Here is a 63971-nt window from a genome sequence, read left to right on the forward strand (position 1 = left end):
CAAATATTCTACATACATAATAGACACAACAAAACAATTGTGTATATATATATAAAATACAGATAAAAAATGAGAATAAAATCTGACTAATGCACAGAGAGAACTACTGTGATCAAAGTCACACATTAAACAACACATAAAACTCAACATAATTGTAGGTGCGACGACAAATTGAATTGCATCTAATAGTAATGCAATTTGGTGGAGGAAAAAAAAACATAGGCAACTCCGTAATACAAATTATTGTACAATACAGTGAATTGTTGTAAATAAGCTATTAAAAGAGCGATATATATCAAGTATTTCAATAAGAATCATATTAGCTGGATTCACTTCTTGTATCATCATTACATACACAAATCTAAGTACTTGTACTCGTTCTGTAAAAAGTGCAATCGAGACATTTCTGTGGTTCTAGAAAGCCAAGCTTGCTGTGACTTATTTTGAAAGTTCTGCCTGTTCTCCTCCCACTGTAAACTTCAGTAAAGATTGGTGTAATTTTCTGTAAACCTCTCTTCTTCTTCTCTTGAGTTTAGTCAGAACATGTATGTATGGTTTGAAAATAAAGGATAAAAGTAAAGATTTTTATTTTTTTACAACTCAACTTTTATTTTGGCAACAGTTCTCTTTCTTCTTCATCAACTTCTTCTTCTTCTGTTTTTTTTTTGGCACTTCCGTCACTAGTGAAGTGCGGGGTTCAGTGTGTGTGTTTCTGCTGCTCGGATACTTCACTTTAGGAATGTCGTGGCTCTTCGGCTGGTGGAAAGGCTCCGGGTCACCCCCGGTGGAGGGGCCTCCTGTGGCCGTGGACGGGGCCGGGGCCGGGGGAGCACCGGCCGGGACCGGCGGAGACAAACCGGGAGACAAGTGGAGCAACTTTGACCCCACCGGGCTGGAGAGAGCTGCGAGGGCTGCACGAGAGCTGGACAAATCACGTGTGTGGACATTTTAGATTTTATAACAACAACAAGCCACACATGCATCCATTCATCCATTCATTAACTTTAGTGGCGTGTTTTAGTGTTCTTGTTTTGTTGTGTGGGGTTCGATTCCCTGACGTGGTTGTCCACAGATAATAACACGCGGCGCTGCAATATTCACTTCTGGAAACTTGCCACATCATGTTTATTTCTATGCACCACATGAGTTTAAATGTTTAGTGTAACTCTGTAGTTTTAATGCTGCATTCCTCGTGCACGGTGTGTGCATTGCACAGCATGCAGGGGGGCGGGTCAAACAGCACACAAGAACAGAGTGTTCCTGTGTGTCTGTTACCACACACACACAGAGGACATATATGACCTTGAGATCATACATGCATTGCACACGTAACTGCTGCTGCTCACATAATGCTAGCATTACTAATATTGACCATAAACACAGTGTTCTGAGTTAAGGCTTATCAACTACACTAGGCTTAGGACGATGCACTTGAGTTTACGATACGATGCAATAGCGATATATGACCATATTTTTGGAAAGGAAAAAAATGACTGTATTTGGAAAAATAACCACCAACCGATATTGCTCGTACCCTCGGCGATAGATCTTGTGATGTTTTAATATCTATATAGAACTACATATGATAGAATGCATTATTTATGACTATTTTCTCTACTTTCTAGAAACATTTTTTTCAGATGTTCTTTTCAATTAACAATTCTTTAGTTTAAATATACTGTATATTATATACAGCCTTTTATTTAAAAATGGTATCAAATTCTACTTTACTTTTACTTTTATCACAGCAGCAGGAGAGTAAATCATTAACAGTCGCTTTCTTCTCCTCACCTCTTCTGACCACAGAAATAGTCAATTTAAGGTGATAGTCCATTGTTTTATCCAACTGCGGTGTCGCATTGGGTCACAAACACATCAGATCATCCCTTAAAAGCGATACGAGGCGGTATAACGGCTACTAAAAATGAAACTGATTCTGAGCGCTCACGCTCAACACAGAAATATACACCAAACGACGACAAAAACATGAAAATGACTCAAAATACACTAAACTAAATACTTATAATCCCACATGAATGCATACTTCCGACGGGCACTGTACATTACAGAAAAAAACACCAAATGAAAAAAATATAAGAATGAGTAAAAAAAAAAACAACACATTTATCATACGCATGTCTCATAGAATTAAACCAGGGAAATTGCACACGCTATTTTACTTTGCACCTGCAAATATACCCCTTTATAATGCTACAATTCTTCTTAAGTTCCCACTATATGAATACATACTTCCGAACGGGCACTGTACTCGACTTCAAAGAAACACACATTTACAGAAAAATACAACAAAAATATGAAAATGGCTCAAAATACACAAAACTAAATATTTATACTAAAAATACACAAAATTACTCCTGAATCACACTACAATAGCAACAAAAACAATAATTATACACAAATACACATGACTCCAAAAAACATACGTTACAGAAAAAATACACCATACAAAAAAATATAAAAGTGTTGAAGTCATGCACATGTCCCATAGAATTAAACTAGGAAAATTGCACCCACATTTTGCACCCGCAAATATACCCCTTATGCTCCCACATGAATGCATACTTCCGACAGGCATCGTACATTACAGAAAAATACACCAAACGAAAAAATATATAAAAATGAGAAAAACAACAATACATTTATCATGCGCATGTCTCATAGAATTAAACCAGGGAAATTGCACACGCTATTTTACTTTGCACCTGCAAATATACCCCTTTATAATGCTACAGAGTATGTTGTTGTTATTATGCCCATAATCGACAACTCTTCTTAAGTTCCTACTATATGAATCCATACTTCCGACAGGCACTGTACTCGACTTAAAAAAAATCCATTTACAGAAAAATACACAAAATTACTCCTGATTCACACTACAATAGCAACAAAAACAATAATTATACAAAAATACACGACTCATCCATTACAAAAAACAATAAAAATAAAAAAAACAGCAAACATTTATGCACAAAAAGACAACAGAAAGATACACAAATACACGACTCCAAAGAACATGCGTTACAGAAAAATACACCATACCAAAAAATATAAAAGTGATGATGAAGTCATGCACATGTCCCATAGAATTAAACCAGGAAAATTGCACCCACATTTTTCACCCGCAAATATACCCCTTATGCTCCCACATGAATACATACTTCCGACGGGCACTGTACTAGTAATAATAATAATACAAATATACAAATTATATACAAATTTGATTTAGATATTTTCAACAATCAAGCTGTGAGGTTACAGTGATGCATTATACAGTTTTATCACCACAGGTAGGAATGATTTCCTGTGGCGTTCTGTGGAGCACCGTGGTTGGATCAGCCTGGTGCTGAAGGTGCTTCTGTGACTGCCCAGCACATCATGGAGTGGGTGGGACTCATTGACCAAGATGGATTTCACTTTGGACAGGCTCCTCCTTTTTGTCACCACTGTCAGAGAGTCCAGTTTAACCCCTACAATGTCACTGTCCCTGCGGATGAGTCTGTTGACGTCTGCGACCCTCAGTCTACTCCCCCGGCAAACAACAGCGTAGAGGATCGCACTCGCCACCACTGACTCATAAAACATCCTCACCATTTTTCTGCAGATGTTGAAGGACCTCAGCCGTCTCAGAAAATAGAGGCGGCTTTGGCCCTTCCTGTAGAGGGAGTAGTTTGAGAGGGAGGAGCTCACATTCTTATGTAGTTTCCCGTTATGATTTATTAGTGTGGGAAAATCCAACTTGCCCATTTGGATCTGACTTTTTACAAAATGGTTTCGTTTTTAATTCCAATTTATTTATTTGTTTTTAATTCTGTGATGCAGAACATCATTGTGAAATTAATTTGGTTAGTTTTAAACTCGTTGACACAGCTTTAATCTTTTTTATAAATAACACCTGAGATAGAAAAATTGTAAGAAAAAAAGACAGCAATGTTGTTCTTATGTATTGGACATTTTAAATAAAGCAAAAAATGATATAAATAATAAGTTGATGTACAACAGCCTTTTATCAGGCATACATTAAAATAGGAGATGCTTTATGAAACAGGACATGCCAAAGAAGCTCTGGATCTGGCGCGGATGCAGGAGCAGACTGTACAGCTGGAGCATCAGACTAAAGTGAAAGTAAGTGACGTCCTTCACCTCCTGTTGTGGTTTCAGTGAAAGCAACACTAACCCTTTAATGGACCGACAGGAGTACGAAGCAGCTCTAGAGCAACTGAAGGGAGAGCAGATCCAAGTCCAGGGCGAGGAGAGACGGAAGACACTGGCAGAGGAGACCAAGCAAAACCAGGCAGTATGTGCACTAACCACAAAAGTTTTTTGTAGTCATTTTAGTGTATTTCCGTTGTTGCTTTGCTATTGTTTGTATTTTTGGAGTGATTTTTTTTTACTTTTGTCGTCTTTATTGTATCTTTATGCATCATGTATGTTTTTTGAAGTCTTATTTTTCTTGTAGTTTTGGAGTATTTTTGATGTTTTCTTGTCTTTGTTTTTGTATCTTTCTACATCACGTATGTTTTTGAAGTCATTTTTTTTTTCTAGTAGTAGTTTTGGTGTTTGCTTGAGTAATTTTTGTGTTTTCTTGTGTTTTTGTATTCTTTTGTGTGTCTTGTATATTTCTGTAATGTGGGGTTTTTTTTGTATTTTGTGTATTTTTTTTGTCATTATTTGTTCTATTGGTCATAGTTTTAAAGTATTTTTTCTGTTTTTATTGTCTTTTTGTTTATTTTTTTGTATCTTTTTCTATCATGTTTGTTTTTTGTATTTGTTTACTTTGTTTTTGTAGGAGATTTGTGTATTTTTGGAGTCATTTTAGTGTTTTTGTAATTTTGTACGTTTACATTAGGGTGGGGGGCGGGGGTCTCACAAAGTTTATCTTATGTTGCATATACACAGGATATAATGCATGCAGTCATAATGTTATGGCTGATGGGTTGACCTTTTTTTGGAGAACTATTTTTCATGTGTGTATGACAATGTCACCTCTAGAGAGCGCAATATCAAGACAAACTGGCCCGACAACGGTATGATGAGCAGCTCAAGCAGCAGGTAATCCTTTTTCAGTGAAAGCAGATTATTAAACTTCAGCTCCTCTTCACATCTGAGTCCCTAATGTTCCAAACATCCACAGCAATTTCTCAACGAGGAGAACCTTCGCAAACAAGAGGAGTCGGTCACAAAGCAGGAAGCCATGAGGAAAGGTAGAAGATAATGAACCATTGTTAGTTATTGTGGTGTGGTATAATTTATGTTACATGAATTTAATGAAGTACATGTTGCTGGCTTTTGCTTATAGGATTGGTCACTTTTTTAAATTGTGGTGCTTCTTAAATGGGGGTGTGTGCCCCAAAGTGGCCCATCTCTGCAGTAATTAGACCAACTGTGTTAATGGGCAGAAGTAAACTACAGTGCATTAGACGTGTGAACATGTAATGCTGCATTAATTCCTCTTATGAATCCAGGGGCCTCATTTATAAAGCTTGTTTATGCAGAAAACAGGGCTTGAAAGGCGTCCTCTACTTCTAAAGCAAAGGTTATGATTCATAAAATAAAACGTAGCGTGAGAATGTTTGCACAGGTGCACTAACTGGGAACCTGGCACACGCACACTTTCGAGATGTGAGAAAACAATGGTACCGGTGGTGAATTGAAGAATGATTCATCTCATACATTATATTTAATGTGTTCACATATCAGAATTATAGATCCATATAGTCATAACTAAGCTTGCTGTGTTATAGATGTGAACAGTGAGATATTAGCTTTTAAATGTTCATTTTAAAGCAGAACACCTTAATAAATCCTTTTCATAGTCCCTATGTGGGTAATACAAGTGTTTATGGGGTGTTTGGGGGGGGGTTCATCTCTCCCTGCTGTCTCTGGCTAAAAAAACGCACTTGCAACTTTCCCGACCTTCGACCCGGTGGCAAGACGTACTTCTTTACGGCAGCCCAATACAAACTAATGCTAGGTTATGACCAGCCCCGTCGCTGCACGCGGTTGTCTACAAATTTACTTTTCTCAAAAATGCAGAGAAAGCCTTTGTCCGAGGAACGGAGGAACTCCATGCAGTGACAGCTCAGAAGCAGCACACAGCAATCACACAGACTGTCTTCATGGCAACAGGCACGCACACACTCTTCCTCATACTGTTCACATGGTCACATGGGACTATGTGTGTGAAAGCACCCTTAGTGTCACTGTTGTATTAGGATTTTTCAGCGATCGGTTGCTACCGTCTTGGTAGAGCAAAGGTGTGCATGTACCTGTGGGGTGGGGCAGGCGGTGGGGGTGCAGAGTGTTTACGACAGTGACATAACCAAAAGGAACCTTTAGTGGGAGCGCTAAGTGCAAGTTGCTTAGTTCTGCTTTAAGTCTGAGTGAAAATGAATGTTTGTACCGGTACATGAACCGTAAAATGTATAATCGGACAAAATTGGCTCACGGTGACATCATCACATGATCCATGTATCCTGACACAGCAGTGTCTGTGCATCTTTAACAAACTGCAGCGTGGAAAGCCATTTAACCCGCTTCACCAACCTGCACAGCATGGAGAAGGAAGCTGTGCCTGTGCTTGTGCACGCTCTGTTGACGCCCTACAACTTCTCAAAATGATGAGTTTCAACAGGGAAGGTTTGATGCAGTGTGGGCTCAGGTTTGTCCTTTAGCAGGAACACTGGAGGTGCGTCTGTCACATTTTACACAGCAGTGATGACTGCTGTAAATAACTTTTACATTTATTTATGCCCTAGGTTCCCAAAGTGGGGTTCGGATACCAGGGGTACACAAATTGTCATAGGTGGTACATGAATAAACATTTTGTCTGACAACATTGAAAACTAGAATATAAATAGAGCAGCAGTCAGGAGCCTCCATGCATTGCCACAAATTACTGTACATATTGGCCTATCTAAGACTGCCCTTTTATGGTGAGCAAATTCATTACATTAAAGTTGTAGCGAGTTGTATTTCATAGTTTCAGGGTGATAAATATGTTTATTATATATATATATGTATATATATATGTCCAATCAACACATGTTGGGTAGATTTCTTTATCAAAAAAGAGATGGTTTCTCACTGAAAATGCCAGTAGGCTAATTAATTAAATTAATTGAACAAGTGATACTTCTGAATAAGATTTGTTCATGTGTGTTTATAGATTATTATTACTTTTTTTTATTAAGTACTATTCCTCAACAAGATATGTAAAATTCAGAGACAAATTTCACTGGAGGGCTGACATCACATTATTTTGTTTTTAAAGGTGCAGGAGTAGGGGGTACATGGCTTTTGGTTAAATGTCTGAAGGGGTACGGGACTGGGAAAGTTTTGGGAAACACTGATTTACGTCATTACTGTGACCACCAAATAAATCCTCTTCTTTTTTGGCCTTCATCACTCACACGCATCTTTTCCTCATTCTGAAAAGCCTTTTCCTTGTCACTTCTGCCATGAACGATGGTAGAATCCCATTAGTCAGCAGCTCGTTTTGATGCAAATACCATTAACGACCTCCTTTGACCATTTATAGTAGAATGTAGGCGTATCGAGGGCGACGTATGAGGTGAATGCTCTTGCGGCAACTTCTAGCTTGGCTGTGACGTATAAAGGGAAAAGTGTGTGCAGATGAGCTATGCACAGTTTTATAAATCAGTTTTATAAATTGTTTTGGCATAGCACATGTTGATGTTTTGAACGTACGCTCACTTTCAGTGTAGATTCTACACAATGTTTTATAAATGAGGCCCCAGAACATGTTCACTGATCTTATTCACTTTAATTAGCAGCATCAAACACTCGAGAGAAATAGAAATTGAAGCTGTAAATCATTATAAAATGTGTCACTGGTGGCTCTTGTTAAAGCTGTATTGAGTGATATTGTTCTTGCCTGTCCCAGCCACTGTTGAACATGAGATGGAGCTGAGACGCAGGAATGACCTGGTGCGCGTGGAGGCAGAGGCCAAGGCTCGTGCTCAGGTGGAGCGAGAGAACGCCGATCTTATCCGGGAGCAGATCCGCCTGAAAGCTGCTGAGCATCGACAAACTGTCCTTGAATCTATTCGGTGAGGGCGGAATTACTTTCCCCTCTCCTTAAGCCTGATATATGGTTCTGGGTAAAATTGATGTTATAGATGCACGTAGCGCTCTACGTAGACACAGAAACCCCTCCCCATAACCTGACGTGCTCCTCCCAAAAATCCTGACTCGGCGTCAAGACGACGTGGAACATAAGCGCTGTGATTCGTCAGCTCCAAACCTCAGCCGCGGTCACTGCTTTTTCCACTCAACACCGCTATGTTTCAACTTTTTGCTGAGCGATACGAGAGTTGTTTCTACAGTGGATTGAGTCAAAGAGAGAACCGAGACGGACTGAAACTGCCAGAGTTTTATTATTTCCTTTCAGTAATAATCCAGAACTACAGTTGGCCAACCTCTGTGTCATGTTGATGGCGTAGGTTCTGACGCAGAACCATATACCAGGCTTTAATTTGCTGTGGAAGAGGCAGGCTGTCTTCTTTTCCTGAATGAGATCCCAGAGGATGGTAGTACAGTGTGATAACTGTGTGTGGGTTTGTTTTCTGTCCCTGGCAGGACGGCAGGATCTGTCTTCGGAGAGGGATTCAGGGCCTTTGTCTCTGACTGGGACAAACTCACAGCCACGGTAAATCTCACTCTGTCACCTGCATTAAAGGCGTTGATATTTTTTTCATTTATTTATTTTGTTATTGTTTTTACCCATAAGCTAATTTACATCTGTTGTCCCGAGACAGGCGGATGTAAAAAAATCCACACTTAACAATAAAACGAGGCGGGTCACAAAACAATATACAACAGGATTACATACAAGACAAGGAACAGAGGGATCATAAAATACAGTAACTTAACATTTAAATGGAACACTGGGATCAGAACAACTACACTATCAAGGGAATAGACAGGATAGAGGGCAGGGTGAAGGAAATGATTGGGAAAGACAGGGGAGAGGGCAAAGAAGAGGACAAGGGAGAACAGAGGACCAAGGATGGGAAAGAAAAGCAGTTCATTTCCACATACTCAGAGTTGGCCAGTTAAAGGAGTGCATACAGATCCAGAAAAAAAACCCCACAATTTGAGATCAATTATAATTACATGATATGGATTCCAAACCCAACAAAAGCTCACAAACAGCACAAACCTCTGCCAAGTACCAAATATCCTTTTTGCTGCCATGATCATTCACACTTTACAGTCTTGTGTCTGTGCTGTTATATGAGCAATACAGGAAGTTCATCCCCCAAAACTAATCAGTTCTGACTTTCTTATCCCATTTCGGACAAAAAAAACCTTGTTGGCCAACGTAATAATTTTTAACTTCCATGGCCATTAACCCAAAAATCTGCTTTGGTTTTTTTTCTTTTTGAATACAAATTCCCAAATTCCTTTTTTTTTTCCTTGCATACCACGCGTTGTAAACAGCTACAGTAGAAGCTCAAAGGAAAAGCCTACGGTGCTATCACTCTGTTGCTGGGAGCCTTGTGACCGTGTCAGCCGGAGCAGCAGAGTTTTGCCCTCCAGAGGCTGCAACGGTAGTATTTTGCTCTTTTCTTGTTTAACGCCCCCGTCTCTTTTGATTTGAGACCCGGTGCGGTCTAACAACGCTCTAACCTCTCCCGGTGCACTGTAAAGTTATTGAAGCAATTTGCTTATAAGTTTCGATTAAGTTTAAGTTGTGATTTGTTGGGTAGACAGCGGTTGCACGCTCTTTTCCCGAGGATCACCTGCCTGCAACTCTCTTTTAGTTTGTTTATGACACCGTAGTGACCCGTAAACCCACTGAGTGGTTAGCCTGTTGTTAGCGCTGCACTGCTCCAAGCTCACACTCGTGTTTGTTAATTCACCTCTGCTTGGTTAGACAGCTTGTCCGCCCTCTTCCCTCAGCTTATTGGTGCTTCTGTCTCTATTCTCGAGTTAACTGGAGGTTTAACTGCAGCCTTTGCTGCTGAAGGTAGCGTTTGCATCTCCTCTCCCAGCTTACGGCGTTGCAGCTTTCACAGAGCAATATACTGTATCAGGGCAAGAGAATCGCCAATGCCACGCACGGAGCAGAAATGTCCAGCATGTAAAACCGGACAAACGTGAGAGGCGAGGTCCAACTTGCCGCCGCACAAATGTCCTGAAGAGACACTCCCCTAAACAAAGCTCAGGATGTGGCAATATCCCAAGTCAAGTCTGCCGCAGACCCTGACTTATATAAGTCAAAGCAAAAGCCTCCACAACCCAGTGTGACAGGCGTTGCTTAGTAACAGGCTTCTTCTTACAGGAATTAGCCCAGGTGACAAATAGCTGATCGCTCCTCCTGAGGCTCCTTGTCATGTTCATGTAAGTGCGTACCGCACAAACCGGACACCTCACATGAGGCCAACAGGTCAATGGAAGAACATGAGCCCACCACCTTCGGCACAAAAGCTTGGTCGGGCTCCAAAATCATCCTCACATGAGGAGCTGAGGGCATGACGGGTGGACCGGGAGCACATGGATGTCAATGACTCGCTTAGCTAACGCCAGGGCCAGTTACAAAACAGCCTTCAGAGAGGCAAACTTCAGGTCCGTCTCCCCCAGTCGTTAGAAAGGAGGACATTTAAGTCGCTCCAGAACCACAGCCAGATCCCACGGTGGCACCAGTAAACTGGACAGGGGGAGGAGTCTGCGTGCTTCCTTCATAAACCGGCAGATCAGAGGGTGCTGGCTCGTTAGTTTTTCCCCAAAGCCTACATTACTGGCGGCGATTGCCGCCAAATACACTTTCACAGTGGAAAAGGCTTTGCGCTTGTCAATCACGTCTTGCAGGAATGACAAAATCACTCCCACCGGGCACTGAAAGGGGGGGTGTCTCCGCTGGAGGAGTGAAAGCGCTGGAGGAGTGAGAGCGCTGGAGGAGTGAGACTTGGAGGTTCAAGACCTTGGAGTGGTAATAAACAAAGGACAATGCTGACCAAGTGGAGGCAAGGTAAGCACTGGCTTACTCCAAGGTTCAAGACCTTGGAGTGGTAATAAACAAAGGACAATGCTGACCAAGTGGAGGCAAGGTAAGCACTGGCTTCTTCTTGACCTGGTGTGTTCCAAAAGCAAGTGCTTCCATACTTATGAGCGTCTGTCGACTGGAGGCTAGAAAGATCCATCTGTGGACAGTTGAGCTGGTAGTAGACGCAAGATATGCTTGAGAGTGAGAAGAGGTGTTTGAATGGGGTGTATCTGTCCGTCTCCTCCTTTTATAAGAGGTGGGAGTGTCAATGGCGGAAGGACATCTTTCACCAGCCAATCAGGATTGGCAGATTGAGAAAATGCTCCTGAGGGCTGCAGAAAGGAGTGCATCCTATTGTGTGACATCTCACAAAACATAATCTCGGCAAAACGTGTTGGTGAGCTGCATCATTGCCGGTCAGCCCGTCGTGTCTAAAGTGGCACCCAGATGGTACAGGTGTCATGTTATGGCCGAACGCTGCTTTTAATCCCAAGGTGCTGTCCAGTTCAAATTTTAATAAGCCTATAAGACTTGCACAATATGATCCCCCATCGGGAAAAGATGGGAACAGATCAAAGCTCTTGTGTCTAGTCAGGGCCTTGAGATTTTATATTGAACACACTGCAGCCACTCGTACGTCTACACAGCTTTTTGTTTGTTATGGTGGTCCCAACAAAGGCTCTGCTGTCTCCAAACAGCGCTTAGCTCACTGGATAGTAGATTCTATTCACCATTTGTATCAGGTGTCAGGCCGCCCTATACCATCAGGTGTGCGTTATCATTCTACCAGGAGTGTGTCTACATCTTGGGCTGCCTTTAAGTGAGTGCCCCTGTAGGAAATATGTGCTGCTGCCTCATGGATGACGCCATGTACATTCTCCAGATTCTACAATGTGGATGTCGCTATTCTTCATCCACTGGGCGTGGTCCTTCAATCTTCGGAGGCTTCTCAGTAATGTTGCTGTCTGGGATTCCTCGTGACTATGCTAGTATAAGTCATTCAGTGCTTTAAGCACCGCCTCTGTCGGTCAACAGGGATGAAATAGAATCAACATTACGAATGTGAATCCTCGTGTTCCCGCGAGAAGATTCTGTAGGAAATGAACCTCGGCTGACACCGGAACTTATTACCTTTCTTGGGTCACCCAGGGGTCACAGGTGACATTGTTGGTATGCATACTCGAACTATGCATGCGCACCTCTGGTGGTCATTCAGGGTTCATAGAACCGTAGTTACATTCGTAACTTTCATTTTACAGCAAAAAATTATTGAAAAATGGTGGAAATGGGTCATATGGCTACTTTCATTTCAGAAGGTTAAATTACACCATATTTTGCGCAAGAATTTAGATATCCGTCTCTCTCAAAACCTGTTTCCAAAGACAAATTCTGTTTAAATGTGTGTTTTTCCTAAAACATGCATGTGAGTCTTCAAGTGTCATATTGCTTTTTAAGCTTGATTTTGTTTGTAAAGAATAATAAAATATTTTTTTTTTTCCAGGAAATTAATTCTATGCTTTCCATCTTTCCTCAATCACTTGAAATCAGAGGCCCTACAGATAATAAGAATCCATGTGTTCTTGTCAACGCTGAAACTATTCTCCAATTCTTTCATAACTTGTTCACAGTCTGTTCAGCAGCTGTTTTTTATTGCGTCCAAATGCTATACTCTTTGTAAAAGTAAACTTGTCAGTCAGTCCACTGGGAATCTTTGCATCACATGTATTGCAGGCACTTATTGACACTGTGTAAGAACTACAACACGATTTCCTTAAAATATGCTCGCTTCATCATTCAAGTCCACAAAGTGGCAAGAAAAGGTTGCAGCCTGTCAACTTGTGACGCAGAGCAGGGTCAAAGATTAAGGGGTTAGAACTCTCTTATCAGTTCTACTCATTGCTTGAAGTTGTGTTTTTATGTGACTAATATATATATATATATATATACTGTATATATTGCATGTCCTTATTAAATAACTGTTTGGCTTATGTCACTGCAGGTCGCTGGGTTGACTCTGCTGGCAGCGGGCGTGTACTCTGCCAGGAATGCTACAGCGGTGGCAGGGCGACACATTGAGGCACGTTTAGGCAAACCCTCGCTTGTCCGAGAGACCTCCAGAATAACCATTGCAGAGGCCTTAAAGCACCCAATCAAGGTGGAGTCATATTCCTTTTTGTAATGTTCTCACAGAAGGGTTTTGAACAGGACTTTTTTTTAATTGTTTTTAGATGGTGGGGTTCTGTCATTTTATTTATTTTTCAAATAAAGAGGTCAGGAAGATGAGTGAAATTTACTCAACATTTTGTCATGAAAGAATTGTTTGAGAACAAACACTACACTGTTTGTGCTTGAAGAGCCCATTATTGATCACAGTAACTCTATTTTTGACACAGAGATGTTCAGTTATAAAGGTATTGAGTGTAATTCACATTGTATAACATTTAGCAAGTCCTTAAAAGCAAAATGCTGACAAAACTTAAATAATTGAAAAGTTCTACTTTCAAATTCATCTGTTGAAATGTTATGTTTTTAATTGTGTGATTTTGCATTGATGCTAATATTTATGTTTATGGATATGATTCAGTTATTGAAAATCACTTAATTCTAATAAATAATTCCCATGAAAAGTTTCAAATTTTGAATATTCCCAAAATTTCCTAAATTAAGGTCCATGGAAATGTACCCAAAATGTTCCACCCCACCATGCATATTATGTGTATCTTTGCGCTCCAAACTGTGCACAGATTACTTAGAAGGCTGTTGCCCTTTGTCGAGACTCAACATCTCCACAATTGCAGTTCTTGTGATGTGTTCAACCCATCTCACTACAGTCTAAACTAGAGGTTTAGATGTTTAAAGTTGGAAACATTCCACGGGGATGGGAAAAAACGTGAAAGTTACAAAATTAAAGGTCGACCCTTAATAGGGATGTTAAAGGTGCAGTCCGCAACTCTCAGATCCCTCTCTCCCCCTCCCTCCCCGCTGCTCTCTTGCCCTGCCTCCAAACTTTCCAAAGTCCCTCCCTCAGAGGAGCTAACAAGCTAGCGTTAGTCCGACAGCAACATCACAGTAATAAAACATGCTCTGTTAAAAGCATATTACTGCAGCGCTTCTCTATCTTAATATGCACACACCTCAGCAGCAGCAACCCAGTGTCACTTACAGCAGCTTACACTTAGGCTGCTGAGCGCACATGAACAACACATGCACTACAGAGTTCTAGTTTAACAATTACAAATCAGACATAATGTAAATCAAGCAGCAGTAATTACCTTTCAAGCAGAAAAGTCACCAATTTCATCTTCTACTCCTCCAGACCATACACTGTAAAAAAGACGGTGCTACAGCCAAGAAAGGCTTTAAAAAGTGTATTTATATATTTCTTCCTCCTCTATTTAATCATACCTGAAATATACAAAACCAGTTAGGTGCTTTTATGTAAGCCAGCTAACTTTAAGTCACTATTTGCTGCAAATGAATGAAGTACAATGTGTCAAAATAGATTTTTATTGAGAAAAGTGTTAGATTAAAGGGAAATCAACTGCATATAACCCTCAGAATTGTGTGACAATTTAAGCATACATCATTTTGTGGGTTTTCTTTTGGAACCACTGAAATTAGAACTGTGGCCGCAGTTGCCCACGTCTGGTCTAAACCCAGCTTGCGTTAAATATATTCAACTCTTGGTGAATTCTACTTCACAATAAAAGATTTGACATTTGACTAAAAGTTTGACATTTAGTTTCTCAAATGAGTTTATTCATATTCTGTGTCTGTTCCTATTTTTCCTTTGAACCCATTAATGTTCTGAAACACTGGACATAAACCACAATGACTTGACTTTGTTTGTGTTTTATTGTACCATTCAATGAATAAATATAAATTCTAATGATCCCAAAGGAAATTCACAGTGGAAGGAAAAATATAAAGCTGGAAATCAAGACTGTTATTCAAGAGAAGGAACAATTTTAAGGAAACGGTTCCTTATGACGCATTGTGCATGCTGCTTCTTCTACAGAATGCATTGATACAAGGAGACTTTAATATCCTGGCAATAAATGACCAAAAGCCTCCTCCAGTGATATCCTCCAACTGTTCACATTTTCATTGCTCACACAACAACATGACAAGCCTTGTGCTATGATTGTAATTAATGCTCTAATAGATCAGCAGTCATGCTTTCCCTTTGATTTTTTCATTCACAGACAGCCCGGCGTTTGAGAAGCAGACCCCAGGATGCTTTAGAGGGTGTGGTGCTCAGTGTGAGTAATGGAACAGTGTTGAGAAATGCTGTGTTTCATCATTTAAATTTACATTAGTGCTTCTGGATGTGCTTTTCACAGGCAGCATTGGAGGAACGTGTGAGGGACATCGCCATTGCCACACGCAACACCCGGCAGAACAAAGGCTTATACAGAAATATTCTGATGTATGGGCCGCCCGGGACTGGAAAAACTCTGTTTGCTAAAGTATGTCTCTTTAACTTTAGGCAATTTAATTCTAGATCGCTCATTTCTTAATAATTCTTTCAAAAATTATGGGAAAGTTGTGTAAACTGTGACATGAGGATAAATCCAAGCGAGCATTATATTCTTTAAATCAGTTTGCTGTATTTTTTTTCTCCGTCATTTTTTTTAAATTTTATTTGTGTATGTCTTACGTAAAGCGGCTTTGAGTTCCCAAAAAAGCACGATTTAGATTTAATGCATTATCATTATTATTATTATTATTATTTGATGTGAAAAATCTGCAGAAAGACTTGTTCATGTCCTTTCTAGGCAAGTATACCATATATATTTACAGTATATGTAAGTGTGCAGTTACAAATACAGTGTAAAAAATGAAAAGCACCTTAAATAATTTATTTTTAAACATTAACATTAAGATTACTACACATACAGACTTCCTCTGACAGTCCTCTGTCAGCAACGTTCAGAATAAGAGCAGCTTTTTAGTAAAAAAATGAAGATAAGTCTTCAGGCATCCTGAAGTTGGCAGTTTAATTGATGGAAGGATGGTGTCAGGACTTCTGTATTTATCCTCCCCTGCAACTGCTCCTCTCACCGGAAATGTTGGATGGGAGATCGGAAACTTGCGGCACGGATGGCCACATGTGACCCTTGGTTTAATTTTGTGTGGCCCCCTAAATAAACATATAAAATGACTCCAAAAACCCACAAAAAAACAGCAAAAACACACATAACAACAAATGCAAAGACAAAATACACAAAGACAGCCAAAATACACAGAAACAGCAAACATACATAAAATAACACACACACACTGTTGTATTGTTAATTAAATTCATATTCTCACATTTGTCGTCTATCATTGTATTGTATTGTCATTTGGATTCCGTCTCTGTCATTATTATAGTAATTAAATTGAAATTAAAAAAATAAGTGAGAGTCCTGCAGGAGGTTGCAGGGGTTTCTGAAGCCTGACTTTAAGACATATTGTGGTATTGTGTTTTAGCTTTGTGCCTCTCTTTCAGAAAATGGCTCTGCACTCCGGAATGGACTACGCCATCATGACAGGTGGAGATGTGGCCCCCATGGGGCGCGATGGAGTCACTGCCATGCACAAAGTGTTCGACTGGGCCAACACCAGCAGGCGAGGGTGGGAAGGACATTTGCTGCCATGACAATATGTTGTATTGAGTGTATTATGTTGATTCTTGAAAACTATCTAATGTGATTTTTGTCTGATAACATTAAAGGCCTCAATGAAACTGTTTCTCTTTGATCCCTGAAGCCTCTTGCTGTTTGTAGATGAAGCTGACGCCTTCCTGCGGAAACGAGCCACAGTGAGTTCAGCTGCGGAGCCGTATATGCTGTGATGATGCACCTTGTTTTTTTTTTTCCCAGATTAATTACTCATGGTTTTTTTTTATGCATTGCAGGAGAAAATCAGCGAGGACCTCCGAGCCACCCTTAATGCATTCCTGTACCGCACCGGGGAGCAGAGCAACAAGTCTGTCTTTAACTCTGTCTGCTGTGAAAAGGTCATCGTCATGGGATAAAGGTCACTCACCAAGTCAAATGTGTTGTTCCTCAGGTTCATGCTGGTGCTTGCCAGTAACCAGCCAGAACAGTTTGACTGGGCCATCAATGACCGCATCGATGAGATTGTGAACTTTGCGTTACCCGGACTTGAGGAGAGGGAAAGATTGGTGCGCTTGTATTTTGACAGATTTGTGTTGGGTCCTTCTACTGCAGGGAGACAGTGAGTACTTTTCAAATTTACATTTCCTGCTGTAGTTAGAACTGAATAGTTGAGGTGAGTTTCAGCTGCTGGAGACAATAATCTTTAAATAAAATAAAGACAGTGTAGGCCTCAGAGATCAATAAATCAAAGACCATTTGCTTGAAAAAAAGATGTGGAGTCCTGTAGACTGATCCATTTAAGTGTTCCATCAAAAAGGACAGTGATAGACACCATTTTTGTTCTAGTTTGCAGTGAAGATCAAAACAAACTTTGCAACAGCAATTTCAACCTTTCACAGATTTTTTTTTCGAGGAAATGATCTTTGATTTATTGATTTATGAGGCCTACACTGTCTTCATCTGAAAAAAAAAAACATTAGCTCCCCCAAAGGTAGCCTTGGTTGCTTTGATGGCCTAATGGCGAGACTAATTTGGTAATTATTTATGGTTCTCTTAAAAGCTGTTTGAATGTTTAGAAAATAGTTCACAAGTGGAATTTTGGTTACTATGCATATATCTTGGGTTTGAATTCAACAGGAGATTGAAACTGGCTCAGTTCGACTATAGTGAAAAGTGTTCAGACATTGCAAAGCGAGCAGAAAGCATGTCTGGTCGTGAAATCTCTAAACTTGGAGTTGCCTGGCAGGTCAGTAAAACTCACCAAAGTAGTATTTTGTTGAAGTTGGTTTCTTTATCATCATACTTGTTTTGTTTAATATAAAGGCTGCTGCCTACTCTTCTGAAGATGGCATTTTGACTGAAGCAATGATTGACTCGAGAGTTGATGATGCCATCAAACAGCATGCACAGAAAATGGATTGGCTGCTGATGGAAGCAGGTGTGGGGGTTGGCAAGGTCGGCGTCCTCCTCCCAAAGGAAATGGCTGCAGGAGTCACTGCGCAGAAAACTGCCTCACTTTCACAAAGTGAAGATCAGAACCCGACTGCGCATGAAGTCCTTCCTCTGTTCGAAGCAGTGAGCAGCGCTGCAAAGGTGGATGCAGCTATTGAATCTGCAGATGTGCAAGCAGAAGTCATCATTGAAGAGGCCACAGCTTTAGTTCGGGAAAGTGAAATCATCGGTGCAACAACTGTAGAAGAGCAGCTCTTAAACAAAGCAGGAGAAGCAGAAACGGTTGTTGAGATAGCTGCTTCGAGCCCATTGGCCAAAGACAATGAGGTCATCAAAGATTTGGTTGATTCGGCTCAAGCAACTGTTGTAGCTGCGGAGAATGTCTTGCAGGATGCAGCTGATGTTGCTTCTGAAGCTAAAGAAGCTGCACTAGCTTCCATCATTCAAGAAGCTGCTGCTGTGAGTAAAGAAGAGCAGACCGTGGATTTGGTCACAGAGGCACTGAAGGATACTACAGAAATACACGCTGACTCATCAACACTTGCATCTCTTGCCCCTGAAAAGGATTTGGGTTTCGGCACTTCTGATATTGTCCGGGAAGAAGATGTTACACATTTGAAAGATTCCCAAGAACCTAACATGGAAGTCTCTTCTGCAGTTCATGTGGAAGCTGAAGCGAGCATGGCTACAGAGGTAGCAGCGGACACGATGAACAAAGCAGCTCAAGTAACCGAGTCCTTGGTAAACATTGTAAAGAAGGCTGAAACCATTGTTACTGATGTAGCCAGGGTGGCTGATGCAGCAGCAACCATCACAGAAGAGATTGAGGCAACAGTTCTTACACAAGAAATGGCTGAAAAGGACCCGTCAGAGTCTAAAGTGGCACTGGCAACGTCCGAGACTGAAGCTCCCAAATCAGATCATGAAACAAAGAGCGTTATAATAGAGAGCGTCACAGAAGCTGAGGTTGTGTCAAAGGAAGAGAATGTCAAAACATCAGAGGACATGTCCAATCAGACTCCTGTCATTGAATTACCTCCAGAACTCGATACGTTGGCTTCAAAGCCTGAGAACAATCCTTTACCTTTGGAGATTGCGGCCAAGGAACTGGAAATCACAGCCACAAAGATGTCTGAAGAAGTTGAAGTTCTGAAAAGCAAAGAAAAGCCAGCAGAAATCGAAGAAGCTTGTGTAGCAACTGGAGACACTGACATGAGAATTGAAGACACAAAAGCTGAGACTATGGCTCCTGTCATTGAAATAACTACAGAACTTGATACTTTGGCTTCAAAGCCTGAGAACAATCCTTTACCTTTGGAGATTGCGGCCAAGGAACTAGAAGTCACAGCCACAAAGATGTCTGAAGAAGTTGAAGTTTTCCAAAGCAAAGAAAAGCCAGCAGAAATCGAAGAAGCTTGTGTAGCAACTGGAGACACTGACATGAGAATCGAAGACACAAAAGCTGAGACTATGGCTTCCGAATCTGGTAAAGACTCTCTATCTGTAGATATTGCTGCCCAAGACACTGAAGCTTTGACTCTGGCATTCACTGAGGAAGCAGAGGTTGTACCAACTGTAACAAGCTCAATTGAGATTGATTCTGAACCGAAAGTTCCAAACCCAGAGGAAGCCAAAGAGGCAGTGGATGGAGATATTATTATCAAAGACATTGAGAAAGAAGTTGTTTCCAAAGATGCAGAAGTTCTACCCAGTGAAGAAATTGTGACAGAAATTGACAGGGAAGCTACAACCTCCACAGAGCTTACTGAAACCTCATCCACCGTGGATGCAGAGATGATCAAAGAACCTTTACCTGATAGAACAGAGGACAAGAAAACGGAAGGCCTGTCAACCAAAGAAAACACCACTATGACAACTGAAACTTTGGAGACTGGAAACAAAAGAACCACAACAGCAGAGGAGGTAGAAATCGTGGTAAATGAAGTCTTGACTGAAAAAGACTCGGTGGCTGGAACAGACGCAGTAAAGTCAGAACAAGATGAGACTTCAGCTCTGTCCCAGACTCCCCACAGTGAAGGAACTGAATCCAGTCAAGTTGTGAAACTTCGTCCAGATAAACAAAATGGGGAAGGTAGTGATAAACCTCAAACAGAAAGCAGAGAGTGATCTTTAAATCAATCTAATGTGACTCTAGAGGAAACAATAGGGCTTAGGATCAATGCTGAATGAAGGACGAGATATATTGTAACTCTGTATTGGTTTGGGTTTTAGTAAAAGATTAATGACTGACTTTTCTCTGACGTTTGTAAATGACATTGCTTCTGCTATCCACAACAAAGTCTTTAGCTGGCTATTCCAAATATCTAGGAGCTGTTGGTAATTTCCTTATTTGACATTATTACATGCAGTGCAGAGACTGCACAAACATTGTGTAGCTTACAATTTAAGTTATTAATGAGCCAAGGTATTTTTTAAAAAGAAGGCATTTATTTTCTTGCAGATTTCAAATCATTTTATTGTCTACATAATGAGGTCGTAGAAAGAAAGATACTACAATATGTATGTAGTATTTTGGCCTTTGTTAAAATCGATAGCATGAAAAGCACAAGAAGTAGGAAACTAAAGGAAAGTTTCAGAACACAACACAACTTTTTTTTCTACAACTGGAAAATTTAGTTAATTAGTTTTAACCAAAATTTTACCCATAAGTTGCATGTGAGGGAATATTCTCTGGCACATTGCAATTTCACTTGATTTTGTTGGGGAAAAACCTCCATTAATATTGATAATTCAAATAAAAGAAAAATGTATAAAAACAATATTGATATTTCCATTTCAGGAAGTGAATTCTGTATTTTCCTTGATCATGGGGGACCTATGATTACAGAAAGTCCTCATTCTAAAAACATAAATATAAAACTGTAACAACCCTGTCTAGTCTTTTTTTTTTTTTTTTTTGCATTTTTTTTGTTGCAATAACTAATAAACGACTGCGTTCAGTGTTATCGCTGCCTCTGAAGCAGATCATATTGTGTCACTAGATACAAGATGTAAGCTAAAGGCCTTTCTCACTTGCATAAGAGTACCATGGTCATTATTAGTCATTTCAAGTGTTAGTGAAGAATTCCTCTTTCATTGTGATAAACCGAGTTGAGGTTAATATCTCCCTTCAGGGGACTGGAATGACACAATCAACAGTCAGGGGTCACTGTTGTGCTTCAATGGCACTTTTAATAAAACAGACATTTCATCCTCACAACAGCAATGTCTGGACAGAGGGAGCTGGGGGCGGGGCCTGGGTAAGGGTTCCCTCTGCTGATAGGCTGGTGTAAGGGGATTGGATAAAGTAACTAGAACTGCACTGTGGTTTGGAGCACAGTGTGGAGAACATGAACAGATCCCTGTTAATGTGTGTGTTAAACAACTCGTCGTGGCTGGCTTTAGTCTTTCCTGTCTAATAAACAATGACGTATAGCAAAGAGAACCCCAACTCAACCTTGTTCGCTCCCCTCCCCCCTCACATATTTACAGGAGAAAATAATACATTCAGTTAATTCACTAAGTAACAAAGCTAATCAATCTGTTTTTAGCAGAAATCACATGGTTTCACATCCAGGGTTCAAACGGACTCATCCTAAATTTCCTTTCCTAAAGTCAATACCCACAAGTTTTTCTATCATTAATCAACTCACACAGACACCCCACGCACCCTCTATCGCCGACTGTCAAATTCCACTTTCTCATATTTATAAGTATTTACAGAAGCAGCAGTCTAACATCTCTAAAAACCCATTAGCCTTCAGTCACTTTTACCATTCCATTAACTTCCCATCCCACCCAACACAGAGGAGAAAAAAATACAACACCCTACGTGCCGCCCACTTCATACCCTGTTCTAAAAGAGCATGCCAAGTTTAACAATGAACACAGAAAATGTCTTTATACACAAAGAAAACACCCTTAAAAAGATTCTCTCTCTTTTTTTTTCTTTTCTTTTTTTGTTTCTCAAACCACAACAGCGAGCATGGACAAAAGACAAGATTTAGGTGGCAACAAATAATCATCTTTTTTGCTCCAATGTGGAAATTTACTGAAGTGCTGATCAGGGTGGAATCGAATCATCAAATCCTGCCGTGGGGAGGGAGTTCAATGGGAACCATTTCATGGACATTGAGAAAGACAGTTTGTCTGGGTCTCTGAGGCAACAGTTGGCCATGTTTTGGAAAATTGGAGAAAAGTGTTTTGGAAGGGAAGGATTTAATGGAAATATTGGAGGGGATAAGGAGGTGTGAAAGAGGTTTTGAGTCATTTTTGTTGAGTAGTTTGTTGTTTTTCTTTTGGCTGTTTAGAGTCAAAGGTGACGAGGGCTGGGGTGGCCGTTGTGGTAGAGCTTCTGCTTGATGTGAACCATGTTGCCGCTGGAGTCGTCAAGCTGTCTGAGCTGGGCTCTGCGACGGAATTCTCTGAGATTGCAGAACTGGGGAATCCATGACCAGGAAGGAGTATCTGTGGGAAACACGGGGCAAAAGGGAAGTTAGTGATGGCCAACAAGGGCACATTCCAGCCCCAACTTCTTAACTGTTACAGGAATGTTCAACATCGATACCAGACATCCGCAACATGCGGCCCTCTGTAAATATCGTTTACGGGTGTCTTTTCGGGACCTTACACTGTTTTCTCCGTCACTGTCTTGTATGTATGTTGAAACGTTAAAAAAAAAGATAACAGACCTCAGTGTAATGTGCGATGCACAAAATGACAGAGTAATACACAGAACTATATGTACAAAAATATACATAATGAATAGATAAAAAATACCAGAAAATACTCCAAAAATATACAAAACAAAAATGCACAAAACAACAAAAATACTGACAAATAATAAAACAACAGAAATGCACAAAATGACTCCAAAAACACACAAAACAACAAAAATACATAGTGACAAAATATACACAGCAAAATATAAAAAAACTACAAAAAATAACAGAAAAATATATGCAAAACTACACAAATGAAAATATTTGACAACAAAAATTACTGTAATAACCCACTGAACACCAACCAAAATACACAGAAAGGCCAAAAAATATACAAAACGACAACAAAAATAACCGATGGTCCTACTGTCAGAGCGGACAACACGATTTAAAGCTTTCTTTTCTTTCGCTGTAGAGTTTCTAAACCACACCGTGATTGCAGAAATAAGAAGAAAATAATCTGCTTATTGAGAGTAGATTTTTTCAATTTATGCAGAAAGAAAAGCCGCTGGCGAGGCTTTTTCACGACAACACTTATACTGTATTTGAACTCCAGCTTAGATCGTTTGACAATGTCACACCGAGAAATTTACAATTTTCAAAAATGTCAACCTCAGCACCATTTACAAAAACAGGTACAGGTACAGGTTTACTTTTTCTAAAATCAAAGACCAACTCAAATGTTTTTGAGGTGTTCACAGTCAAATTGTTTTGCTCACTCCAGGACACTACATTTTGCACCTCGGTTTTGTAAAAAGAGTCATTGTTTGAGGAAATCAAAGCAACAATAATTGTGTCATCTGCATACTTGATTATTAGATCTTTAGTATTGGATGAAACACAATCATGGGTGTACAGAGTATACAACAAAGGACTCAAAATACAACCCTGTGGAGAGCCATTACTCACAGTGAGTTCATTAGAGATACAGTCATTAACCTTAACCCTTTGCGGTCTACAGGTTAAAAAAATAAAAATCTATTTGCAAATGGCATCACACAGTATCACACAATGAGCCTCGTAGGAACAAGAGAGTTAAAAGCAGAGCTATAAATCAATAAAAAGAATCCTGGCTTGGGATTTTTCTTTGTCCAAATGTATATACACAGAGTTCAAAGCAAAAGAAATGGCATCTGAAAGGATCCACAGACACAGGGCTCTGGGCCTTTATGTGGTCCAGCACAATGCGCTCAAAAGTTTTCATAAGAACTGAAGTGAGGGCCACAGGCCGACAGTCATTTACACATGTGAAAGGTGTTTTCTTAGGCACTGAGATGATGGTTGATTTTTTTTAAAGTTGTCTGGAACAATGCAGTACCTGAGAGACATGTTGTGGCCCTTGGATGAGATACAATCACATTTTTGTGGCCCCTGCTGAGATACAAGTTGCCCATCTCTGCTCTAAATGAAATAGTTGAAAGTGTTAAAGGCGTAACACTTCTGCTTAACGCACTCTCATTAAAACATGTCCTGAAGCGTCTTGATGTAAGTTTCCATAACTAGCCGACAGCACAGCATTCCCTAACAAAAATCAGGATGAGTTATCCTCCTGGGAACCAGTTGGCAACAGTCAGAGCCTTTGGAAACCAAGATATACTTTAATATTCTCACCATCCCCCGCCTCATGTTTGTATTTTTAATAATAAATGTGAATGTTTGAAAGTCCCCCTAAACTTTAAAGAAGTACTGTATGTATCCACCTTAATGCCACAGCCTCTACCTACAGGTTGGAAGCAAATAATGGAAGTACTTTCATCATAGGACAACAAATTGAGTGTGAGTGTGAGTGTGAGTGTGAGTGTGCGCGTGCGTGTGCGTGTGCGTGCGTGTGTGTGTGGAGCGAATATCTCCCCTACGCGGTATGAGTTCGACCTGAAATTTAGTCAACGGGTTCCAAATACCCCAAGTGTGTGCATTCGTTATTTTGGAGTAATTTGGTGAAGCAAAACGTTCATTTTAAGATTACGGCCCTCTCGGTAATGAGCGTGCTACTTCCGGTTGCGGGTCCATGATGTCACTGTGTCGCAGTTTGTTTGGGTTAAAAAAAAAAAAGGTCAATATTAAAAACGTTTTTTTTAAAAGTAATTTAAGTTAATATTTCATGGTTATTTAATATTATTCCCATGATCCCAAACTTCCTTAAAATCGCGGGTCACAGACGTCACTTCCTCCTCCGTTTCCATGACTGTGGGCGGCAGCTGTGCTAACGGCCATTAGCCGACCATATCACAAACATTCTGCTTCTTCAGACAGAGGAATGTAACGTTTTTGTGAGTGGATGGGTCCACAACATGGCTCCATTATGATTATTGTTTGTTCTGCGCAAGGGTGAGTTTTTCTTCTTATATTATTCTATGTGTTAAGAAATATGCTAGCAGCTACAATGTAAACACACACGGCTGATGCGCATGCGTGCACTACAGCGGGATATACATGCTGAACGCACACAGAGCCGTTTAGAGAGAGAGAGTTGCGACTTTGGTGTTGCAAAACGTTTGTTTTTCGTGGTACTTCCGTGTCTCTTTTTTTTTTTTTTTAATCTCTCAACAACTTGCGACGGATTATGTGCATGACGCGCGTGTGAGAGATAACGTACGGAGAAGATACATACAGACAGACACACACACACGCACAATGTGCATGAGGTGCCCGCGTGCGTGTGTGAGAGAGAACGCAAGGAGGAGATGGAGGTACACTTTCACACACAGTATTTATAATAAAAAATATACTAAATGAGTAAAATAAAACAAAAAAACTAAACAATATTTATATATTATATACTACAATTATAGAAGAAATGCACAAAAAGACCACAAATACAAAAATACACATGACTCCAAAAAACATCCATTACAGAAAAATACACCAAAACGAAAGAAATATAAAAATGATTAAAAAAAACAAACACATTTATCATGCGCATGTCCCATAGAATTAAACCAGGTAAAATGCACACAGTATTTTATTTTGCACCCACAAATGTACCCCTTTATAACACTACACAGTAACAGAGTGTGTACACCTCTTCAACTTTGTACATCCAACCTTCAAAACACACACTCATTTGGCCATAATTGACAACTCTACTTAAGCTCCTCCCACCATATGAATGCATACTTCCGAAGGGCACTGTACTAGTCATTATAAATGGCTCAAGCTGTAAATAAATGCCTCACAACTTTGAACAACCACGTCAAATTCGTGGACAAAAACCTTGAAGGTACTAGGAGAACAGGAAAACCACAGAAATAATGGCCACAATAATTAAAATATGTAAGCATCCATTGTTAGGATTGTTAGTCACAGAGTTACGTTTATTCCATTTTCATGCAAACCCTGTGTTGGAAAAGGAGAAAGTCGACTTTTGCGATATCAGTTACTTATGGTATAAATGTTAACCTCTATCGGGAACAATAATTACTCTCTTTAACGAATGTCTCTGTCAACTGACGTGGCAATTTCCATTATTGTCTTGGCACACTTGCACATAAAATGTAGAAAGAATGGAAAGGAATCGATCAAAGATAATAAGGGTAGGATTTTATTAGCAGAGTTTTCCACAAGGGAGCATCCATACTGTCAGTGACAGGGATATTTAACAACTAATGAGGTCAATGTTAAGTAAAAGAGAATCTGTCTGTCAAACCTAAGATCACTCCCTGAAACCTTCACAGAGATGTAATAAAGTGAGGTCACATTGACCTTGACTTCTGAGCTTGTGCTTTTAAAAATAAAAGATGTCCCTTTGATCCATTACTCCTGATAATCTATTAGTGCTCAAAATTAATTTGACCCTAATATAAAGACAATCCATCTACCTTTCCTCAGAATAGTGTGTTCACACAGAGGAGACACACATGAGGTCACGAAGTGACAGTAGCATTAAACGACCATTGTTCATCAGAAAACGTGAAGGAGCTCCTATTTCAAAAATTCCTCTGCGCTCTAGATATGTTGCTTCAATCAGTTTCCTCCCACATTCTCAACACATAAAATGACAGAATATTAGACATAAAAGAGCAAAAATACACAAAGTGAGTCCAAAAAACATCCAGGTTCACAGAAATATGCAGCAAAGGATAACAAAAATACACAAATTGGTGAAAAACCATCAAAATAACAGTAAAAATGTACAAATCACATTAACAATACACAAAATGATTCCAAAAGCAAACAAAACAATAGAAATACACATTTGTGACACACACACAAAAAGGTTTGCTGTTGTTTCCTCTGTTAATGCTCGATGTTGACATGAATGGGCCCCGCTGTGTTAAAAGTCACCCATCTATGCTCTTAATTGTTTAAAATGTGTGACAGTGTGTGCATGATTGGGCGTTTCTGTGGGTCAGCGTTAATTTCAAAGATGAATACATTTTGGCGTATTTGTTTTTTTTAATTAGACAAACACTTAAAAGGAAACAGAAACAGGACAAAAATCTTGATACTTTAATCAATATAGAAAATAAAAGTTAAAGGTTTATCTGAACTAATTTAATTTAGAAGTTGTTCATTTTGAGCCGGTTACAAGTTAGTGAGGATGGCAAAAAAAATTTGTTAATCAGAGTTAATCTGTTTACCCCCAATTGTAAGACATACAATAAATATTTAATAGAATAATTGGATAAATTCAGTTGACTATAATTTTCCAACATTTTAGTCGGCTTTAGTCATTTTAAATTTTGACTGAAACTGAATTTAAATGAAAAGAACCCTTGATTCTTAAAATAGGGCCTCCAATTTTCTGTGATTAGAAAATATAGAATTTCCTTCATTAATGGAAATGACACAAGTTGTGTTACCATTACTCTTGGAATTGCACAAAATCTAAATAGTTCAATAAAAACTGGTAATGAAAACCTGTATTTCGGGGGGGAAAAAACAAAAAAAAAATCAAATATCACTGAAAAGTTTCTACGCTTTCATGAGCAGGTTATTCAAAAGTTTCGATATTGAAATGTATCTCAAAAGTGCAGGGGAAAAACCTTTTGCGCAATTACACGTCACAGGACGTCACCTACCTGGTCACATGACCACTTCTCTCCAAGACAACATGGCGTGGTACGTGTGGACAGAAGAGGAGGCAGAGACAATTCAATGTCAATTCTCACACAAAATGTGACGTGGAAATGACACGGGAACGGTTGAACTTTGAAACGAAATTAGCAAACTTTTCAAATGGAAAATCACAGGCTCTGATAAAAAAATGAGTAAAACTCGTAGCATTAGTGCTATATGTCAGCCCTGTCTGTGATCCACAATACTGTTCACATGTGCAGGCTGAATTAAGTCCAGCACCATGTGAACACAGACTAAATGCGACTCTGACGACTAATGTTTTAATGTTTTTTTTTTTCTTTTATATATACCTTGTCTTCACATGCTGTCTAAGGTCAACACTCCATGTAGTGCAATATTTTCGCAACAACTATGAAGGTTTTATTATTGCAATTAAATAAATTTTGTCATAATTGTGACCATCACCAGGCCTCCCTAAGGAAGAGTAAGAAAAACTTTGTTAAAGGCAGAATATAAAAATAGAAGGTAGTGTTACACCTAGGTGAGGGGGAAGGGAACAGGGAAGAGGAAGTCACAGAAGGGGTAGGGAAGAGTCGACAATTTTAAGTTGAAAGTGCAATGTGATGATACAGTTATTGTACATATTGTGTTGTAGGGTGTAAGCAGTTAATCCAGTGTGGAGAAATTGAAGCGGGTGACACAGCACCCGGTTTAAGTATAATGACGATGGCCGTGAACAGAGCGAAGGAGTTAGTGGTTATACCTAAAACCGTTTTTGGGATCAACGTGTCTAAGGTTAAGCCCAGTATGAGCTTATTCCACAACCCAAGGAATGCCAGTGCATCCACAATTGATGTTTGTGAAAGAACCGCTTCTATCAACCCAGGCGCCGCCCCAGGCTCGAAGGTGGAGCCAGGCCAGCAGCAACAACGGGAGCCAAGGAGCCTAAGCGGTTCCCTGGAGCACGGGCCTAGCCCCCCAGAATGTCCCAAATCACTCTCCACCCATGTTGCCAGCATGTTGAGCCCTAGCTATTGTCAATCAGGCCCCCACGGGCCACACCATACCGGCATGCGGTTCAAAACAATGTAAATGACGCAACTTCCAGCGAATCAATCGTACAATCTGAGTCACTGGAAGTCGCTCAACGTTGAACATTTTTAGACTTTGAGTGACACTGTGTCGCGACATCCATCGGCAATGAGTTTCTTCCCACGTCACTCTCCCAGTCGTCACGTCATTGGAGTAGATGAAGCGAGCAAAAAGCTTGACTATTTTCTATTTTCTTACTATAGTTGCTGAAGTCGCGGTCGGTTGGAACACACCTTAAGGATGACCTCCGGTCTGTTAAATGTGATTATACACAAACTTCAGAGTGGGAAAGCTGAACAATAATCAGTCTTTTATATCCAATAACCACAGCAGCAGCTGTAAATTCTGCTGCGGGGAAGTGAGGCTGATATTTTACAGCCAAAACTGAGTAATGCCAACCAGATAAAAGACTGCACCATTGAAATATTGGAAAACAGTGAATGACATCAAGTCATCTCTTTGAGTGCACCTTAACTTTACCCTTGACCCCCCCCCCCCCCCCCCCCACCCAACACACCTCAGATTCTACTCCATGAGCAACGATTCCTGCTCATTAAGAAAAAACATTTTCACTCATTATTGATGACCAATCAGCCGCCAGCTTGCCATCTGTGTGTGAATTTAATCTTTGTGATGCAAAATGCCAACCCTCTGAAACCATGGTGTGTGTGTGTGTGTGTGTGTGTGTGTGTGTGGGGGGGGGGGGTTCTAGTTATAAACTGGGGTCAGTGATGCGAAGAGGAGAAAGAGGGGGTGCCCCACACCGCAAAAGACGGGAAGCTAATGGATGAGAGCAAGTCCGAGGGGTGGGGGAGGTTGGGGGGTGGTGATGGGGAAGGTGTGGGTTGTTGGAAGAAGGGGGAGAAGAGACAAACGCACACACACACACACACACACACACACAGAAAGAGAGTTATTTATAGCTGTGAATGGTTATGCTGTCCACAGACGCCTCTGAAGGGTATCCATAGAAAATGGGGCAAAATAACACATCTCCGTCTTATTTGGATGAAAGGGCTGAGATGGAGTCACAGAAGAATGACAACGCAAAAGAAAAATGGGCACAAACACACACAAGCGTTATGCTCTCGAAAGCAGAGAGAAGCCAGATACGTGCGTTAACGCTAAATGCTAAGTCATCAGTTTTTCTTTTTTGGTCTTCTTCCCCCTGTGAAGGCTCTGCTATCAGATATTTATGCAAATATGAACTCTGAGAAGGAGAAGATCAAAGTGTAGAGGCAGCAGTGAGGAAATGGTCAGAGTGGATTCAATAAGTGACAGGGAGGGGAGAGAGGGTGGAGTCACAGATGGAGTTAGGAGGGAAAAAGCTCTGGGAATCAACGTGCATCTCAATGCAACGTGTGTGTGTGTGTGTGTGTGTGTGTGTGTGTGTGTGTGTGTGTGTGTGTGTGTGTGTGTGTGTGTGTGTGTGTGTGTGTGTGTGTGTGTGTGTGTGTGTGTGTGTGTGTGTGTGTGTGTGTGTGTGTGTGTGTTTCTCACTTGTCATTCCAGCTGCTCCCTCTCATTCTATTTATAGCTCTCGTTAAAGTAGCTAGGATGTGTGTGCGTGTGTAAATGGGGGTTGGGATATGACAGCATCTCCATCCTGGCCTCCCAACACACACACACACACACACACACACACACACACACACACACACTCATCTGCTCTGTCAGCCTCACCTTCATTCTTCATCTCAGGTGGCTAAACGAGTCTGACCAAGCACCAACGTCCCATTCGACGCAAAAACAGACACACACATGAGAGGGGTTGAAGAAACCTTAATCCCGAAATGTATAAGTACTTGAAAGAAATGAATAACTCCCTACAAGTATCATATTTATATTTGAAAATGAGCTGCTGAGGACAACAACTTTAAACATTTTTAAACTTCACCTGCATTTCATCCAAAACTTGTTCTCATCCATTACTGATGCCAGTGGGATCCCAAAAACAGTCACTGTAACATGTATGTGCTTTTTTCCACTGAAGATGGACTGCGACCCAATTTTGGGCCCCGACCTACAAGTTGAGAACCTCTGTTGTAATACATAAATAAACACAGGACAGTTAGTTAGCAGCTATCGTCTGTAAGGTTTAAAAAAACTGATTTTTCAGATGAAATTCTGATCAAAATCCATTGTTATTTGCTCATTGTTCTCCACCCTGCTGTGTGGCACGAAGCAGCTGTTTCAAAGGCTTCCTCCACACGTGTGAGTGTAATAACTCGTGTGTGTGTGTGTGACATTATATTGGCTATAAAGTCCAACACCTTAGCTTTTAGAAACTGTTGAATGTATTCTAATAGGGCAAACAACAATGGAGATATGATCATTTAATGTGACATGTTAGGTGGGAGTCATTAACATTTCCATTAGGGATGCACCGAAATTAAAAGTTGTGGCCAAAGCCGAATAAAATACAAACGCTTGGCCGAATACCGAATATCCAATGCAGTTGTTAAGTTTTTCACAATTTTTTTTAATAGTGCATAATTAGCCTAGAATAAATTTTTAGACATCTTTTTTAAAGAAACTAAATGTTTATTGAATATTATGACATTTTTTAAATATTCCAGTAGCCTTTGCTTTTCAAAAAAAGCACAACAAATTTTTTCATTTATATTAGCCCTTCAAATAAAACAAAACATACATTCCAAAAAAAAAACTAAAGTGCATTAAAGGAGAGGTATGATGAAAAAAAAAATAACTTTAATGGTTTTGCTACAGTCATATACTGTACATCCCTTTAGCCTCATTCTTCAGAGGGCCAAAGTTGAAAAAGTTGTTTCCTCCCTCCCTTGTTATTCCACATTTTGTAAAAAGTCAGCTTTAAACGGGACAGTTGGATTTTGCCCACGTTGGCAGGTGACGTGACCTAACACGCCTCCTAGAATGTGAGCTCCTCCCTCTCCAACTATCTAACAGCTAATACAACACTGCTGTTTAATATAGAATATATATTATACTTTATTTCCATATATGTAAATACAAACTGTACTACTTTTTCTGCTGCCGATTGTGTTGAGAATCACTGCTTGGAGCCACGGACCCATTGTTTACACACATCAGCTGTTAGCACTCCGTGCTAATGCTACACCAGTTTATGCAGCGAGACCCGTTGTAGTGTAAGGAGAAAACAATGGGGATGTTTACGGATTCGTGGCTCACAGCGCTAACAACGGACTCGGTGACGGACGACAGAGAGCGGTAAGCAGAAAGGAAAGAGTCTGGCTGTGTTTGTGTGCGGAAAGGAGGAGCTGCTGCTGCTGTGTTCCTGCAGCAACGCGCACACACTTTTCCGACTCAAAATCACTGCACATTGCGTCACACGCTACTATTCGGCCTTGCTTTTAACTCACTAAACCAACGGCAGAATGTGGCTTTTTTTGCAATATTCGGTGCATCCCTAATTGCCAGGGATTTATGAAAAAAAAATGTAAATTGCCCCTTATTTTTAACAGAGAAAGTCAACTTGCATCACAGTGGAGGCCAGAAAACTGTGACTGTCTGATCCGAGGGCCACATCATCAACATTCATGTCAGCATTTAGAATAATGACCAATCTGAGCATTAATACAGGTTTTCAAAGGGAGGTACAGCAGAAAAAGTTTGAAACCACTGCCTTCATTGACTAGTGTAGATTCTGTTTTTTATGAAAACGATGTGTTCTAAAAACTAATGTTGGAGATGTGCGCTCACGTTGAAATAATTCTACATTTTGAAGCAACCCTGCACTGAATTGAAATATTCTAGAACACTACACTGAAATACAAGGCTTTATCGAACAAAGAAAGGTTAGAACATAATTTGTATATTATGTTTTGAACTAAAGTGGGCAGGTCTGAGGCATGAAGCAGCTGATACACAGCAGTTACACATCCAGTGAAAATTGGGGGTTAGGGACAATGACCGACCGTGCATGGATCAGTGGTAGAGTGGGTCTTCCAATAATCAAAGGGTTGGGGGTTCGAATCCTGTTCTATCTGAGTCACTGTAGTTGTGTCCTTGGGCAAGACACTTTACCCACATTGCCTCGTATGAATGGGTATGAATTGTGCATGTATGTTGGTGGTGGTCAGAGGGGCCGTAGGCGTGAAATGGCAGCCACCCTTCTGTCAGTGTGCCTCAGGGCAGCTGTGGCTTCATCGTAGCTTACCACCACTGGTATGACTGATGTGAGTGGCTTTGCGTCTCCTCAAAAAAAGCGCTATATAAATTCAAGTTATTATTATAATTCCATATTTTAAGGAACATTCGGCAGCCCTAGACTACCCTAACTTCATTGGTCTAGCTGCATCACGCACGCATTCACCTCCTATTTCACGTCACAAGGACATTGTTGTACTCGTTGCTCAGAAAGAACATTTTTGATTAACTTAATTCAAATCTCACTGATTTCTTTAAGGCAATGAGTTTGCATTGTGTTTTTAAGAAAGAGTCAATGTTTTATTTTTTACAGTGTACATTTATTAAACTAGTTTTGAAACTGCAGTTGCTGCACTCCCAAACTGCTCCAAAACCATTCCAAAGAGGCAAGAAAAGAGAAAACAAGGGCACGTGATTGTTCAAACGCTGTGGGTTATCAGAGCAGAAAGTCGAACAGTCAAATCCAAAAACCAAACGTCTTCTTTGGGGAAAACCTATTTTAGTGCACTTTTCAACCAAACCTGCCTAAGGAGCTTTTCCACAGATATCCAGGTCACAACTCACCAACATATCCTCATAAGTGGAGATCCAGGCCATCCATCAGTGCGTCACAGAATACTAAAGCCTTGGTTTATGTAAGTGAATACAGTAGCTTTATTTAGTAAAAAGACAGGAACACATGCAAGCAAACAAACCACCAAGAACTACAATGGATACTGGCTCTGCTTGTGTTGCTGTGTTTTTCCATTCGCACAAACATGTTTCAGCCCAAATAATGTTCAGTAGCTAGCCACGCACCACATTACTGAATTACCATGTCTCGTCTGTCCACAGCAAAAATAAAATGTATTTTTTAAGGAGGGGAAGATGACTAATGAAGATTAGTGAGGCACATTGTGTGGAGGAATAGAATTCAGCACAGCAGATGGCGTGAACCAAGTCTCAGCATCTCCTCTGCCATTGAGGCGCAGCTGGATTAAGCCGTTTCTTTAATGCCTTCACTTAATTATCACGCCAAACAAAACAAAACTATCTTAAAGTAATCTCTTCTTCACCATGTGCACATTTTTAAATAATGAGTGTTTTAAGGTTTTAAGTCGTGACATTTTTTAGAAAAAAAATTCTGCTCATATGATGGTTTTTTAATGGAGACATGGGGCACAGAAGCATTTTTACTGCAGCACTGTTCGCTAGCTTAACCTGGCTGGCCGGATGTTTTACTTTACTTGGTTATATAAAAGTAGAGTTAACATGGTTTGTGTAGTCTGCTTAGCTCCAATATAAACTGATTCGAAGCTACAACAGAATCAGGCCTATTCTTTAGTATGTTTCTCATAGCCATTTATTAAAAATGGTTTAAGGAAGGAATAAAAAGCATAACACATTACAAAAATGCCCCAAAAATCCACAAAATGTAAAAAATCCACAAAATGGCCCTCATTTATCAACCTTGCGTGAAAACGGGTGAAAATCTGCACATTTGGTCGTATGACAGGACCAACGTGGGACATGCAACATTTGTATCTGACCAATCCCAGCACACCAATGATCGGGTCTTGATAGATGCAGATCCCTTAAATAGTCCAGGTTTGGATGCCCCGCCCACTGAGGTAAAACAAACATGGGCAAAGTAATAAATGTTTCCGAGATAAAAATCAGCATCCTCACAGTCAAAACAACAATGTGCTTTTTGGGAGGTTGAAAAATGGAATTTAAGGAACTCATTTAAATGTTCTATGGAAGAGAATAACGGACGCACTAAACAGCATTTTCATCTTGGAACAGACTCCGGCTGAGGTTTGAATTGCATTCTCAAATACAGCAAATGATAGTTTAAATCCTAGGTTCCCAAAGTGGGATACGGATACCCCCAGGGGTACACAAATTGTCATGGGGGTAAGTGAATAAAAATGAAAAACAGGGTGAGAGAGTGTTTCTCACTAAAAATGCCAGTAGGATAATTAATTAAATAAATTGAATGATAATTCTGGGTACGATGTTTTCATGTGTACTTACAGGCCCTGTTTACACGAGAACGCTCATGGGTGAAAGTATTTTCCCAGATGTCTGTATTGTTTAGACGACGCTGGGGTTTTCATGAGGTAAAAACGCAAGAATCCCAGACCACCTTCCAAAGTGGGAAACCTGGTGACGCTCCGCTGTCTCGCCACTGTGTAAGGAGTTCTTGTCGCAAACAGATGACATCACAAGCACGCGCCAGTGGAGGTTAACAAAACACCGAAATGACTACCGAGCTCCAACTAGCCTTAGCTGAAGTAAATGCTGTACAAGAGTCGTGTCAGCAAGTGTCACGACTCCTATTAGAGGAGGGAGAAAAACAGTGGAACAACATTTGTGATGGACCAGAGAAGCAGCGGAGGCCAAGACAGTTGTGGACAAGACCTGGGAGGACTACAAAGTGGTGCATTCAAAAGTAGACAAGAAAGCATGGCACGAGAACTTCCGCCTGTCAAAATAATTGCTTATAGCCCTGAGTGAATTACTCCGGCCTTATATTGAGGGTGAAGTGACCAACATGAGGGAGCCTGTTCCCGTTGTGAAGAAGGTAGCCTGCATCATGTACTACTTAAACACTTACTACTTAAACACTTAGTCTCCTACACGCCGTGAAAAGCTGTCGACAACCATAAAGGACTGTGATAAGAGTGGACCGGTCCACCAAGTATTTTAGTCCAGCTTTAATGATTCCTGTAAATGATTAAAAATTGTCCTCAGTGGTACTATATTCCCATGTTATGGAGATGTTATTAGGATTGAAAAGATTCCTATCGACACCCTTTGTGCATTCACATTGTAATTTTAACACTAGTTGGCTCTGGCGCAGCAAAATACCTGTACCATTGTTTGTTCTACACCTTTGCCTTTGCTGAGTCATCAAAACTCTAGATATGCAAATTTTCAAAACACGCTCACCCCTTACTCACCTGCAGTTCTAGAATACCTGAGGGTCACTTACAAGACAAATAGGAGTATCCAAACCAATGTTACAAACAAAGCTAAAGCTGAAATTTAGTAGGTATAATCTGTGGTTGTGTACGTATTGACGCTCAAGCCCGATTTTCGAAGAAAAAAAAGAAAGAAAAGTTGATTTCTCATTCATTTGCGAGTCAAATATTACGACGGTTGGTGGTATCGACTCATTGGCACATACCAATAAATAAATGGGGCCCATTATCCCGTACGTGTCACGGGGGGCCCATTTTTCAAATGACTACTCTTCCATTAGTTCTCGTTAAATCGGAATGCAGTTTGGTATGAATACGCTATGAATGAATATGATGAGACGCTCAGAGCCCTTTTTTTTAAATGGGGCCCAGGGACCCAACCCCATTTTCTGTCATTTCCAAATTTATAGGAACATAGTTGTGTGATATATCATTTCAAAGGTAATTCAACGTCGATTACGATTATGCCTCGCACAATTTGATTAGGGGCCCGGGGGCCCACTCACCTTTTTTCAACAATTTCCATTAAAGTCAGTGTCTCATTTATTTGTGAGTCAAATATTGAAACAGTTGGTGGTACCGAATCATTGACACATACCAATATATGAATGGGGCCCATTACTCCGTATGCGCCACCATTATTTAAATGACTACTCCTCCTTTAATGCCCGTTTTATTCGGTGGAACCGAGTCATTTGACTGAATTCTCGGGAACATGGTACGTGCTATTCGGCGCGGATACGTTCCGCGGGCCCGGCCGTAGTTCATCCAAACTTGTTTATCAGGACAGGTTTGCTTTTCTCATGTAGATCCAAAGTAATACAATGCATTTCTCTCAGAGTGAAGGTATGATAGTAGGAAATAATAAAAAAAAAAATGCATGGAATTTAAACACCTGATTTCAGCATTTCATCATTCATAAGAAAAAGACTGTGTTGTCAAACTATATATGAAGGAAGGATATTATAAAAAGCTTAAAAAAGCAGAAAATGTTGTGACAAAATGCCATATGTCAATGAATGAAGTCTGGCTGTAACTCTGACTCTAATGTCAGCATTTAGAATAATGAGCAATCTGAGCATTAATACACAAAAGAACAAGATTTGTGTTTTTGATATTTTGTGTATTTTTCTTGTTTTGTGTTTTTTGTCATTTTTGTTGATGTTTTGCATATTTTTTTGTCATTTTTGTTGATGTTTTGCATATTTTTTTGTCATTCTGTATATTTTTGTTGTTTTGTGTTATGAGTCTACGTGTTTTTGAAATAATTTTTGTTTATTTCTGTCATTGTTTTGTTTTTTTTGGTTTTTAGCTGTTATTTATTCATAGTCATCGTGTGTGTTTTTGGTGTCATTTTTGTGTATTTTTCTTTAATTTTGTATTGTTTTTTTTAATAATAATTTTGTATATTTATTCCTGCTTTTTGTGTGTATTGTTCTGTCATTTTGTGTACATATTTACAAATTGATTTCTGGTGACAGCTTTGGTCAGGGGTAATTATCATGACCAGTTTAGGGACAACGCCACAGTGGAGGCACCTGTTAGTGCTAAAACAATAATTAAAAGCTTGTTTTTTATGCCAAAAAAACATTTTGTTTACAGTTTACTTACTGTTATTGTGAAACACAGTACCATAATGCAGGTTGTATTTATGTTGCATCCTTTTGATTTTAAATTTGTTGTTTTCTTGATTTTAAAAAATTTCTTTATTCTATTTTTTTTTTTATTATTTTGTTTTTTTGTTTGTGCCCTGTGTCAGGTTTGAATTCCTTTACGTGAATCACTTTGAATGTCTTGTTGCTTAAATGTGCTACGTAATGTTGCTGTGCTTTGTTAGGCCATTGAAGAAATGGCTAAATTGATAAATCATAGTTTTAATCAGGCAAACATTATTGCCTTTATTATAAATACTCTGTTTTTTACACCACAAAAACACTACTGCTGAAAACAATTGTATTTGATATGAAATAGTGTTGTTTGATTCTTGTCCAATGTATTTTGTTGTAAAAAATGTAAGAGTGACTGCCCTCTATGGGTTAAAATCCAGCTATTACAATCAAATTTAGCTTTTGGCTGAGAATGGTAGTGGCTACTTATATCATTACTCACCACTGTTGGCCCCGCCCCTTCTATAAAAACTGTGTACTCAGATTAAATGGTTAGTATAGCAATGATTTTTCTTAGGAAACTTTATAGTATAGATCAGGGGTCACCAACACGGTGCCTGTGGGCCCCAGGTAGCCCTCATGAACCATGTGAGGGGCCCTCAGGAACTCTAGTCACCAATGAGCTCCATCTAAAATATGATTAACTTTCCAGGATTCAAACTCACAAAAATAAATGCAGATGGCAGATGTAGTACTTCATTGACTTAAATACTGTTAATAACGTTTTTGTATTAAAATAACTATCTTAAAATGTTATTTTCATTGAATGTTTGAAATGTTTTTCAGTGTTGCAGAGATTCGGTGTATGTTATATATAATATGATATATTTTTAAAAACGCAAGGTGGATTTTCGTCAAATACGACATAATTGTTCAGTTTTACATGTTTTACATTAGGTTGTTTTTAGTGGTTTGTAAAATAGGAACACCTATGAAATGTAATGAAAATGAAAACAATTGCATTAATTAGGACATATAAAGTGCTTCGTGTTGAAATTAAATTAAAGTGAAACCGTGAACATTTAGTATTTAAGAAGTGCTTTTCTAACTGGTAGCCCTTCAAACTATCCAGTACCTATGAAGTAGCTCAGTTTCAGAAAGGTTGGTGACCCCTGATATAGACTGGGCGTGTCTTAACTACTCCAGGAGCCCCGCCCATAATAAGGCATTTTTTTTCATTTCCAGCCTTGACCTCAGGGTTTAGTTACTCTTTAAGTGTTGATACTTCAGTCACACTGCATGATCTGCTGAAGCTTTGAATTATTGATGATTCCAACATATTTGTTAGTTAAATATCATGTTGTGCATGGACGCTGACATATTCCCAGCATTTACAAATCATACTCCTGACATTTTTTTAGTCTTTCAGAACACAATCTGAATCACTTAATAGAATAGTACACGTTGAAGTGATTGAACTAACTTTATTTAATTAGGACACCTCCTTTGGGTGTGATTTCAGTTTTGCCATTATGCAGCTGTGAAGAAGACGCCCTCTTACAGGCTTGTCCATTCTGGTATAGAAGTCATTTCAGGACATAAATCAACATACTCCAGGTAATTCCGGGTCCATCTTAAAGGGCAATCATGTTCTCCAAAAGGAGGGACCACATTACCTAAATCCCCTCTCCTCTTCAACTCTACCTTCCAGTTGTGGAGCTGATTTCTAGGTTTAAAGGAGCTTATTTGTGTGATTGGTGGGAATGATTGCTGCTTGAAATCCTTATTCTGACTATCAAAGCTCTCCCTCCCTCTGCAGTTTGCAGTGAAACCAATCCTCACATTCAACAATATCAGTCTTTTTGCTTATTCGTGATGATTTCTCTGTAATTTGCTTTTTCATTATCTCTAAGTTACTCTAATGTATGGTGAACTGTTTAGGGCCAACATTCTCTATGCATTAGATCAGTGGATCTCAAACTACCCCTTTCTCTATTTCTCTACCTAGTGAATCCTAGCTCCCCGTTTGTCCGACCACCACATTTTGCTCATAATACTGTGAAAAAACATCTATACAGTGGTTACACAATTTAAAGAATCACATTTTGTAAATAAGTGAATGCAATAGTATTTATTGTCACCTGAATATATTTATTTCAATGGTTTTTATCATTTCCAGTCATCTGCCTCTTGATGTGTGACCAACACTGACCTTTGTATTTTCACTTCATATTCTAAGCAAGATCATTTCTATCACCATTTTGTGTGTTTTTTGTGTCATTTTGTGTATTCTGTTGTTGTTTGTCTGTTCTTTATATTATTCAGTATATTTTTCTCTTATTTATGTGTGTTTTTGTTGTCGTTTTTGTATGTTGTTGGTGTTATTTAAATTATTTTCTCTTAATGTGTATTTTTGGTGTTGTTTGGTTGTTTCTTATGTTGTTTCTTTATTTTTTGTGTATGTTGTAGTGATCTTGTGTATTTTTCTCTCATTTAGTGTGTCTTTGTTAGGGTTTTTGGTGTCATTTTGTGCATTCTGTTGTTTGTCTGTTCTCTTTTATTATTTAATATTAAATTTTAACCTATTTTGTGTGTTTTTGTTGTCATTTTGTGAGTTGCTGGTGATATTTAGTATGATTACCATTTTTAACTAAAAATAAATCCTATAAACCCATATTTTGTAATGTTTTCATTTGTTAATTCCCCCCATTCTCTCTCTCTCTCTCTCTCTCTCTCTCTCTCTCTCTCTCTCTCTCTAGTACCCCCTGTAGTGCCATTGCATACCCCTATAGGGGTACACATACCCCCATTTGAGAAACACTGCATTAGATTAGTAAACCTTTATCTAAATTATGCATTTTAATTTAATTTATTTATTTTATTTATACCTGAAATTATATCTATCTACCTTCTACACCATCTTATTCTGATCACCCTCATACAGCACTGTGTCAAACTCAAGACATGGGGGCCAAATCTGGCCCTTAGGATCATCCAATTTGGCCCACAGAAGAAAGTGAAAAGGACAGAGAAAACATGTCATTGTGTAAATTACCAAATAATTCACACATCTCAGTCCCTCCAAATAAACAATTTCAATACAACGCCACAATATTTGCAGGGCTCACAGATTTCCGACGCTTATATCAAATGATGGTGGTCAATTTTAACTTCAAATCATGAAAATAATTTTGCAATTTGTCTCAAATTATTTCAGCGTCCTTCGCTTAGTGCTATGTATGTATTTTCTACAGTCAAATAAATAAATAAGAACAAATAAAGATGGGTGAAAAATAGCATGACATGGGACCTTTAATCACCACTGTTGGCCCCGCCCCTTTTATAAAAAAGAATTTTGCAATTTGTCTCAAATTATTTCACAAAATTTCCCAAAATTAGATAACAATCTGTAAATTTTCCCACCTAAAATCTGCATCCCCCTTGAGATCAAACCGATTCTTATTTGGCCCCTGAACTAAAGGCTGTTAACTGTAACAAATGTACTCATTTTCAAAAATAAGTAAAGTGAAATTTGAAGTGACAATTATAATTTCAACCAAATAATAATAATAATTATAATGAATATCGACGATGATGTAAATTTTATCTTATATACACAAAGTTAGATTTTGGATGGTCAGGAATCATGGACTCACACTCTTTTTTTTGGTTTGTTTACGTATCAGTACACGCAGCCAACCTACAAAACCAAGTTTACTGTTTTAACTTTTAGTTTACAATGTTTCCACTTTTAATAACATTTGTTTTTAAACTCTTTCCTCATTATTAATATTTTGTTCCATTACATGAATTAGATTTCATCAGAGGTAATCAGTTGCATATATTTAGTACACACTGATTACACTTAATGAAGGGGCCGATCTAGAAGCAAAGACGAAAGCAGTCACTTAAAAACAAATGAGGAATTACCGGAGAGTAAAAAAAGCGTGATGTGCTTTGTGTGTTCCCAATTCTTCTTTTTGAAAAAATGCAAGTAAAATTGTATTCAAAATCCAATAATGTGTCAAATGCACCTATGATAAACACAAATGGATCATTTGGCTCAGAAAATCAGAGAGAAGAGCTAGAAATGTGATAGGGAGAGTGCTGTAAACCTGGCAAGTCGTTTAAAGTGAAACATGTTGCAGGATTATTATATATTCATGAAAACAAAAGCACTTCATTTTAATTATATTTTATCATTACACGTTTTAACTCACGGCCACTTGACACGAAAACTTAAGTGAACAAACAGAAATAAATATTTTACCTGCAAGGCCAGATTGTAATCTTTTGAAGACAACTTTATTTTGTTAAAATTGCCTTATATTTTAATGGCTGTAATTATTAAAATATTTTTAGATATGATATGCTGGGTATAAAAAGTCAAAATGTCTTTGTTAGAAGCTGATTTCCATACTAGAAAATGACATTATTTTCATTATAATTATTAGTTTTTTAGAAACGTTAGCAGAGAAAACTAATTCTGTATAAATCAGACTTAATATGAAGAAAATCGGATTATAAGATATCCTTGAGTATACTTTAAGTAACTCTGAGTCTGACCAAGTGTCCTCTTTTTTTTTGGAAACATTAATGTATCAGCGTTCCTTGGCAAATACACACGATCATCAGTCCCACTGAGTCATCTCAGAGACTCCAAACAACTGAACATAGATGTTCTTGGACCGTGGGAGACTCTGGAGGTCCGCTAAAAGTGGGTGTTTACTTGTTTTGTCCACTATTTGAGGTGTTTACTATTTCGCTGGAAGCTAAACTAAACACTTAATCTTGGAAAGCTAACAAAGATAAAATATAATTTTGCCTTTTCAAAGACAGTATTATTTTGTTAGGTTGTCATAGAGATGGACAGATATTTAAAGTGAGTTTAATATGAAGTTTTGGAGGGTAGCTAAGTCGATACATAATTATTTAGATTGTAGTCTGTCTGACAGAACAAGCTGGATTCTCACTCACTTGTATTTAATATGGACATTAATTTTATCAACATATGACCAGGAAGCAATTTTTAAACATAAAGAATGGCAACTTCAACAAAACTTTTATGTAGTTGGTAGACTATGGTGTCTCACTGCTTTAGTCCATTTTCTTCCTGCTGCTGCCACTTAATGATTATATAGGTTTAACCTATAGCACGATCAACGTACTTTAATAAGATACTAATTAAAAGATACAAAAGTTTTATTTGGTTAAACAGACGGTTTGACTTTTAATTTTTGTAACACAATCATTTGTATATTTGTATTATTTTTGTAAATATCTGTATCAAATTTGTATTATTATTATTATTATTATTATTATTATTATTAATCTTACTTTATTATAACTAGTGTATCTGATCATTATTTTTAACAGTCTTTTACTTAATTATACTCTTATTTAACATTTTTTATTTCTTTTGTCTTTGTTAAACATTTTATTCTTTTATTTGTGATTTTTTCTTAAGTGGCTGTAACGAAAGCAATGTCCCCCTGGGATTAATAAAGGAACTCTGATTCTGATGTTACCGTTTCTTTAAACAGGGAGGGGCATATTTCACCACAGTGGGGGCTACAAAAATGTGATTGTATCTGACCCGAGGGCCACATTAAGAACATTCATGTCGGCATTTAGAATAATGATGAATCGGAACTTTAGTACAGTAAAGAACAAAGGATCTGTGTGTTTTGGTTCTCATTTTGTGTCTTTTGTGTGTGTTTTTGGAGACATTCTGTTTCATTTTTGTTGTCATTTTATTTATTTCTCTGTTCTTTTGTGTTTATTTGTAGCTGTCTTATTGTCATTACAGTTTTTTTAGTAGTTTTGTGTATATTTTCTGTTTTGTACTGTATGTTTTTTTAAGTCACGGCCACCAGTTGCTCATGTGTGCTCCAAATAATAAACATTATCTTCGTTGTTGAAGAAAAATGGTGCGATACTCACTGTCTACAATTTAATCTATAATCACAGGAATGAGATAGACACACCAGATGAATAATATTAGAGCGTATCAGCTTTTTATAGAGCTTGATGATGATGAGCCGTTGTAAGTGTTGGTGCATAAAAAAAACGAGCTCTCAGTTGTGGTAATTTGGGCAGGTTTGATCTTACCATAGTATCGGCTCGCCCTCCAGGCCCTGACGGCACAGTGTAAGACTCCATCCAACCACAACAGCAGCCAGCTGATGCAGAAGCCAAGCAGTAGCCCCAGCATCAAGTCCATCTCCTGCTTGGTCACACTGTCACTGACAAAGTAGTTCTCCGAAGAGTCCACCAACGAATGGTCCCCATCGTACGGGATTACATAGTGGACATGATGCCTAGGTGGAAGGAGAGGCAGAGTGAGCTAATGGAACCATTACATACATTGTGTGTATGGATGTACTTTGTATTCCCTTTTAACTCAGTGGATATCCTGAGATTTCCAAATTGCACTAATCTGCACTTTGCTGGAAATCTCGGAAACCCTCTCAAGAACTCTTAGGTGTCCCCAGGCTGCACTTTAAGCTGAAAACTTTATGCTTCACTTGTGATGTTATATTTTCAGAAACTGTATACCGCCTGAGAACAGAATGAAATCTACTTTATTCTACACCCTCCTGTGATTTCTGCTGAGATCTGTCTGAGAAAGCCCTTTGATACAGTATTCTGCGTTTGATCAAAAATACATTCTCGGTATCTCATTCTAAACAAAACTTGATGATGTTACGGCACTTGTGGAAATCCAGTCAGCTATAACGTGGGTTTCATAAAAGTTGGATGCTGGACCAACTTTCAGTAAATCATGAAAAATGATCTTTGCGTGTAAAAGAAAAAGGTTTTGTGCTTTGATACATTGAAACACAATCACTGCATAACCGGAGTCATCATAGTCTATTAATTGTCCTTTTTTCCAGCTTTAGGCACATTCATTTTGGAACAAAGTGTTTATCGTTTGACACACTAACTACAGGGTGCATAAAGATAACCTTTATTAGTCCCACAAAGGGGAAATTGCAGAGTTTCATCAGCAGATAAATAGGAATATATATATATATGGGCCTGTACCGTACAGATAGATAGAGAAAAGACTTAGACATGTTGCAAGGACAGTGCACAATGATGTTTAACATGTTCAAAGCAAATTATTTTTTCTAGATCTCACAATCCAAACAAGGACAGTACACAAGTACAAACCAATCCGACAAAGTAGCAAACAGCAAGCATCCCTAAACAACAAACTCATAATCCAACACGAAAGTTTGAGTTTGAAGATGAAACTGAAAACTAGAAGCAGAGTTCAGACACAGACCGACCGGGAGGAAGCGACAATACAGCCACATGACAACATCCACAACCAGACTTTGTTCAAACACTCCTTGAATAGTGAGGGAAGGAAATCATGAGATGTGGAACACCTAGGTGGAAACTGAAAGGAGGAAGGAGGCAATAAGTCTCTCTAAGCACAAACATATTGGGTGTAGAAACACAGGGGCTATGAACCAAAGACCAAGACCAAACTAAGAGCTAAGAACAATCAGAACACATCACCACCTGAGCAACTAAAAACCGAGTGATAATATATAGAAAAAACCCACCCCACCCACCATGACTATAGGCAGTATGTTGTAGTAGTCCTCAAGACCAGATTTTGAAGGTCTTCGTCTTGTCTCGGACTCAAACGCATTTTTACTTAGTCTTGTCTTGGTTTCAGACTGGCCGGACTCTCAAGACCAGTGGAGACCAGCACTGATTTGCTTTTCTTCAACTTCATTAATGTGATGATAATTAGAAGCACTTGGAACTGATCCTGATTAATTAATGTTGTAATTTGACTTCAAACATTTATAGTTAACTCATGGATTCTTCTTGGTCTCTGGAAATCTTTCCCAGTCCCTTGTGTGTTGGCACCTGCAACAACTTCAGTTATCAGTTAATCTTATTTTTAGTTACAAATACCTCTGAACACTTACTTCAGGCATCATTAATCTGTCAAATAAACATCTTACTTTCAGATATTTAAGATAATTGTGAACTTATCAGTGTCTTTAACATACACACAAGGATTTGTTTTGAGTACAACGCCAGTAGTTATGAGGGGTTGTCTTCTAATCAGGTGTTTAACTGATCGATTTCAGACTCTGACTGTCCATGTGTCTTAATGTTTTTGGGCAAGAAGCAGTCAGCCCCAGGTTGTTCACAATGGAGAACTGCATGGCAGTGCAATGTGGCAAGTAAAAATCCCTTTAGGACTGCCAGTAGTGACAAAACACTAAGTCTATCCATCATATAATCAAGTCCAGATCATAAGTCTCACATACTGTATGAGAAGGCTTGGCAAAGAGATAATCCCATATTCACATTAAACAAAATAAGTTACACACATCAAAAGAATCAGCAAATGCCTTACAAATCTGTTTATCTTTTAATATTTTTTTGCAAGAAATTAGATTGAGGAAGTTTAAATGATGCATAAATAAATTCATCTAAAGAACAATGTTTGTCATTTAAAGCACAGAACATTATTTTAAAGATTATCAATAAAATGTGACCATTGATGACTGTAAAGATGTAAGGGAGTGAATACTAGAAACAATTTCCAGGAGAGGGCTAAACAACAATGTTTATATGGCCTCCAAGTTTCCGTGATCACAATGGAAAAAGCAACATGCAATATGAACTCTTTTTTTTTTTATCAGGTTTTGATATGACATGGAAATACCTCACATTCATATTTTGGGACAATAACACGCAAATACATGCTATTTCTCATGAAAAACTGGTGACTGGATGGGATAGACAAATATATCAAATTTGTCAAATTTTGCTCATAATCTCGTTCAAAATTGCGCTGTAATTCAAGGATTAGCTATATGACATGGACTAAACTGGGGCTACCATGGCTAACAGGCGACCATGGCCCAGTGGTAGAGTGCGTTGTCCAATAAACGAAGGGTTGGGGGTTGAATCCCGCTCTATCCAAGCCATTGTCATTGTGTCCTTGGGCAAGGCACTTCACCCACATTGCCTCATATGAATGAGGTGTTGGTGGTGGTCGAAGGATCTTCTGTCAGTCTGCCTCAGGGCTGCTGTGGCTACAATAGTAGCTTACCACCACCATGTGTGGAATGAAAGAATAATGCACATCAATGTAAAGCGCTTTGAGTGTCTATGAAAAAGCGCTATGTAAAATCCAATGCATTATTATTATTAATATTATTATTATTATTATTAATAAACCCTCACTCAGATGCTGTGGGACCATATCTCACATTTCTCTCTCAGGTTTTTTGTTGTTTTTTTACACCATAAAACAGGTGGCTGAGTTTCTAACAATTGTAGCAAAAATGTCAAATTTCACACAATCTCGGATATTTCAGGATAAATGCATGTAACGCATGTAAATGTAAAATTAAAAACACTTGTTGACTTTATAGGGGTCTATAGGATGAAGGCGGGACTTACAGTATATACATTAATGTATATAAATGACCACCGGCAGTAGACCATAGTAAAAGACTAGTTAAGTCATTTTCGCATTTCAAAAGAATCATACATAAACAGATTTCTCAGAAACTCCGGATGCAGCTAGAATATAATACTATGACACTGCCGTACATCTTTATCTATACATACAGTATCTAGAGGTTGCTTTAAGAGAGAAACATGCCATGTGATTGAATAACATAAACATGATAGGCCAGTTAGAAGAACAGATGATCTGTGCATAGATGGATGGATGCATGATCATCTGTTTTTTTCATTTTAACTCATTGCACAATTTTGTGCAAACAGCTGCAAGGACTCATGGGCATTTCACAATGACTAAATGTGGGTTTAAATGATATTTATAGTAGTTCAGTGATTGCATCACTGTTTTAATAGCATCTATGACTACCCCAGCTTCTGCACATTAACTATTGGAGCAGATACTAATCAGCTGTCGTCCAGAAACACTCTGATTGCCTCAATGTCCAGATCTGACTATAACAACAGAGCCAACCGTATGATCTTTAAGCCACATTCTGTTGTTTTTTTACCTGAAAATTGAAGTTGTAAAGATGTAAAAGGTAAAGTACAATCTACAGTCTACCTGCAGGAATTCAACGTCAACATGAAAAAAATCCATCCATGCGGCTGTAATTTACAGATAAGTTAATTTTACAGATAAGTAAAGTTTATTTCCCTTCTTATAAAATTTGACCATGTCTGTAAAAAAAAAAAAAAAAAAGGTATACAGAATTACAGACACCTTCAAATGTTTTAAACAGCTACGCGGCTGCTCTTGAATTCTGCTTTCACTTTTACAACCTGCTGTTGCTTTCTTTTCCACAACCAAAATGAAAAATTCAAGATTCATGCCTCAGTGAAGAGCATTTCCATCAACACCACACAGACACACACACACACACACAGTCTAATTCTAGATCTCTCCCCCACCACAGAGGCAAAGCTTCAGCCCGTCACAGAGCCTCCGTGCACATCCAGCACTATCCAAATCTGAATGTGGAGGCTGCCAAATAAAATGACACCGGCAGTGTCCTCGAGCCTGATAAGGTGAGCACTGTGGGCGTCCCGACACCTCCACGAATGGCAGGGCTGGCTGACAATGCTGAGTTCTCTACTGCTCATCCAACTTTCCTACATTTCTGTCGTCGACTGCTTCTCATTCAGGAGAGTTTCCAGGTCAATGAAGACAATGGTGCAGTTACAGCAAGCTGAGCAATAACAGGAGGAGCTGAGAGAGAGTCATCTAAAGCAGTAGACTCAACATTTTCGTCATCGTTTTCGTCAACTACATTTTTTTAGGTGACAATAACTCGACGATGACTGATTTGAAAAATGTGTGTGAACGAAAATTATATTAAAAAAATACAGTTAGGTCCATATACTATAAGTTTTGTTTTGTTACCTGTATAATGAAACATATTCAAATTATAGTGATATAACGGAAATGGACATAAAGTGTGGACTCAGCTTTCATATGAGGTTATCCACATTTAAATTGGATGAAGGGTTTAGGAGTTTCAGGTCCTTAACATGGGTCACCCTATAGTTCAAAAGGGACTAAAAGTAATTGAACAGTGACTCAAAAGCCATTTCATGCGTCGGTGTGGGTAATTCCTTCGTTTTGTCATTACCAATGTAACATATAAAAGGCCTGGAGTTGATTTAAGTTGTGTTCGCTTGTATTTGTAAGATTTTGCTCGGTCAAAAGAGCTCTCCATGCATTTGAAACAAGCCATCCTTAAGCTACAAAAACTAAAAAAAAACAATTGTTGAAATTGCTACATTATTAGGAGTGGCTAAATCTATAGTTTGGTAAATCCTGAGAAAGAAAGAAAGCGCTGGTGAATTTTGCGACGCAAAAAGTCCTGGACGTCCACGGAAGACAACAGTGGTGGATAGGGATGTAACGATAAATCGTAAGGCAGTTAAAAATCGATTCATAGGTATCACGGTTGATATCGATTTTCTGAAAATTGAGTCGCAGTACTTTTTTTAACCAGCAGAGGTTAAAGGGCTATCCAGAAGTGTAGGCGGCGGGCGGATTCTGCTGCTGCTTTCTTTCTGGCCGCCTTCTACTCTTTAATATGTTAATAAATGATTCATTGCCCCTTTAGCACCGAAAGAATATCTGTAATATTACTTGAATATCTGTAAAAGTCACGTTTTTCTATTAGCTCTGTCTGCTAGCATAGCTTCTCTTCTTCACTGCAAGATATCTGCATGCCAACTGACCACTGTGTTACCAGCGCCCTCTGCTGGTCCAAACAAATATGACGTAAATCAGCGCAATCACGGTTTTTTTTTTTTTAAGTCCAATTGTTAAGGCACAAAATACATTTTCAGTTGCACTTTTAAAAAGAAAAAGAACTATTATGCAGTTTTGCATTGTTTATTATAGAACCAGAATTTAAATTAATAGGCTTCATTTTCATTTGTATTATTCCTTTATTTATTTCATTCAAGATTTATTTTCAGTTAAATTGCATTGTTTTGAATAGTTTATCAAGGAATTCTTTTGACAGTAAAAAATAAAAGGAAAATAGTACCGCATTTTCTAGTTTTTTGTCCCCAAAAAAATAAAGGAATATTTTTCAATCATCATTTGTCTACAGTCCCATTTTGTAAAATAAATCGTGAGAGAATCGTATCGTGAATCGAATCGTATCGGGAGTTAAGTGAATCGTTACATCCCTAGTGGTGGATGATCACAGAATCATTTCAATGGTGAAAAGAACACCCTTCACAACAGCCAACCAAGTTAAAAACACCCTCCAGGAGGTAGGCGTGTCATTATCCAAGTCTACCATAAAGAGAAGACTGCATGAGAGTAAATACAGAGGGTTCACTGCACGGTGCATGCCACTCATAAGTAGGGTTGGGCATCGTTTGAATTTGATTCTCAATTTAAATTCCTGTTCTAAACGATTCCAATTCTTTGAGTTGTGCAGGTCAACAGGTCACAGGTTTCACAGGAGAAGTTTTTCATTTGAAAAAGCCTTACACAGGCCATTTTTATTAATTCACTTAGTTGATACAGTTTAATTTGGTTGCTGTAATGTAACTAGGGTATTCAATTAAAACAAAGCTCCCCAACTGTAACTGTAAAACTGAAACTTGCTGAAATAAAACTACAAACAAGTTGGCAGCAGTCTAAAAAACAAAGAGCTGCAGCCCAGGTAGATGTGAAACAAAATAAAACAAACTCAAACCCTGAAGCAGTCGTGACAAATCAATCAACAGTTCTAGTTAAGAACGATTATTATTATTCTTAATACAGTGGAAACAGAAACTATAAAAAATAGTTATATTTTGAACTTGTTTATATTGTTGGAAATATATTATATACATAAATGCATTTAGAGTCTAAAGCCACAAAAAAATGCACCACTTTAAAAAGAAAATAGAATAATATAACACCTCTTTACATGGAGTATAAGACAAAAGAACAGTGGAAACTTTGGACATTTTTGAATCCTTAAATCTGTTGATTAAAGTAAAAATACCCCAAGTATTTTTTCTTTATGTAAATATTGTATATGACTCTAAATAATGTGTATGTTTTTTAAAAATGGGTAAATGTCTGAATTGTATATATTGTAAACGTTGTATGGAGTGCATGTATCGATAAAAAAATAAACTACAAAAAAAGCAACAGCTGGACATCACTGTCTGTAATTCCAAAGCAGCAGAGGGTGCTACAGAGCAACGGCAGCAGCAGAGGACTGTCCTACACTTCCTCATTTAGCAGGGCTAAATTATATCTGCTAACTTCTTGAACAAGGCTACATTCTGGGTGAACTCATCCTTTAGTAACTCCCTAAGTTGATCATTTAAACCGTAGAAGCGGCGCTGTCTATGATACGGCCAGAGAAGAAGCGATCAGCGCTCTCTCTCTCCCCTGTCAGCCAATGTTCAGCGGCTCCGCAGCCACACACACACACGCACACACACAGACTGCAGTCGCTACAGTCGTGTTCTGAACGCACTTTATACAAACCCCGCGTAAACAAACAGCGCAAGCCGCGGAAACAAACTAGTGCAGGCATTTAGGAATCGTAATAACGAATCGAAATGCAAACATCTTCGAAACGGTTCCGGAACCGGACGTTAGGAACTGGTTCTCGGTGCCCAACACTACTCATAATCCTCAAGAATAGAAAGGCTTGATTTGAATTTGCTAAAAAAAACTTTTTAAACAGCCAGTATAGTTCTGGAACAACATTCTTTGGACAGATGAAACTAAGATCAACCTCTACTAGAATGATGGCAAAAAAAAGTATGGGGAAGGTGTGTTACAGCACATGATCCAACGCATACTATATCATGTGTAAAACATGATGGAGGCAGTGTGATGGTTGGGCCTGCATGGCTGGGAGTGGCACTGGGTCACTGGTGTTTACTGATGATGTGACACATGACAAAACCAGTTGGATGAATTCTGAGGTGTTCAGGAACATACTGTTGGTTCAAATTCAGCCAAATTGATTGGGCGGCGTTTCTTAATACAGATGGACAATGACCCAAAACATACAGCCCAAGCAACCCAGGACTTAATTAAAGCAAAGAAGTGGAATTTTCTTGAATGGCCAAGTCAGTAACCTGATCTCAACCCAATTGAGCATGCATTTTACCTGTTAAAGACTAAACTTCAGAAATAAAGGCCCACAAACAAACAGCAACTGAAAGCTGTTGCAGTAAAGGCCTGGCAGAGCATTAAAAAAGAGGTGATGTGTCTGGTAATGTCCATGAATTCAAGACTTCAGGCAATCATTGGGTTTTCAACAAAGTATTAGAAAAGAACATTTTATCTTCAGATATTTAGTTTGTCCAATTACATTTCGGCCCCTGAAAAACAGGGTTTGTGTTTAAAAAACGCTTTAGTTCCTCAAATTTTTATGCAATATTTTTGTTGAACCCACTTAATTAAAGCTGAAAGTCTGCACTTCAACTGCATCTGAATGGTTTAATTTTAGTACTGTATGGAACCAAAATTAAAAACATTTTGTCTCTGTCCAAATATATACAGCATGGACCTATCTGTATGATGATATTTTCGTCAACTGATAAAGATTACACTATAATCTTCACATGGGATGAAATCCAGTCAGAACTATGTATCCAATCAAAACTACTTTTGTTGCAGTGAATGTGGGACAATGACAGTTACACACATTAATACCATCCCATATCAGGTTGATTAATAGTGATGGAATCTTTAAAAGGTGCATATACTCTTATGCTTTATATATTACTCGACCATATCTGTAACAGATTCAGTCTACCAAAAATGTTGATGTCATTTATATCCAGGAAGTTCATTTCGTCTGCTTTTTTGGATAATATGTGAGGGTTTTATTTTATTCAACTTTTTTTAGGAAATTGACTTAGATCTCCTGACTGTCAACTGCCAGTCTTCCTCAGAGGCATCTGCTGATCGCTTTGATTTGTCTTTATGAGTTATTTCTGGGCCTGACGGAATTGTCGAGTTGACCATCAGCAGATGCCTCTGAGGAAGACTGGCAGTTGACAGTCGAAACATGTCAGGAGATCGAAGTAGATTTCCTGAAAAAAGTTGTCTGATTAAAAGAAAACCCTAACATATTAATGTTATTTAGCCGACTATAACTAGACTATGGGGCTGTAAATATTTACCACTGATCACGTAGAATTCATACACCTTAAGATCCAGAGGTGAAAGTAACGGATTACAAGTACTCACTTTACTGTAATTGAGTTGCTTTTATGGGTACTTTTTTTAGTACATTTCTAAATCAGTAATTTACAAAAAATGAAATGACCATACAACAATCAAACGCATCGCATCATAGCCGAACAACCAGATTAAATGTAATTCACCATTCCAAAACAGCATTGAATGTTGATTATTTTCTCAGTTTTAAAGTTCATAAATTCCAGCTATATGTGAGCCTGAGAACTTTTTTTTATTTTGAATTGAATTAATTTGTGTTATTTCATTTAAACAAGAATTGTGCATTTAGACAAACTTTTTTTTTCTACAGATGCATTTGTGGAAAATAAATGAAGATCCAATTGTGCCAGATTTGGTCTCTTTCTTTTTAAGATTATTCATGAGATGTTTACTGTATGCAAGGGAACCGTGGCAAGATTTCTAAACAAAAATAAACGTGGGGGGTGAAAGTAACTAGTAACTTTTACTTTAAGTACTATTTCATTGAGCTATAATTTTTACTTGTACTATTTGTGTGTAAATACATTAACATTCAGCCTTTCCTCAAACATCCTCCTCTGTTTCTTCCCATCTGTGCGTATTTCCAAACTTCACCACAAACATGATCAGTCTTGACAAAGCATAATCCAATATAGATAATGAACCATCTCCACATTTACACACAAAGTGAAACTGGCATCCTAATGAACTGTTAACGAATCAGCAACCCTGCATAATGCTCACCACCACTCATTGCTGCCTGTTTGCATGTGCATGCACCAACAGGAATGGGTGAAAATGTCCTTCCCAAAAGTCCCCATGGTGTAGATCAGTGATTCTCAAACTGGTTTGGCTCATGAACCCCCTTTCTCTCACTTTTGAATGCAAGTACCCCCTTATGTTCGACTACAACATTTTCCTCAGAATTCTGTGACGAAAAAACAACTATAAGCATAATGATGGCATGAATGAGTTATGACACAGATTTTAAAGAATCTCATTTTGTAAATAAGTGGAATGAAACAGTATTTAGTACCTCCTGCATGAATATATTTCTGTAGTTTTTATTATTTGATGTGGGACAAAAACTGATCTTTGTATTTTCAGGTCATGTTCTAATCAAGATCATTTTGTGTTTTTTGTTGTTTGTTTGTTCTTTTTATTATGCAGTATATTGTCTCTTCTTTTGTATGTTTTTGTTGTCATTTTTGTGTGTTGTTTGTATTATTTGAATTATTCTCTCTCAGTGTGTGTGTGTTTGTTTTTGATGTTATATGGTTGTTTCTTATGTGGTTTTGTATGTTATTTTTATGTATTTTGTAGTAATTTGTGTATTTTTCTGTCAATTAGCGTGTCTTATTTGTCATTTTGTGTATTGCAGGTCATAGTGAGTATTTTTCTGTCTTGGTGCAAGTGTTTTTGCTGTCATTTTGTGTGTTTTTGGTGCCAGTTTGTGTATTTTGTTGTCTTTTTATTAATTAGTATATATATTCTTCTCTTATTTTGTGTGTCTTTGTTGCCGCTTTGGGAGTTGTTGATGATATTTATTATGATTATCATTTTTAAATAAAAAAAAATAAACATTATAAAACCCATATTTTTACGTTTTCATTTGTAAAAATTTCCTCCCTCTCTCTCTCTCTCTCTCTCTCTCTCTCAGCAATGCATGAGACATCTTGTTGTTTCAATATGACTGTTGCATTGTTGCACTTGGAACACAGACAGACAGACAGACAGAGACAGGCCTGGTACACAGTGCAGCCTGCTGCATTGAATGGTGATAGCGGGGAAATGCATAATGAAATCAGTTGTTTCATATTGATGAATGTGTTGCTGCTGTTTGCATCCACTTCTAACCGGATCTGAGGCAGCGAGCAGCAGGTTGCAGCAACCCTCAAGCTCTCACCAGCCCTCATGTGTTCATTCTGATCCCAGCAGGTTTGTGACACCGTGCAGGCCTGCGCTCATCGTACCGCGCACTTGATGCTCGCATTGTTTTGTTTTTTTTTTTTTTTTTTTTTTTTTGTGTGTGTGTGGTTTTTTTTTCTTCTTCTTCTTTTTTCTTTTTAGCTCATAACCTATTTATGGCTCCGACACACACCTTCGTGAATGCAGCAAAGCCTCGATCACACCGAACCGATAAACCAACAGCAGCCGTGAGCTCTGAGCGCACACAGGCTGGATCTCATGCTAAGAGGGGAAAAAAACCCTTCAAGGCCTCTTCAGCATTAAGAAAACAGGAAGATCTGACAGATCACACATACAGTACAGCGGGGATGATGGCATTTACCTTCCACAGTTGCAGTGGCAGACGCGGTCCTCCCCTCGTAGATGCGGTAGGATGTAGTTGTGAAAGCGATCCAGTAGTGCGTTCATGTCCATTAAACAGGCGATCGCCTGCAAAGAACCGTGCCAGTCAGCTGGGACATGTCAAGCATCGGGCTATAAACTGATCCTACACACAGGGAAGGCTTATTTCCATGCCTGCCACAGCTCGATAAACACAGATCATGGTAAAGATGGTCAAGATGAGGGCTGAGCAGCACTTAGTGGATCCTCCCTTTTTTAAAAGATGGTAAGATGCCTTAAAACGGACTTGGATGGTTTATTTATGAGAGCAGGTAAATATAGTGGCACTAACCTACTTTTATTTCCTTTATTGCTAAAAGCCAGTTTCTCTCGAAAAATGTGGCATATTTATCCATACACTTTAGGGGATTTTTCTGGATTTTAACACAAGATAGGGGATGTGATCATCATCACACTGTGGCTGAGGGGTGTGGGGGTGTCTTACCATTACCACTGAAGCACCAAGAATCATAAAAATCATGGTGGTTGTGATCATTGCATCCAAACTTCCTAAGAGGCCGCCGTCCTTGTGCCCGGGGCGGGGGGTGGAGACGCTCTGTCCCGGTAGGGGCCGCTCATGGAGCCGCCACGCTATCCCCGCTCCGTGCCTTCCTTCCCTCCCTCACTCACTGCACACACACACACACACACACACACTGGAGAGAGAGCAGGCTCTCAGCACCTCACTGCGTCCTCTCCATCCACGGATCCCCCACCTCCCCGACCCCCGGCCGCTCCGGAGAGGCGATCCGCTCCCCCACGCGCGTTTATAGTACCGCTGTCCCCGGTTAAAGAACCATTCAAGAAGAAAAGCCCAAGTGTCTCCGTTGATATCCACTAACTTATCCCACAGCAGGTCTGCGCCTCAGTGCCGGTGCATCCCGTCCTCCATCCGAGGAAACGCTCGATTACTTTCGCCTTTTAAAGAGCTGCATCCACCCCGATCACGACCTCCGTCCTTCTCCACACACCGGCTGACATGGACATGAGGACCGGACAGTACTAGGCCCGCCCTGCGCCCCGAGCCCGGTCCGTCTCCAACAACAGCAGCTGCATCAACATCAACGCCCGGAGCCAGACACGCATGATTATCCCATCCTGTCCTGGCTCCCAGCAGCTACACCAGCATCCACTCCCACCTCCAGTGCGCGCCTGTGCGTGGTGCGTGCGCGCATCGGCGTGCACGCACGCGTCACTGTGCGTGCGTGAGAGAGTGGATGTAGCCTATATACAGTGCGTGGTGGAAAGAAGTAGAGGACTGCTTTAATGGAAACGACCTGAGCTGGTTATTTATAGATGATACACCTGCGGATAACACACACACACACACACACACACACACACACACACACACACACACACACACACACACACACGCACACACACACACACACACACACACACACACACACACACACACACAGCTGGTTACTTTATTCCCTTTCATATTCTGCACCACATTTACGCCAATTCTTCTCAATCTGTGGGCGAAGGACCCAACAGTGGGCGTACACCTGTTTTTAGGGGGTCGGACGCTTTTGCCTCTGCAGAAATTAGTGGTGGGACTTGATTAAAAAAAATTATGTAATTAATTAGAAGCTTTGTAATTAATTATTCTCGATTAATCAGAATTGATCGCAGAACAATATTTGACATGAGAAGAAACGTTTTTCCAATTTAAATGGATTTTGGTAGATGACTGAGTCAATGAAAACAATAAATGGGTTTAAACAACAAAATTATTATTTTCATCACTGAGTGCTAAAACAATGTGCAATATGAATAATGAATATTATGCTTGCGTTGTTCAACTTAAAGTTAAAATTAACTAAGCTATAGTCATGGTTTTCTGGATATTTTTGCTAACTTTCCAAAACGAATTTGTTTTTGTGTATTAAAATTAAAAACAGCACCTAGTACAGAACAATCCAAAAAAGTGGAAACTGAACAGTGCAAAATGAGTTAGAATATCTGTGGTATGAATTAAAACAGACCCACTGATGAAGCTGATGAATTTATTTTTAGATTATCTTTCTACATAGCAGTTCATAAGTTGGGTCAGACAGTGCTCTCTGTAGCACCGCTTGTTCTTGTATTGTAGTCTGTGCATCAGTATAATGGGTTTACTGGGAACTTGTGCAATGAGAAATGTTGAGCGCTGTTTGGAGTGCAACAAAAAACAATTAACTACGTTATTTATTCTTTGTGTGATTAACGCATTAAAGTCTCAGCCCTAGCAGAAATACAAGAGATTTATCAACAAAGACTGCTCTCTATTCACATGTGTAGCAGTTTTAGTAATATAGTATCTATCTATCTATAAAGCAAGAAAGGTCTGCGTGTGTGTGTGTTTGTGGAGTGAATTTCTTTATGAACAGCTTGCACATAGCCCATGTGTGTGCATCTGTTATTTTGGAGTAACTTGGTGTTGCAAAACGTTCAAAACGTTCATTTGAATCTTAAGATTACGGCTCCCTCTCGGTATTGAGCGAGGTACTTCTGGTTCCGGGTCACCGATTCATGATGTCACTGTGTCACAGTTTGTTTGGGTTTAGAAAAGAAAGTGAATATTAAAAAAAAAAATTTAAGTTAGTATTTCATGGTTATTTAAAATTCACCTAATGCGCACCTTGGATATGCTGAACGCCCACAGAGCCGTTTAGAGAGAGAGTTGCGACCACGAAAGAGTGCCTGGAAGTTTCAAATAGTTCCCGGAAGTTGTTGGTGGCTGTTGATATCACTGGACTCTGGTTTTATAAACGCTGATATTTTCACCACGTGCTATATAACCAAATGCGCACCTTGGATGTACATGCTGAATGCCCACAGAGCTGTTTAGAGAGAGAGTTGCGACTTATTTGGTGTTGCAAAACGTTTATTTTTCATGGTACTACATGGTATCTCAAAACACGCCACACTGTTCTGTAGAATTCTATTGTTTAAAACTTGTTTTATTAATTGAGCAGAAAAATGGTTAACTAGACAGGTATTATGTTTTCAAAAATAATCCCTTTTGTAAAATAATTTAGCCGTTGCAGCATTGAAAATAGGATACCTTTGAATCAAATCAAACAGCAGAAAAAAATTCATACTTCAGAGAAAAGACTGGAGTACTTATGCAATTCTTTGAGTGCTGTGTCAGCACACGGATGAACAGTCACAGATTAAAAGAAAATAGTTTGATATGAAGATGCAAACAAAAAAAAGCACATTGCTCAAGCCAAGACCAAAGGATTCAGGAAATAATTGGACAGGTGGTACTGACGTAAGAGATATTATTGATTTCTTAAATTTTGCAGGGAAAAAAATATCAAATGCTAAAGTGAAAAAAGTGGCTTGAGAATATTGCATGGTTCCAAATCAGCCCAAAAGTCACTCATCTTTCTCTGCAAATGGATCTGCGTGGTCTCTAAACATGCACTCTCTTCCTAAAGCTTGGTTTGCAAATGCATTTTAATCAGGGGGCACCGACATGTAGCCTGCATGGTCCCTGAGGGGCCCTTAGGCCTGTTCTAACAGGAACACTGCCGTCAAACTCACAAAGAAAAATGATACAGATGTAGTAGAGTTTCAGAAATGTCGGTGACCCCTGATATAGAAGCTGCAGGTAAGCCATTGTTTAGATGCTTAATTGACCTGCTACATAATCTCAGCACTTATAATATTATTTATTATATGCTAATGTATGTTGTATTACATTATGTGTGTTTTTTATGTTTCTTAACTGTAGAACATGTGGTATTGTGCTGTGATGTTTTCCACCGCTCATAGAATTCTCTTTTACCTGAATGGGTTTGTATGATTAAGATTGGTGGATCCATAAAATCCCAGATACAAACTAGGGCTGGGCGATATGGTCCAAAACTAATATTGCATCGCAATGTTTTTTCTCAAAATAGCAATATACGATATACATCTCAATATTTTTAACTTAATAAAGTCTGACCAGACTTTATCATCAGCTTCATTTGCTGATGCAAAATGCCACACAGGCACATTTATTAACAAACAGCTGCACAATATGTGACACTTTGGCTTTTTCTCCTCTAAGGGACAGCACGTGTGAGTGAGTTCTGTAGTGTGAAGGTCTGGATTAGGACGCACTCAAAAATGCATCTAACTATGCTTTTTCATACTGTTCTGAGAAGTAGTGAAAGCAGCGATTACTAAAACAAGTATTTCAATAAAAAATAAGCTATAACATGAAAATATATAATTACAGGCAATATTGTAATTATCTATCTATCTCTTGCAAAAATACAAAATCTCGATATATCTTGTATCTTGATATATTGCCCAGCCCTAATACTGGAGATGTCTGGGTACAACTTTTTCACTTCCGATACGATACCGATATTGCAGCCTTGGGTAATGGCTGATACCGATATCAAACTGATCTGATATCAGCATGAATCATACATACTTTTATTACTTATTTTGTAGTGTGGAATGTTAGAAAAGGCTTGATCAAGGGATTTTACTCAAACAGAGAACATTAGTCAGTAACAGTAGCGATGACAAAAACTGATCATTTATTATTAACCGATTGGTTACATACATTTTAACCTTTAACATGGTATCTACAGTATTCTACAATTGAATAAATATAATATAATATATATTGGAGATTTTAGAAGCAGTCTGATAACATCCGATATTCATTTTCTGGCTTATATTGGACCAATATTCAATATCAATATTGCATCGGGACACCCCTGCCTAATACAAATTATTTTTGTCTTTTTATTGTTCTATTATGGCTTTCTGCATTAGGCCCAATATTTGGTATACAGGTAGTTTGACAAATACATTGTTATGAGATTTTGGTCACATGTTAAATTACATTTTGTTCCATCTGGATGCCAATCACAGATTAGATGGATGATGAACGTTGATTGAAAACACATTATCCTTGATGAGAACATGCAAACTCTCCTCAGAAAGGTTTTGGTACATCAAACTCTCAACCTTCCAGTTCAGAGTTAGTGACCAAACAGGGATACACAATGGTCTCTTTCCACTTTCACACAAAAACACACTTTTCTCTTCATCATTATTACAGATTTTCCCATAGATCTTATTTCACGTGGATGACCGACATATTGAATTAACTCCTAATTGATCCCATTTTAACAAAATTGTAAATGGTGAGTGTAACAGCACTGTGTTTGTGTGGTGGAGCAGAGTTCTTTAACATCTGCTGATGACACCCACAGGCACGCTGCTTGTGTTTCTTCATCTGATCCTCCCCACGGTGAGAAAGCACAGCCAAGCTGGGCAATACTGGAGCAGCCTCTAATTAAAATCCACAGGGGGCAGAAAAGCTGAAACATGACCATTTTGAAGAAAAAAATACCACCTAAAGCCTCCACAGATCACATTACAGAGTGTAGCTAAAAAACGGTTAGTTTTGAATGTGATGAAAAGAAGTCAGAGGCTGTTTTTGGAAGAAGACGCCAAGATACCAATATTTTTCAACTCATTAGGCCGATAACTGCAGAGATCATCTAGTTTCTGTCATGGAATTAACAAACAGAATTATTTTTAATACTCTATCATGTTGGCCTGCTGGCAAATGCCGACACACGACAAAGCCTCGTTTGGGTCAGTGTGAATAAGCAAACCGAAGTCTAGAGCGAATCAGGCAATTGTTTTGGTCGAACTCTGCATTCGCATCAGTTCAGTCCAGGTCTCGGTCCGAATGGGCGGTACTCTGGTTCGGCTCGGTTTGCATTCAGAGCGCAAATTCTGAACCACTCCAAACAGCCTCTGGTGCAGTTGCATCATGCAGCATGTTTGGAGCACCGTTACTAAAGTAGAGAAAACAGAAACCTGAAGAAGACGCTCTCATCTATGGGTCAAAGTGAGTGCTTAAGAGTGGACAGAGACTTCTGCCTTCTCCATTTGTTCTTTCACAACATTCAATAATGGTGCTTGTAATGGTTTTAAAGCCCTGTTTTGCGCTTTTGCCAATTCTTCTGACCATCCACTTGCGCTCTACCTCATCTCCCACACTTCCTGTTTTTAGTCCGGTCAGAGCTCGGTTGTATTCACAGTGTACCTAATCACCCTAGACTTTGATTGCCTAGACAGGCAGAAACAATCCCTCTAGAATTTGCCTGTTTGATCCGCTTTAGACTTCCTTTTCTGTGTTCATAGTAAAAGGTTTATTTCTGTATCTTTTAATGTTTGGCTGAAAGGCCCTGAAACTCTGCATGTTTGGTTTGAACACATACAACTGTGAACTGTTTTCAGGACCCCAGGGTCATGGCTAGAGCTGAGCAGAGTTGGTCTGCATGTGATATATGATCATGTTAGTGCTAGACACCTCTTGGTAAAGAGAGACTGTCCAGTCACATTACCTATATCAGACTCCAGTGTGAACGGTTTGCGGCTCCAAACTGACCCGCATGCGCATTAGCTTTCTTGCAGTGGAGCCGGAGAATCAATGAGCAGGTGCAGAGGAGGACGAGAAAAAAGAAAAAGAGAGACAAATATTGTGTTTTGGCTTTTTGTGATGCTTTTTAACACAGACCATTTATGACCGACATGTCCGACAGACATTATTAGGTATATCCGTGTATCTGTGCCCGACCTGAAACCGACAGTTAAAACCTATTTTTTCCTCATACAAATGACATATTTACGTTTGTTGTAGTGGTAAGCCTGCTTTTATTAATTAACAACTGTTAATGTCAACAGAACAGATCAGCTCACGGTGTAACCAGCGCATGTCAAACACACACAGGTGCTCAGTGCGCGCAAGAGACAGTGGATCTATTTACATAATCCACGTATATCAAATATAAGGATCATCCATGTTCTTGTGCAGAAAAGGGATTGTATCAACAGGTCTGTCCCTGCCCCAGTCTGCAGCCTGCTGCGCTCACAGCTCCAGCTGTTAATAATGACGTCAACGTATCAAACACGCATTAAATCCGCCTTAGTCGCGGATAAATGCGACCTTTCCGTTCACACTGTAGTCGCATAGCAAAAGATCGGATACGTATCTGATTTAGGACTACATATCTAAGTGACCAGGGTCGCATTTAAAAAAAAAGTCGGATTTGGGTTGTTCAGACGGCCATAAAAAGATCAGATACAGGTCGCATAGGGGCAAAAAAATTGGATTGAGTATTAATTCCTGCAGTGTGAACGTAGCCTTAGACATGGAGAAACACAGATGTTTTTCTCTGGCCACCTGCGTTTGGGCTTGGTCTACTAAAATTTGCTTGTGAATAAACCTCAACTATTCAATTAAAAGATCCAGACGAAGGTAGAGAACACCTTACAATACTGTAAAGCCAAGAGCTATTCAGGTGGACTGTGAACACAAACGCTCTCAGCTCGGACCAAAAGAAATGATGTAGAAAGCAAGGTGTAGTGGATTTCCCTTTATCTAAATGTTGACGTGATGATGTGAAGAATTCTCCGCGGACACCTTTTTGTTATAAGCATAACAATTTATTAATACAAGGTGAAGATGAGTGTCAGAATTAGACCTTCCATTGCAAGGTCTGAGAGCAGCAAAGCCAAACGCTACTCTAAGGGAAAACAGGAAAAAGAATACATATATGTTCTGACGAGAAACCTGAAACCAACATGTGGTGTCTAAATAAGGCTTTAGCTTTGGCACAAAGAGAGGAAGCAACAAATGTTTACTGTGGACCTAAAGGTGGTAAAAATCTTATTTGTCAAAGCACTGGAGCCAGAATCGGACACTTTTATGACATACAGCTGCGGTTGAAGAAAAGACTAGTCTGGGACCAAGGAACTTTCCTGGTTCCCGGGTCAATATAATACTCCAACTTAAAAAAAAAAATTTAGTAAAAAATGGATACTGCATTAAATGAATATCATATGAAGCAGTCAATACACCTCAAAGGCATTGTTGGTAGACAGGGGAACCGGCTATGGTGCAAAACACAACATACAGTAAAAACCACCAAAAGCAGGCAACTAGTCCTTGCTCCATTGTTGCTTGTCTGCCTAGGACGTCTTTACTCCAGTAACGTTGCTTCCAAGCGACTAGATCATGTAACTGCATCACAGGCTGTTTGGAGCGGATCAAAAGTAGAGCTGTGAACACAAACCAAGTCAAATCAAGGTGATGAAATAATCAGTTCCTTTCTGATCATTCGAACCAAGTCTGGGATTATACCAGTGTGAAAGCAGCCTAAATAAAATGCTTCAACTTATATTATGTAAAACTTGGACCAAGGACCAGATGTAGTGCACTTATTGACTTTAGGCAATGTCTTTACTGATTAAACTGCCTGTCTCAAATTATTTTCAAACATTCACTAAGTAATAATTTTGACCTTTATCAGGACATGTATGTATGTTTTTGATGTGGGGTTTTTTTTGAGTATTTTTGTGTATTTCTTACAGTGATTTCTCTATATCTATGTTGTGGAGTCATTTTTATTAATTGTGTTGCTATTTTGTGTCTTTTTCTAATCATTTAGTGTACTTTTGTAGCTGTTTTGAATTCCTTTTGTATCTTTTTTCAGTAATTTTTGTGTTTTTGGACTAAGGTTGTATATTATGTTATGATGTTGTTTAATTTCTTAGTCATTTTTAATGGTTATTTTATATGGTCATTTTATGTGGTAATTTTTGTAAATTTTTCGCTCATTTTATGCATTGTTGTCGTTATGTATATTTTTCTTTTATTTTTGCTTATTTTGGTAGTAGTTTGGTGTATTTTTTCTTGAATTTTGGACATTTTTGGATGCATTTTGTGTACTTGTGTGTATTTTTGTCATTGTTTTGTGTATTTTTGTTATCCTTTCGTGTGCTT

At 38.9% G+C, this 63971-nt stretch overlaps 2 protein-coding genes across 2 annotated transcripts; one reads left to right on the top strand and one right to left on the bottom strand.

The window, feature by feature from the left end:
* The first annotated feature begins 684 nt into the window (after positions 1-684).
* Positions 685-20976, top strand: LOC114467120 (uncharacterized). The gene is made up of 16 exons (XM_028453185.1): positions 685-935; positions 4067-4143; positions 4214-4315; positions 5011-5070; positions 5153-5222; positions 7925-8090; positions 8620-8689; positions 13029-13184; positions 15235-15291; positions 15373-15498; positions 16524-16648; positions 16784-16835; positions 16932-17002; positions 17087-17254; positions 17773-17881; positions 17959-20976. Exons 1-16 carry the CDS (start codon positions 740-742, stop codon positions 20212-20214), a joined length of 3861 nt encoding a protein of 1286 aa, XP_028308986.1. The 5' UTR covers positions 685-739; the 3' UTR covers positions 20215-20976.
* Positions 20977-22046: 1070 nt separating this feature from the next.
* tmem240a (transmembrane protein 240a) lies at positions 22047-56349 on the bottom strand. The gene is made up of 4 exons (XM_028454218.1): positions 55614-56349; positions 55110-55216; positions 43753-43961; positions 22047-22554 (listed from the first exon to the last, which is right to left on the bottom strand). Exons 1-4 carry the CDS (start codon positions 55662-55664, stop codon positions 22400-22402), a joined length of 522 nt encoding a protein of 173 aa, XP_028310019.1. The 5' UTR covers positions 55665-56349; the 3' UTR covers positions 22047-22399.
* Positions 56350-63971: the final 7622 nt, after the last annotated feature.

This window comes from Gouania willdenowi, chromosome 7 (genome assembly GCF_900634775.1).
Source record: "Gouania willdenowi chromosome 7, fGouWil2.1, whole genome shotgun sequence".
Classification (NCBI taxonomy): Eukaryota; Metazoa; Chordata; class Actinopteri; order Blenniiformes; family Gobiesocidae; genus Gouania; species Gouania willdenowi.

Bases quoted from the DNA above. Each gene is read 5' to 3' on its own strand.
- tmem240a (XM_028454218.1), bottom strand. From the start codon at position 55,664: ATGATCACAACCACCATGATTTTTATGATTCTTGGTGCTTCAGTGGTA. The intron at 55,217-55,613 runs GTAAGACACCCC...GGTTCTTTGCAG, and splicing joins TTGGTGCTTCAGTGGTAATG to GCGATCGCCTGTTTAATGGA. The intron at 43,962-55,109 runs GTAAATGCCATC...CCTTCCACCTAG, and splicing joins TGCCACTGCAACTGTGGAAG to GCATCATGTCCACTATGTAA.
- LOC114467120 (XM_028453185.1), top strand. From the start codon at position 740: ATGTCGTGGCTCTTCGGCTGGTGGAAAGGCTCCGGGTCACCCCCGGTG. The intron at 8,091-8,619 runs GTGAGGGCGGAA...TGTCCCTGGCAG, and splicing joins ACTGTCCTTGAATCTATTCG to GACGGCAGGATCTGTCTTCG. The intron at 13,185-15,234 runs GTGGAGTCATAT...TTTCATTCACAG, and splicing joins CCTTAAAGCACCCAATCAAG to ACAGCCCGGCGTTTGAGAAG.